The sequence below is a fragment of the Xenopus laevis genome, chromosome 7S, assembly GCF_017654675.1.
Source record: "Xenopus laevis strain J_2021 chromosome 7S, Xenopus_laevis_v10.1, whole genome shotgun sequence".
In the NCBI taxonomy this organism is placed as follows: Eukaryota; Metazoa; Chordata; class Amphibia; order Anura; family Pipidae; genus Xenopus; species Xenopus laevis.
Window position 1 is genome coordinate 53,678,969 of NC_054384.1, and position 72,089 is coordinate 53,751,057.

The 72,089-nt window shown below is 38.1% G+C and overlaps 2 protein-coding genes across 4 annotated transcripts in view; one reads left to right on the forward strand and one right to left on the reverse strand.

Moving 5' to 3' along the window:
* Window positions 1–2,480: 2,480 nt before the first annotated feature.
* Window positions 2,481–38,754, forward strand: LOC108697557 (draxin). Of its 2 annotated transcripts, none has more exons than XM_018227701.2 (7): window positions 2,481–2,594; window positions 22,965–23,405; window positions 28,203–28,390; window positions 29,898–30,009; window positions 34,302–34,376; window positions 35,003–35,092; window positions 37,465–38,754. In XM_018227701.2, exons 2-7 carry the CDS (start codon window positions 22,982–22,984, stop codon window positions 37,575–37,577), a joined length of 1,002 nt encoding a protein of 333 aa, XP_018083190.1. In that variant the 5' UTR covers window positions 2,481–2,594; window positions 22,965–22,981; the 3' UTR covers window positions 37,578–38,754. The 2 variants fall into 2 exon arrangements, with proteins under 2 accessions (XP_018083190.1, XP_018083191.1); XM_018227702.2 differs by having other exon boundaries at window positions 2,515–2,539.
* A 10,964-nt stretch (window positions 38,755–49,718) lies between these two features.
* mthfr.S (methylenetetrahydrofolate reductase (NAD(P)H) S homeolog) overlaps window positions 49,719–72,089 on the reverse strand; it is a 36,856-nt gene continuing 14,485 nt past the window's right edge. For both annotated transcript variants that reach the window (XM_018227700.2, XM_018227699.2), the window contains exons 3-12: window positions 71,207–71,445; window positions 69,553–69,663; window positions 69,262–69,455; window positions 67,203–67,453; window positions 64,592–64,726; window positions 64,330–64,510; window positions 63,617–63,799; window positions 62,243–62,344; window positions 55,265–55,384; window positions 49,719–50,486 (exon numbers count right to left, since the gene is read on the reverse strand). In XM_018227700.2, coding sequence (XP_018083189.1) covers window positions 50,289–50,486; window positions 55,265–55,384; window positions 62,243–62,344; window positions 63,617–63,799; window positions 64,330–64,510; window positions 64,592–64,726; window positions 67,203–67,453; window positions 69,262–69,455; window positions 69,553–69,663; window positions 71,207–71,445 — 1,714 coding nt within the window. In that variant the 3' untranslated portion in view covers window positions 49,719–50,288. The remainder of the gene's footprint in view (window positions 50,487–55,264; window positions 55,385–62,242; window positions 62,345–63,616; window positions 63,800–64,329; window positions 64,511–64,591; window positions 64,727–67,202; window positions 67,454–69,261; window positions 69,456–69,552; window positions 69,664–71,206; window positions 71,446–72,089) is intronic.

The window sequence follows — 72,089 nt, forward strand, 5'->3', positions numbered from 1 at the left end:
TAGGATAGAAAGGCGGCACTCTGGTTAAAAGGAATGTGGTTTATTGCAACAGGTCAAAGATCACTATCACCTGACGCATTTCTGGAACAACTCCCTTAATCATAGCCTATGATTGAAAGCAGAACTCCCAAACTTGGCTGCCCTTTTATTAGACACCAGTGGGATCACCTGACTAGCTATAATATATATATATATATATATATATAGATAGATAGATAGATAGATAGATAGATAGATAGATAGATAGATAGATAGATATAATAAAAGGGCAGCCAAGTTTGTTAGTTTTGCTTTGAAAGCAGCTAGTAAGTTGCAGGTAAAACTTAGTACCTTTGTAAAATGTATAATGAAGCAATAGAATTCTTAATGAATCAGATGAAAATTGAGCATAGGACTGGCCAGATATGGGATAACTTTGACGTAGTTGGCCAGCTTAAATATATTGCAATATATGGACAAACAATCCCTGTTTTGTTTAATGGGTAAGGCATTTTTCAGTAGCAGTATGCACAAAATGTCTCTGTCTTAAATATATTGATAAAGGATTGAGTGCAGAGGACTCTTGTATTTGTCTATATGTATTTTGTGGCCACAGCCTCATTGCACTGATGGTTTTAAAAATTAGAGAGCACAACTTTCCCTTGTTTGTATATATATATATATATATATATATACACACACACACACACACACACACACACACACACACATAAGGTAACATATAGAAAGAAGGAGAAATTACAAGTGTATAGTTGCCTTCCTATCCCTATTAAAGGGGCATTATACCCCCCCTTCAGCATGAGTAAAATTAACAGGGCTTGCGCTAAATATACTTTTTGCCTATTGTTTTAATTTGGATGTTTTTTTTTTTTTTTTTGCTTTAAATAGGGCAAAAACGGAAGCTAAGATTACATTCTACTCCCTAATCCCCACAAGCACAATCACAACAAATCAGCAGTCCACTAAGAAGCCCTCTGTATTAATAAGGGTGAAGACACACAGAGCTACTAGTAGCAGCTACTTGTCATGGCTACAAAATAGAGAATAGTGATAACTGGCTTTGCTAAGACACTAATATGTGTTTTATCAGAGGCAATTCTCAGTATTATCTATGGCAGGACGTTATACTAGTAGCTTTGAGTGTCTTTCCCTTAAATCCATAATTTTTCCCCAGACGCATCTGCAAACACTGATACATTACTTACAATATCCTCCCCTAAGTCATTAATTGACATGTTAAATAAAAGTTGACCCAATACCTAGCCCTGAGGGACCCCACTAAGAACCTTACTCCAAGTAGATAATGTACAATTAACAAGCACCCTCTGTACCCAATCTTGTAGCCAGTTTCCTATCCATGTGCAAACAACTCCATTAAGCCCAGCAGACCTTAGTTTAGAAAGCAGTTGTTTGTACTTATGCAGGGGTAATGCCAGAGTGACACACCCCTTCTAAATGGCACCATATTTGGCCCCACAGGTTAAATACTCGAAGGGCAGGAAAGAAAAAATTTTGCACGAGATTATATAGCCAAAAAAAAAAGAATGCAATTTATTTGCTATGAATAGGTATTAACACTTTTATTTGCTGTATCATAGTGCTACACACAATTTACACCAAAAACATTTTTGAATAAATGACAAATTTGAACCCTTGAAGGTTAGTTTTTCTGCTAGCTGTCTTACCATTGTTAGGCTAACTAATAGGGTTAATTAGAAGTGCCCTGTGCCTGAGGCCTCTAAACCATTGTGTATTGCTTGTACTGAAGATTGCTTATCTTTGCAGAAACAAACCAATGACAAAGAGCCCAGATGTTCTAGGACGTGCAATCTTGCAACTGTCTATGCAAGACTGGATCCAGAAATTAGAATTAATACGGTGCTAGCCATTCATGAGTATACCAGCATACAAGTTGAAAAAAGCAGACGGTAACCAAAACAACCAGTTAGGCTTTCTCTGATTCAATTAACCTTAGTGTATTCACATTGTGTTTTCACATAAGTCCTTGTGTTCTTCTTATCACATCTCTTTTCTTTGTTTCCAACCCTTATTCTTTCTTCTCACCAGGGAACACAAACAGGAGGTTGCAAGAGATGAGGGCACTCTTTGTTAGTGACAGTTTTTGTATTGTTTTGGTTTTGTAAATGTTTCTCTAAACCTAAATTTCCACACCTAAATTCTAAGAACACAATCACATAAAAATCTTTTTTCTCTTCGAAATCAAAGTGAGCCATTAGGACATACATTAGAGCGATACACACAATAGAAGCACAAATATACAAAACCATTTGATGTATGTTCTTTTAATTGCATGTATAAATATATTTTTCAGCAATTATCAATCTATTAACAGCACCACATTGTATATTTTCCCTTGCCAGGTCCCTTCCCCATACTGCTTAACATACCTGGTCTCAATGTGTCTTCTCCCCCACCCTTCCTCTTCACACCCCCTGCTACCCCTCCCCTCCTTCTGTACTTCCATTCTAGCCTGTATGCTGCTACACAAGCAGATTTCAGCAGGCAGCCTCTGAAACAGGTAGAGGATCAGATTGTTCTTAGCAGCCTATGCTCCCATCTAACCTCTAGGAGGGGTGAGTAAATATAACAAATTATAACCACCAGAGGGTTCTCACTTATGGTATTATGTCTCATAATCTGAGTATTTAATTTGTTTAAGCCCTTTTTTGTTTGTTTTAGTTATTTATGATCTCAATAACATTAATGTCTTTGTCAGTGCAAATTAATTTGCTTTTGTTCTTTCAAATCTCTGACTTTTGATTCATACATTGTCTGCCTGTTTTCCTTTTCCTTAGCAGTTATTCAATATGCACTTCATTCTAAGCATTATATTACCTATTTCAGAAGCTTCCACTTACTTAGTGATTCACAACCTACAGCATGCCTTCTTTCTCTGTCTCTCTGATGTATCCCATTATTTCCTTCTCTTGTGTCGATGGGGGTGGGGGTTGAGTCTAGAAATCATATTGCTGCCTTTTCTACTTAAAGGTGGTGCATGCAGAAATTTGTCCATGGTGCACATTTTAATTATGGTGCTAGATTAATCACTGTCTTACCCTACTGGTGTCAGTTACTTTATCATCCTATCTCCAGGCTACCTTCTTAATCCTGCCCCTAAGCCTCTTCATCCTGTTTTTTTTTTTTTTTTGGGATAGATAAAATATAAGTACACTGTTTAGATACAATTAGCTTTAATGTGGAATTGTAGTGCTTGTCTGCCCAAAAGAACACAATGCAACTTACTTTAAATCTTGAAACACTCTTTGTTGTCACTGCATACTCAAAATGAATACACAATCACTTTAAAAACCAAAAAATATAATTTTTTTAAAACAATGCTAATGGGTTCCATGCACTTTCCGTTTGTTAGTCAACTATCTCTCATTCTTTTTATTTAGCAGTAAAACATCTTGTAATATATGTTTAGATTTCAGCTATTTTCCATCAAAGGCATAAAAACACTAAACTATCATGCTTTATTTCCATATTCATTAGCCTGTACATTGATGTATGTATGTATACATAGTAATGAGTTTCCTATCCTCCAGATACCACTTTCTTCATTTTACACCATACCCAACATCCTTTGGAGAAATCCCAATTTGCTTACCTCAGCTTGTGCTGCTGACCTTGTACCCTCTAGCACTGCTTGCAAGCCATACTGAAATAATTAACCGATGTAGCCCATGCTTTCTTGCTTTTACACTGGAAACCTTTTTAATGTCACATATGGGTCCCCTAAAAGATTTTTTTTGTTTGATTCAAGTGAACACGTGTGCATGTTATTACTTGCAGTATAATTACAGCTCATTTTATTTGCTTGTTTCACTCTGTTCCTCCTACTGATTGATCCCATTAACTAATTGTCTGCAAGGAAGCAGATCATTGCAGCTGGCCTTTTTGACCTGTAAAGTATTAACATACATTGTACATACTGGTCTGTTGCACACACAAAATACGTCAGGCAGATTGAAATCTGGTACTAAAAACCACTAAATATGCAGTTTTTAAAATGATGGTATATGGCACATATCATATTTCTTCTCTTCTGTTAATATTATATAATAAACAGGGCCGCTCCTCCTGCCATGAGGCAATGTGAGAACCTTGTCTCAGACGGCAGCGAGCGGCCAGTTACAAGGGACGGCAAAAGCCACCTCTTGTAACTTTAAGCACCCAGAAATTCAGCTCTGCTAGTGCAGAGAGCACTATTGGTCTCAATGCACTAACGATGTTGCCCCACTCCAACGCTGATTTTTGAGCTCAAAATGGGAGGGGGGGGGCAGCAGCTGTATTCTTTCACATTTGCTTTTGTACTTAAGACAGGTGCTAGCTGTGCTCTGTGCCATGTGCCAGACTGAAAATCCGGTGCAAGGTTCAGAACATAGCTAAGTCAGATGCAAACCTTATTGTTTAGTAGGCATGAAGTATAGGTCTCCTTAGCAGCTGGTGTTTCTGACCTGTACATCCTGATTCATGAATGACACAAAAAATAATAAAAATAATTCACTGTGCCAACCTCCAATTAAAATTCTGTACAATGATGCATCAGTTATTGCACTGTCCACCACGCTTGCCATTTATAGGCTGATTAAAGCTGCCAACTCTGTAGCCTGCTGGTCTGTGTATGGTGTATTTCTAGTGGCCTGTACAACTGTATTATCTGTCTGAATATCAGTCATATATCTGAGAGGTTTGAAAATCCCATCAGTATATCTTAATGTGGTCCTTTCCCATCAGATCTACACTATGTAGGCCCACAATATGATCTGATATTTTTTACAAAAATGCCAACCAATATGACTTTATCTACCCCATGTCAAATATTTATTTATTATCAATATATATATGTGCCACTCATGTCCCCTGTATATTATAAATCTCGCTGACACATAACTTATTCTTATCACTATCACTTGCAAATACATTACATGTTGTATGATATTTCTACAAACAGACCAGGTCCATTCCATTCTAACATACTGTACTATGTGTCACTGTAGGTGGATTCAAGGGTAATGCCAAGTCAGCACAGTTATGCCAAAACAATGTGCAGTGTATATTTTAGATAATGTAAACATTCTGCTTGGCTGTCTGGCAGCCTGCTGACAGGGCAGCTGTTGCGGTTTAAGCATTAATTCTGCTTGATAAACATGCTACCTGTTTTTATTTTCTTCAAGGTGGTATCTAGCTCATTTATTGCTGAGAGGTCAACTTGTGCTTTTATATTTGCAACACACTATAAGCTTTTGTCCTTATCCTTCTTATCGCAAACCTTTTTTCTTGTAAGTTTAACCAAACCAGGTTATTTATTAAAGTCTGAATGGTAAAAACTTGAAACAATTCACATTTTTTTACTGTAAAATTCTAATTTTAGTGAAAAAAAACCTTACATTTTTCGAGATTTATTATACCCCAAAGTCTGAATCCGAAAATACTCCATCTTCAACCTGTCAAGGTCCAGTAGAAGTCAATGGCAGAGGTCCTATTTACAGTTTGAAGATATTATATATATATATATATATAAAATAGGATATTATATTATTATGGTCTCTGCAGGGTTTCATATGATAATCCGAACATCTCTGGCTTTTCCACTGATTTCACAGAAAATTCAGATTTTTAGGGTGTCAAATCATAAAAATTCTGATTTTACACATGACAACCCGAAAAAGTTTCAGTTTTCATGCGACAATCCGAAAAAGTTGTTTTTTTATATGATTTTTTTGTTGTTTTTTAATGATAAATAAGGATAAATTGTGGATTCTAGTTTGATCAGATTTTTTTTATCAATTAATCTGAAAATTTTGGATTTTAGTAAATAAACCCCTCTAGTGTATCAGTCTGGCAGCTCAGCGATCCAGGAACATTCTGAACTGTTACATTAGTTGATACAATTAGTTGATACATTTCTCAGTAGCATCTATGCAATATTAGCAACTATTGTATCAATTCTAACAACTACCTTTATAGGGCATTAATCATAACTAAAATCATTTACTAAGTAAAGACACTATGTGAAAGTTCAAGAAATCCGATTTTTAAAACAGTTAGAGTTGTTTGTATAATGTAAATCATCAGCTCACTATACGTTTACAAAATCTCCCCTATCTCTACTACAGTTCTAGCTGCGGCAGGCATCTTGGATTTCACTGGCTCCTTCTACCTACCTATATCTTCACAGCCAACTGCAGCTCTGAAATCTCGCACATGCTCAGTTGAAATTCATTGGTTGCTCAGCAACCCTTCTAAACTATTTTCAAATCAGGCAAATCTATGTGTTACCTTCATTTGCATAATAACATCACCAGCAGGGGACAAGAAAGAGAAATCTTGTGATACTTCTGGAGGAGTTTACCAAAACAAGGCATTCTGGGTAGAATACTCAAGGCAATTCTACAATCTGAGCATGCTCCTGATCTTTGCATGTTATAGTCACTGTATGGACAAAGTAAGGGATTTTTTAAAACCTGCAGGTTTTTTTTCCCAAAAAACTATATATGTAGTTTGATTTAACGTGTTAAGGTTGTACTGGTCAGGTCGTTAATATGGGCTTGATTTTGGCGGTGATAGGTGCCCTTTAATGAAATTCAGGGATTTTGCTCAGCAGGGACAAAGTTAACAAATGTATGAATTAAATGTATCAATTTAGAACAGTTAAAGAGTCGGCAAACCCCTTTAATACCATTTTTTCCAATATCTTCGTTTTAATGCCAACCTTTGGCAAATATAACTTCTTAGGTTTAAACATCACAATATGTAATCACTGCCTTCTTTAACTGGATTGTTTACTAAATTAGGGAATGCTTGCAGGAAATTAACCAGCAATTAGCTTATTGGGCTATTTGCAGAAGCATATATCAGATTGACTGCAATGATTTACATAACTGTGCACATAGTTATTATATAATCCCATTTGATCCTTAAACTGTTTGGCTTTACTGGTACAACCAAGATTATGCCATGCCTAAAGCATGGTAAGCCACACCTTAAAGCACACATTTTTAATATGGTGAATTAGCCAATAAAATGTATCATTTAAATTTTACTTTAAAGATTGCATATATCTACATCATTGAGGTTATCTTCAGTGAAGCTGTCTATAATAACATTTTTGAAGAAGAAAATCTGTGAACAATGCAATCAATCCAAGTTAGCAAAATGTTATGCATTAACAGACCTTTAAAGAGCTCCTCTCTTTAAGGCCTAAAACTAGTTGTTTAACTAAAGGCACAGACACCCTAATCCAAATTTGATTCTAAACTGCCTTCTTTAGTGCAGATACACCATTGTGCTACAAATAGCACACATTTCTTAATCTTACCCATGAGATAAGAATGCCTGTATGTTAGCCACTTGATACTTGACTGTACATGCTTCCCTATCTTTACTCTTTTATATTTTTACAAATATCAGAACACATTTTAAACCCAAGTTTTACTTGTAGCCCCTTGTTTAATTATAGGTATATTGTTTTTTAATGTGAATAAAACATATAGTACATATTTCTATGGTTTCCATTTTTAGCCCTTTCCCTGCCAGTGGCTATGACTGCTAAGGAGCATTATGTTGGAATTGAAAGTGGAAATGCCATATATGCAACTTCTTTCCCAGCAATGTAGATTCTACATTGTTGGTGGGGGAAGGGTTACTATTTATATATTTTTTGCTTTTTAGTATTTATATTGCACTACTTGGCTTTCGCAGTATATATTTTTCCCACTGGGATATATCCATTTCGCATTTTGCGTTTTTCTGCCTTTAACTATTGACTTGAACTGCCTGTTTAATCGGGAATATAGTTTTTTACCAATGGCTCATCTCTTAATTGTATTTACCCCTGACCATCCCTTGCTTATCAGTTTTGCTGATTTGCATGTTTGCATGTTTCATAGGCTTCCCACTAATCTAACTGATCCCTTGTGAATTTAGTTGGTGTACTCATTCTAAATTGCTTTATCTGCAAGACTTAGAATTTTAAATCAAGCACAACAAGAAGCCAACTCCCCCAAAAAAATAAGATGATAGAGTGATTTTCTTTATCCCAGTAGGGGTTAGGGCAATTTCTAAGGGCTATTGTAAAACGCGCCGGCGCGTGCTTCCAGCAACATCACAGGTTTGTTGTGGATGTGCGCAAGTGATGTTGGCATCGGTTCGTTCACCAATTCTCCTTTAAAAAGGCCTTCTTCTATTTTAACAGTGTCCAAGCTGGCTTCTGTTTACAGACCCTGCTGAAGCATTATTAACTGTTGGAATTTCCTGGTTTGTTTTGACTTAGATTCTTGCCGCCTGCCTTGACCCTTATGCCTGTTTTGTGACTACGCCTTGCCTAATCCTTGTCCGTACCCCTTTACGGAATTATTACTACGCACCAATTCCTTGTTTGTTCTGCAGCAGAAACCCGGGGCCCCAAAACCGGAAATCCGCAGGGTTTCCCTTGTGTGTCTGAGCATACCAGCTTCCTTCAAGGTTCCATGTACATATATGATCATATGATCTGTGACCTCTATTTTACCTTTGTTCACACTGTGTTCATCTGCCTGTTAATACAGGAGAAGCCAACAAACTACAGGTGCACCAAACACCTGTGTGTATTCAACATTGCTTTCAGCTATCAATATAGCAAAGCACAGTTTTGGGAAACATTTTGTCTTTTCTTATATCTATGTACAGTATATCCAAAGCTTATCCTAATGCATTCAAAATATTACATTAAATGGGTTATTCCCCTTTAAATTAACTTTTAGTATATTATAGAATTGCTCATTCTAAGAAACTTTTCAATTGGTCTTTATTGCATCTGGCTGTTTCCAGCTTTCAAATGGGGGGGGGGGTCACTAAACCCATCTAAAAAAATGTTCTATAAGGCTACACATGCAGGGGGGTATTTACTAAAATTCACTCACTATGATAAAAAAAATAACCAAACTGCCTAATCTGAATCCCCTTAATTTACCAAAAAATCATGACAAAATCATTCAATTTTTCCTCTCTAAAAACTCGACCAGAAAAACTTGAGGTTTAATAAATAGGCCCCTTATTGTTATTGCTACTTTCTATTACTCATCTTTCTATTCAGGCTATTCCTTGTTCATTTTCAAGTATTTTATTCAAAGTAATGCATGGTTTCTAAAGCAACCAGATTGCTGAACTTGAGCTGCTGAATAAGAAGCTAAATAACCCAAAAACCACAAGTTATAAAAAATTAAAACCTATTGCAAATTGTCTCAGAATATAACTCTCTACATCATACTAGGAGTTAACTCAAAGGTGAACAGTCCCTTTAAGGGGCCCATTACTAACAATCAAATTTCATTTTTTTCCACAAACCTCAAAAAATGTGTGTTTTTTCTGTATTTCTAAAAGCTCAAAAAATTCAAGATTTACTAAGGTTCAAATGGTAAATTTGAATTTTTTTATTTTTTTTGGTCAAAACTCACAATTTTGAATTTAAAACCACCAACTTAAATTTGAATATGAAATTTATCACACCTCGACCCTAGAAACAGTTCAAATTCGATAAATTCAAGTTTTTTTTCGGAGGAAAACTCGATTTGAATTCAATTTGAATTTGATTCCGATTTTCGGATCATTCCTATTTGATCGAATGTTAGACATTTGAGTTTTTTCTTAAAAAACCTCCTATTCGAGTTGTGAGTACATTCAAATTTAGAGTTAAAAAAAATTCACATACCTTCGAAATTCGTCCTTTGATAAATAAACCCCTAAGTGTAAAAACCACAAAAACTCGAATGCAACACTTGGCCAAGTAAACGTATGAGGTCAATGAGAGCTGCACTGATCTGATTGGACCACTTTAAAACAATTTGGATTGGACAGAGGTTTTCGGATTAAAAAAAACTAAAATTTTTAGAGGTTTTCAGGTATTTGTATTTTTTAGCACATCATTCAGCGCTTTTTTTTCTTGTACTGGTTTGGATTTTTCATATTCAATGACAATCATGGTTTTAGGGTTTGTGAGTTTATTTGTGGTTTCACTAAGTTTTTAAACCACTAAAATCAGACTTTCAATAAATAAGCCTTTACAATTCGCAACTATAAAAACTAGAATTTTCCATTTGCAATCATTTATTTATACATTTTTTGTAGCTATAAGGAATCATTGAAACTTGTTCTAGTTTGGTCTTAATCATTAATGCAGGATATCCCAAACCCAAAACAAACCCCAAGGTTACGGTCTAGACCCTCTCTTCCGCATGTGGCAGCCACCTTTGACTTCGGATGGAGCCCTCTGCTACTCAAATGCCGCCAGGTCTTATTGTGGGAGAACCTAAGAAAGAGTTCTAAGCGAGCAAGGGAACCAAGCTTAGTGTTGTAGAATGGGACAAGGAACGTAATCAAAAGCCGGGACGGTAACAGACAGTCAATACGGTACAGATGCAGGAGATGTAGGGACTGTCGGGGTCACAGACCATACAATATCGCTGAACAAAATCAGAATCCGAAAGAGTTGTCAAAGACCTGCAATAATCAGGACAGGCAGCAGACAGGACGAGAATCAAGGACAGGCAGGATCAGGTATAGTTAGATATAGATAGAATAACAAAGTAGAAACACACCCAGGAACTTTAAGAAAAGACCTTTTACGTTGGGCAATGAAACATCACAAAGAGCCCTTTAAATATTTGAATTTCACACCGTTGATGACGTCACGTTCGGCACTTTACGAATAAATTCTGGAAACAGCCGAGCATGCAACCCGAACAAATGGTGCATTCAGAGACAGCTCGGGAGGAATAGGACACGGCGGGCGTCCCCACCGAGGATGTGAATGGGGTCCCCAATGCACCCCCACTAGACCACCAGGGTGAGTGATCACATAACCCCCCCCCCTCTAGAGGGGGCCACCGGACCCCTAGGCTTATCAGGAAACCTGGAATAAAATTGTCGTACCAAACGATCAGCCCGAACGTCAGAGGCAGGAACCCATGACCTCTCCTCAGGACCATAACCTTCCCAATGTACCATATACTGTAATTTACCTCTAGAGAGACGAGAATCAACTATTTTCTGCACCAAGTACTGACCTTCGACAGACACTGGAAGAAGATTGACAAACAATTCTGGCAGGTTTTAATAAAGACATATGAAATGAATTAGAAATCTTAAGCTCAGGAGAAAGTTCCAACTGGACAGTACTGGGATTAATGAACTCAGATACTGAAAAAGGGCCAATGAATTTAGGTCCCAATCTGGCAGAGGGAACCTTCAAAGGAATATTTTTGGAGGACAACCAGACCTTATCACCAACCTGATACTCAGGAGACACCCTGGGACATTTTACTAAAATGATCCACCACCACCCAAATTACTGTATTCCCTCTTGAGGGAGGTAACTACACAATGAAGTCCATGGAAATATGGGTCCATGGCCATGGCCCAGGGTTAGGAAATGACTGTAGCAGAACCCTGACCTGGAAGGTTTGGAATTCTGACAGACCAGGCACAAATCAATATAGTTACCAACGTCCCTCCTCAAAGTTGGCCACCAAAGTGTATGTGAACAGGTCTTTGTGCGGACCAGATGTCCGACTACTTTAGAGCCGTGAGTCTCAGTTAGAACAGACTCACAAAGTTCTGGGACAAAAAGTTTGCCTGGAGGCAAATTGGAAGGAGCCTTATCTTGGACTTTAGACAAAGAGGAAGAGAGGTTATTACTTAGGGCTGCGACAATCAATTCCTTACCCAAAATTGATCATGTTCAGATTCTTCTTTAGAACTGGAGACAAAAAATCTAGAGCATCAGCTTTAATGTTCTTCTCCCCGGGCCTGAAAGTTACAACGAAATTAAATCGGGTAGCAAACAATGCCCACCTAGCCTGTCTGGGATTTAGGCACTTAGCGGATTCAATGCACAGCAGATTTTTATGATCTGTAAAAACTGTAACTACGTCGATAACATAAAAGGATATTACCTCAACATGATTACCCAGGGATATACTGTAGCAAGAAACCCGGACTGGTAAGAGACCAACCCACACCCAAGGGTATTCCCATCAATAGCGGGATTAAGGGTTTAGTGGGTATACCAAGTCTCTGAACAAAAATAATTTAAAAAAAATTCCCTGCTGCTCCTGAGTATAAGAATTCAGCACCTTGTGATCAGTTTTTTTCTTATATATTGTGAATACACACTTCCTTGGACTTGGGGACAGTACTTCTTCCCTCTAGTATGCAAGTGTAGTGTCATAACAAGCAAGGAAAGCGCCTTAGGCAGGAATGATTTTAATTTTCTGAACAGAGGATCAACCCCTAAACCACCATCACTGCAATTGGTAAAAAGTTAATTTTTGGTTGAAAATATTTGCACTTGAAAAAAGTGCTTTATTACTTTTTTTATTTACTTGAAAAATAGTAGTACTGTATGTTACAGATTAGTCTAGTCTAATTTTTCAGCTGATAATTATTTTTTAATTTATATAGTTTTTCAGTTCTAAGGCTCCCTATTCTACCACTTCCCAGAATATAGTTTTAAATCCTGTAACTGAACCTGGCAACTAAATAAAAAGAAAGTGTTGTGGCAGACTTTTAGGGGGTTATTTACTAAAATGCTAATTTTTCTGGTTGGGGGTTTAAAGGAGGAAAATACACATTTTCTGTGGGAAAAAAAATAGAAGTTATTATACCCAGAGGTTTTTAAAAGACTGAATCTGAAAATACTCCATCTCAAACCTGCCGAGGTCATATAGAAGTCAATGGCAAATTTCCCTTTTACAATTGGAAGATATTATGATCTGCGCTGGGCTTTGTGCAATAATACAAATAATTTATAGTTTTCAGGCATCATATCCGAAAAATCGGCAAGATTGAAAAATTTTTACAATTTTATTGAGTCTTTTCCTGCACTCAATTTTTTAAGCTATTTTATTGATAAATAAGGCAAAATTGTGGATGGGAGTTTGGTCAAAGTTGTTTTAATAAAATAATGAGAACATTTCCAGTTTTTTTACATAACCCCCTTAATCTAGCATGTGCACAGCTAATACCCAGATGCAAGTGCAGACTGAATAAGTAATAAGGGGCGAGATTCTTTTGCTCGCCCTAGAACTTGCGTCATTTGTAACATTTGTAGGCATATTATTGCATATCTGCAGAAAAATAAATAATTTTCAATAATATACCATTTACTTGTACATGTGCTTGATGAAGCAGGTTTTCCCATAAAACTTGCACAAAAAGAGCATGTGTATCTGCTAGCTCCAGCTCAGCTGAAACAGCCTGCTTTATATCAAACATGGATTTCAGTGCAACAAAGCTCACAAGATTCTACTTAGATGGAAAAGATAAATATCCTTGGTTCTGACTAAGCATGAAAGGACAAATATTCCTCTGATGGTATGAATTTGGCTTTTCATGTCCATTGCATGGTTTAGTGTTATAAAAAAAAAAAAATAATCTCCTTTGCAATTTTGCTGTCTCTGATGCTGTGAACTGGTCATCCTCCTATGTATGTTCATCTCTCACATAAATCCTTTGTGGAATTTCGGAGGTGGAGAACAAAAACATCTTTCATAAGAGCCTTGAGCTTCTTTATGCCCACCTTAGCTGCATCATTATAGCAGCCAAAGCTTTCTCTTTGTATCCACTCTCCTTCTAAACCGTTAATATCTGCTCCAGAAAGTAACTATGGTGGGAAACCAGCATGTGGAGTTGCTGGGGTATATATCTTTGATGTTTAATGAGACTTTAATTCAAGCTCAACATGAAGTCCTTGGTCCTGCCAAGCTCGTAGACTCAGAATTTATGTAGAACTAAAACAGTCCCATCTTGATAAAAACACAAGAAGCATTTGGAGCCCAGTGAGAGGCATTGAATTCTAATGTGGGGAAAGGTGTTGATGTGAAGCACATCACTCTCTGCCATTATTTAAAAGTGTACCCCAAGTGGATGAGTTTGTTGGGTAAGATAATGACATGCAGTTGTATCTACTATTTTAAGTAAAGCGAACATTAAAGCTATAAATGTAATGGGGGGGGTTATATTGCTTATTAGGATTTCCATCCTGTTTATACACTGACACAAATGCAAAGCTACCAACATTGCCCTGTGCAATTTTGTTTCTTAGTTGGCAGTTTTTCTTCAGAAATTTTCAGAAATACAGGTTATGTACACTTGCTTAGCACTTCAGTACACCGAGTAATTGCTAATCTTATTTTAACAGCAGGGCAACTGTTTTTAAAATTGATTTGATGTTAGAGTATTGCCAGGGGCGATCCTGCCCAATTTGCCGCCCGAGGCGGCCTTTGTTTTTGCCACCCTCGCCTCCCCCACGGCACTCACCTTCAGAGCCGGGGGGGGGTCCATATCGCTAGTGCAGAGAGCGCAATTGCACTCTCTGCACTAGAATAGCCGAATTTCCGGGTTGAAACTCGAAAATTCGGCTCTTAGTTACCAGGAGCGTCATTTTTGCCACCCTAGGTAACCAGGGCGGTGCTGCCGCCTGAGGCGAGTGCCTCAACTTGCCTCATCGGCGGAGCGCCCCTGAGTATTGCAGTATGGCTCTGGGAATATTTGCCATATTGCAAAAATGACACATTTAGGGTAAAACACTTCCTTCAGGTGAACTGACTTAATTTGAATAATGTATGGCTTGTTTTCAGCAGGGAGTAAAAATCACTTTACTCTTAAGAATACTCCCATATCTATTTATCTCAAAAATGTTTTTTTGGGATTCGCATGATTGTGTTATGTACGTTGCTATAGTATTAACTAAATGTATTTTCTTAAAGGGGTTGTTCACCTTCCAAACACTTTTTTAAGTTCAGTTGTTTTTAGATTATTAGACTTTTTTACAATTACTTTCCATTATTTATTTTTTACTGTTTTTCCAAAATCTAAGTTTAAAGTTGAATGCTTGTGTCTCTGGTGTTTGAGTCTGGCAGCTCAGTAATTCAGGTGCAGATTCTAAACTGTTACAATTTTGCAACATTCAGTTGATACATTTCTCAGCAGCATCTCTGTAGTATTAGCAACTATTGTATCAACTCTAACAGCTGCCTGTAATGAAACCCAGAGATTCTGCTCAGCAGGGACAAAGATAAGAAACAGTTTACAGGGTCGGTGACCCCCCTATTAGAACTGCTTTAGAAGGTGAAAAATGACACTTTACATATTAGAAAAAATGGTCACACATATAAAATACAGAGTAACTGAGTAACTGGAAAAAGTTGTTATTTCTGGTGATCTATCTGAAACCAACTAGTTGTTTAAAGGTGAACAACCCCTTTAACGAAATTAAACTTGAATTCTTCTTTTTTTCTGCAAAAATAAGAATCCCTGTAGTTGAGAAATGTAAATTTTTGCATGATCTGTTAACATAAAAATGTTTTTAACATAAAATTTACACTTTTTGTTGTAAAGAGATTTAGGGGGTTATTTACTAAAATCCAAAACTTCTCACTATTTTCTTAAAACCCATTTGACCAAACTCCAGTGCACATTTATACTGTATTTATAAATAATCTACTCAAAAAATCTGGTGTGGGAAAAGATGAAATCCTAAAAAATCCGAATTGTAGGTTTTGTTGGGAGTTGACCTCCAAAAACTCGATTATCACCATATTATCTAGATTATCGCCAGAAAACTATGAATTATTGGATTATTGTTTGAAACCCAGCGCAGATCATGATATATTCCAACTGTAAACGGGGACAGCTGCCATTGACTTCTACATGACCTCCAAAGGGGTGTTCTTATGCTCTGCCTTTAACAAATTCATGCCCAGTGCATCAATCCTTATCCAGGGCACCGCTATCCCTAAAGTAATCTCAAATTAAATGATTAAGGAGAGCACTTCAAGTAATTCTGCTTTGATTCAATTTATTTGTGGACTACAATTCACACAACATGTTTCGGGCCTTTCGTGCCCTTCCACAAGTGTCCTTGAGAAAGGGCACGAAAGGCCCGAAACATGCTCTACATGACAGATTTGAGATGGAGTATTTTTTTAATTGGACTTTTAGCAGCCTTGAGGTATAATTAATCATGAAAAATTCCAGTTTTTATTTTCTTCTGAAAAAATTATGTTTTCCCCTTTAAAACTTCCACCAGAAAAAAATCAGACTTTAATAAATAACCCCCTTAAACTCACATGACATTTGGGGGCCTTTTTATTTATTTATTAAACCTTGAGTTTTTAATGGGAAAATTTTTTTTAGAGGAAAAATAAATCTCATTTTTTTTAGATTTATTATACTCTGAAGCTGCTAAAAATACTCCAAGCTAAATCCTGTTGAAAGTATGTAGAAGTCAATGGCAGACGACCCCTTTAATAATTGAAATATGTTTTTTACCTTCAGGATTCTTGATAGTTTTGGCTGTTTGCACTGGTTTTGTTCAATAATCCGATAAATTTGAGTTTTTTGGGGTGACAACTCGAAAAAGTCATACATGATTTTGTTGCACCGATTTTTCAAGAATAATTATTGCTAAATAATTTGGGTTTGGAAGTCTGGTCAAATTTCTTTTTATAAATGAGTGTGAAAAAGTAGAGTTTTAGTAAATAGGCCTCTAAGGGTTTAGATTTAGTCTGACTGTCCACTAGGGATTTTTTAGATTGGGGAAAAGATGGATGGAACATGCTAGGGAATTCCATAAAATGAATGCAGCCATAGTGTAGTCTTGAATTTGAAAAGGGGATAAGTGAGGCATTAAAGAGTAGAAGAGCAGTTTCGTGAGTAATTGGACATAAATTCTTAGATGTAGATGTAGAGATGTGGAAGAAATAAAAAGTATAAAACAGTACACAAAGCAAAAAGGAAAGTTACATTGGCAAATAAATGATACTGTTATATCCTGGGATACTATAGATTTGGTTTTAGTACAATAGATAAAAAAACCACACACATAGATAAGAAGTTATATAAACTGACTTTCTGCATGCTCATTGTCCTAGATCGCCTTCTGAAACTGTTGGGAGGATGTTCCTGTTTCTGCCATGGGAATGGCTGAGAGGAGCTATCAAAGAGATTAACATTTTGATTTTATCCATCCTCACTGGGCATTGAAATATGCAAGTGCCAAATCTATCATTTTTTATTTGGCCTTATACTGAATTCTCTGTGAAACCGGTAATATGAATATTCAAATTTGAGAAATGACAAAATAAATTTATCACACCCCCCAAGAAATTGTCACCTTTGGTTGTAGAGCAAAAATATGCCTTAAAGGACATGTAAAATCTATTTCACTGGGAGTGTAAAATACTAGATTGCTATAAGGTCAGTGCTCCTGTTAGGAAAGAACTGCACCAGTCTGTGAAAAAACTAAGAGCTCTGTCAACATTTTACTTACCTTTCTATCGGCGTCCCAAACATCCCTTGTGAATATTCTTGTTCCACTTGCTAAACAGAATACATGAGATTTAATCTACTGCACATGTCATATCGCCAGGGGAGCAAAGATCTTAAAGGGGTGGTTCACCTTTAAGTTCACTTTTAGTATATTATAGAATGGCTAATTCGAAGAAACTTTTCGATTGGTCTTCATTTTTTATTTTTTATAGTTATTGAATTATTTGCTTTCTTCCTCTGATTCTTTCCATTCTTTCCATCTTGAAACAAATGCTCTATAAGGCTACAAATGTATTGTTATTGTTACTTTTTATTACTCATCTTTTTATTCAGGCCTCTCCTATTCATATTCCAGTCTCTTATTCAAATCAATGCATGGTTACTAGGGTAATTTGGACCCTAACAACCAGATTGCTGAAATTGTAAACCGGAGCTAAACAACTCAAAAACCACAAATTATAAAACATGAAAACCAATTGAAAATTGTCTCAGAATATCACTCATACCAAATCATACCAAAAGTGAATTTAAAGGTGAACAACTCCTTTAAGGTAAGGAGATGCCAGTACAGTGCTTAGAGTGCTTTTTCAAAGCCATTGTAGTTTTATCCTAACAGGAATACCAAAGGAAAAACGTGGTGATTTATTTCACTAGGACGGTGCAGTGAAATAGAATTTAAATGTCCTTTAAAGTGATACTGACACTAAAAACCTACTTTTTAAAATATTAATGTACATTAAAATTTACATATAGATAATTTTGTTTTTTGTTGAAGTTTCTAAACCTAACTGTTTTGCTAACCTTACTGTCCCATCTCAGCCTGTCAGTTAAAGTTTCGAATGCATATTGGGGCATATTTGTTCATTTGTTGTTGTTAAAATAATACATATACAGGCATGGGATCCATTATCTGGAAACCCGTTATTCAGTTAAGGGTACAAAATTGGTTGCTTGATTTGAAACCTGGACGCTACTGATGCAATGGTTGCCGCACTTGCGGTTTCCTGTTGACAGGACAATCATTTCCACACCCCTTGACAGGCAAGAGATTCCATATCAAACAGAGACTTTATGAATACGTGGTATACTTTATTACATGTCCATGCAGACTATATTATGTTGGCAAATGTGTGACTCCCTTTAGGTTGAGAATGAATAACCATCGAATGAGTATCAGAAATGCATTATCTAAAGGGAAAGCAGATACACCCCTGGCGAGACACTGCTTGAAAAAGCAACATTGTTTACCCGATGCTTATTATGCTTATTGACTACTATTATTGCAATGTAAGGCCAGATGGATTCATAAATTGGATACGCTGTCCCCACTAGGACTAAATGAGTTGTATTCTCATGAATGCTTTATCTAACTTGTTCTTTTTAGGTGGTGCCTAGCACCAAAACATTTTTGTTAGTTAGTGATATGTGTATAACATATATGTCAGGACTGACATTATTCATTCTGAGAATTATTCAGGCTATATTTGGAACTGCTACTGATGGGAGACAGGCTGGAACCAATCTTTGAATTGCAAGTAAAGAGTCACCATCGATTAATTATGAATTTTGCAAAAGGGTTTCTAAGTGCTGAAAATGTGTGTACACATTGAGTTTGATTAGTCTTGTCCTGTTAATATTAATATGAATATTCAACTGGAACTTGAGATACATAGTTGGAGATCTATGGGAGAGGGCAGCTACGAATTCCTACAATCCTCTATTAAAGGAAAAGTAAACCCCTCAAACTATGTAGGTCTCTATAAAAATATATTGCATAAAACAGCTCATATGTAAAACCCTGCTTCATGTAAATAAACAATTTTCATAATAATATACTTTTTTAGTAGTATGTGCCATTGGGTAATCATAAATAGAAAATGGCCATTTTAAAAAATAAGGACTGCCCATTGGGATCATAGGATTCACAGTGCACACAAACATACCAAACAAACCATACATGTTAGGTCACACGAGCCAATCAACAAACAGAGTTCTGTCTTTTGCTTCCACACTTCTTTCTGTTACAGTTAGAGCTGTGTTATTTCTGGTCAGGTGATCACTGAGGCAGCACAGATTGGTAAAATTCTTTAATATGTCAGTTAAGTATTGATTTTCATTTAATCTTGTGAGAATTATGGGGTAGATTCTAGTTTGGTCCCAAATATACGATAGTTAGACATCATCATGTGGGAACAGTAATACAAACTTGTATGGATTTTGATTGTTCTACATTACACAGAGAGATATTAATCCAGGATGCAAATAGGTTGTTTTAGAACAAAACTCTATATGTAAACTCTATATGATTGGTTAGTGTTGAATTTACAGGAGGTTTAGCCGTTTAATACAAAGATACATTTGATTTTAATAATAGGTTTTAATTTCTTAGGAACAGCACTGTGTGCACATTACATACAGTCTATAAAATGGCATTCGGTTTTTATACAAATCCTTGGCACATTGTTACTTTATGTGGTTATGTTTTGCACAGAAATAATCAAGTGGTAAAAATGTATAAATTGGACCATTGGGAGAATAATTGATACATATAACTCATTGGTTTAGTTATACTTTATACTAACTCACTGCTACATAGTGGGTTTACAGTTTTTATGAGTTGTTTATAAATTACTAATGTATGTTTTGATATTTTATACATTATAATGGCTATATTATTGGATTGATTATGCACAATGCACTTTACTCACTGTGATTAATTAGCTGTACCAAGCATGTGACATTTGTGGGTGAAATTACTGAGGGTGGGGGTATTTAAACTGTTTGTTGATTATTGGATGTACATCCACGTCAATGTCTTTGTTTTATATATATATATATATATATATATATATATATATATATATATATATATATATATATATATATATATACACACTAAAGAATTGAAATGAGTAAGCCATTTTCTAAAGCTAATCTTATATTAGGAAGGAAGATTGGTTGCCAAGACCAGCTGGGCAGCACTGTTGGTTATCATAGCAGCTGTGCTGTCCTGGCAGAGTCCTTCGTCTAAAGAAGGAGACTTCCTTTTGCAGATATGTGTAGCAGCAGGGAAGGAATAAATTGGATGGAGTTAAATTAAAAGGAAACATCAGAATGATTAATTAAACTAATTTGCATGTGAATCTGGAGCACATTTTCCTTGTGCAGACTCTGTCCATTCATGTTCTTGCCAGTAAATAACTCAGTTCATATGAGACAATTTTTACTAATTTAAAATGACCCAACCTTTGGGTGAGCCATTGGACATCTACACCGGAAGTCAACTTTTGATATTGAACTTACATTATTTCTCATTTGTTTGTATTTATAGCTTTCAGTGTACCATATCATTGTCAGACTTAAATGCTCAGTGAATCAAGCTCCATTCGTTAGTAGGTACTAACACACAAAGGAGTGGATTGTAGATCCATGTTTCGTATCAGTAAATTTAGCAAGCCCCCTGCAGATTTGTAGTGCTTGTCTTTTTGAAAGAACCTACCAAATCAATTGAGTATTTTAGTTAAAAAAATAGAAAATTATTTAAACCAGCCAAATTTACATGAAATGTAGGGGGTTATTATATTTTATTAAAGCAAATTCAACCAAACCAAAGATTTTATCATATTTATCAATAAAATAACTAAAAAAAATCAGTGCAGGAAAAGACACAATATTGAATTGTGTAAAAATTTGAATCCTACGAATTTTTCAGATTATCACTAAAAACCTTGAATTATTTTGGATTATTGTACGAAACCTAGCACAGATCATTATATCTTCCAATTGTTAAAGGAGAACCAAACCCTGTTTCTAGTGATTAGCATAGGATTTATAGGGATCAATATAGTGAATCAAAAAAAAAAAATTTACAGCAAAGTTTCAAATGTTTTATATGGAATATGAATTTCAATTTGAAGAACTTTCTTCCTATATATTTAAACAAAGGATGATTGTTTTAAACCAGGCCCAGTATTGATTTAAAAGTGTCTTTGATGACCTGAAAGGTGCCTAGGTCTTCATCAAAACAAAGTTTTCATTATTCCAGAGTTCTTGGCATTTATTTATTTTAAATTTCGTGCCAGCTTGCGGTGCTCTGACATTATGTGCTGGGGAAATTATATTATGTCACAATGTAATGACGTTGCAACCATGGGTGCCACAATTTGGGATCTGACACAAGAGAACAGAGTGCTGGCAGCACTCCTGACACATTTTAATTCAATTCTTTGTGACGTCCTCAAAACCTATATGATTGTCTGTGTAGACGAAATGTTGATTCATCATCTCTGAAATGTTTGATTTTCCATCTCTGAAGTGAATCAAGTAAAACATATTCTGCAGTAACTCAGAATAGCTTCTATGCCAAAATAGAGAAATATATCCTCTTTCAGGCAAAGCCCCATATACAATAAAAGGCACAGAATTTTATCTCATACACCAATAAGATGTCTACGTTTAAACAGATGACCAGTAAATGCTTCCTGCTGGTTATTATGTGTTACAGCACCTGGGCAAACATAGTGCCTTTTTTTCTAGAAAAGTCACATGCTGGTTTTCCTTGGCTATTACATTTCTCCTGAAGGATTCAACATGGATCCTGTAGCTTGCTGAGGTTTTTAATTAGCAAAATTAATTAGTCTTGATAGTATACAATGATTATGACCATTCTGGTTGTATCCAATATATTTTTCACAATGGCTACTCTGCATCCAACTATGTGCAAGTATCCACTTTTTGTTGACTGCATACTGTTTCATGCCCTGCTATATACAATAACCCTGAATTTCTTTTTAGTGAGTTCAAAGGAAGGTTCAGTTTGTTTATAATAAGCCAAGAGAATTATTTGCCAAATGTTAACATATAGGGGCAGATTCATTAAGGGTCGAATTTCGAAGTTAAAAATACTTCGAAATTCGACCCTCGAATTTAAATCCTTCGACTTCGATATTCGAAGTCGAAGGATTTCAATTCGAGGGTCGAATTTCGAAGTATTTTTAACTTCGAAATTCGACCCTTAATGAAGGGCTAATTTAGCGCTAATCGTGCGATCGATCGATCGAAGGATTTTTCGTTCGATCGAACGATTAAATCCTTCGAATCGAACGATTCGAAGGATTTTAATCCAACGATCGAAGGAAAATCCTTCGATCAAAAAATCACAGGCAAGCCTATGGGGACCTTCCCCATAGGCTAACATTGACTTCGGTAGGTTTTACCTAGGTTTTAAGTAAAGGGTCGAAGTTTTTTTTAAAGGGGAAGTACTTCGACTATCGAATGGTCGAATAGTCGAACGATTTTTCGTTCGATTTCGTTCGAATTCGAACGAATTTAACCAATTCGATGGTCGAAGTACCAAAAAAATACTTCGAAATTCGAATTTTTTTCATTCGAATCCTTCACTCGAACTTCATGAATCGGCCCCCTAAATATTGCTAAAAATGTACTCTGCATGTGAACACCGTGCAAGGTCTGCTTTTTTTAAAAATTTTAGTTAATTAGTTGTTAATTATGTTCTTTCACAGTGTACATAATGTGAACTGTAAATAAAAAAGAAAAAAATTGTATTGTGTTTACTAACAAGCACAAATTGTTCTTGTCTTTCTTAATTGCTTTCATTTTTTGCTTTGCAGGTGCAGGAGCTAAAAGAATGTCTCTCTTCAGCTGCATTCAATTATTTGGTTTTATAGTGATTGCAATTGTCAGTCATGTGGCCTGTATGAGCATGTATGAGGCCAGAGCTAAACCTAAGAAAATGTCTGAGAACAGCCAGTATGAGATTCAGGAGAGGAATCACAGAAAGTCACAAATGTCAAAGAATGATAGGACTTTTGGTGCTTTGCCAACCCCAGCCTTCCTACTAAGTGACGATATGATCAGTTCCCCACTCTTGAGAGTGGCAGTAGAAAAGGGGCAGCCAAGTGCTTTGAAACAGAACAAAGATGAACTCCGAACCTTTCATTTATCCTATAATCAACGAGTAAATCAGCCAGGAGATGTTAAAGCCAAGAGAAAGAAGCACAACAGGGAGCAAAAAAGGTCCGGTCTGAAAGATCGTGCCAGACATCACAGAGGTATAATGATTTATATTAATATTTTCAGGCATGGGATCTGTTATCCAGAAACATTATCCAGAAAGCTCCAAATTACAGGAAATCTTCCATAACCCTGTATTCCCTCACTTGCTAAAAAGCCATCCAACCCCTTCTTAAAGCTATCTAATGTATCAGCCTGTACAACTGATTCAGGGAGAGAATGTCACATCCAGGCCCGGATATTTGGCAAGGCCGCATAGGCCCAGGCCTAGGGCGGCATCAATTAAGGGGCGGCATGCTGCCCAGCCACACAAGCAGTTTTCTTGGCGGAGCACTAGCGCCGAATGGCTAGTGCTCCGAAACCACACAGGATGGGAGGGGGTGACGGAGGACGCCGGCCTCGGGGGGCGCCCTCAGGGCAAATCCGGCCCTGGCCACATCTCACTGTAAAAAACTCCTTTCAAATATTTAGGCAGAACCTCCTTTCTTCTAATCGGAATGGGTGACTGACTGGTAAATAAAGCATTAGAGAGATTATTATATGATCCCCTTATATATTTATACATAGTTATCCCCCCTTAAGTGCCTCTTCTTCAGCGTGAACATTCCCAGTTTGGTCAGTCTTTCCTCATAGCTAAAATTTTCCATACCTTTTACCAGTTTAGTTGCCCTTCTCTGTACCCTCTCGAATTCAATAATTTCCTCTTTGAGCACTGGAGACCAAAACTGTACGGCATATTCTAGATGGGGTCTTACCAGTGCTCTGTACAGTGGAAGAATGACCCCTTCCTGCCGTGAATTAATGCCCCTTTTAATACAGCTCAAGACCTTATTTGCTCTTGATTCTGCTGACTATGCTACAGCCAAGTTTATTATCTACAAGGACTCCAAGGTCCTTTTGTATTAGGGATTTCCCATTAAGGGTATAAGTGGCTTGGATATTTTTACATCCCAGGTGCATGACTTTACATTTATCAACATTGAATCTCATTTGCCACTTAGCTGCCCAGATTGCCAGTTTGTTCAAAATCCTGTTGTTAATCCAAAAAGATCACATCTATTGCTCCCCCCACTGTCCTACATCTTACTTACCTCATCATAAAAAGCAATGAAATTTGTCTGACATGACCTATCCTTCATAAAGCCATGCTAATTGCTGCTAATAATGCCATTCACTATGACAACATTTTGAATGTGATCCTTTAACAAACCTTCAAATAATTTGCCCACCACAGATGTCAAATTTACTGTCCTATAATTGCCAGGCTGAGATCGTAATCCCTTTTTAAATATTGGAATGACATCCACTTTTTTCCAATCCATAGGTACCATACCAGATGAAAGTGAAGCTGAGAGACTCAGCAATAGGGGCTGGTCTAAAACTGAACTAAGCTCTCTTAGAACCTGGGGGTGTATGCCATCTGGCCCGGCACCTTGTTTGCATTCGTTTTTATTAAAGCTTTATGAATATCCTGAGGCAGCCACTGATTAGATTAAGCTGAGCCATCAGTGAATCTATGAAGTGAGCCTGGGAACTCTGACTCCTCTATTGTATACACTGAAGAAAATAACTGATTTAGCACATTTGTCTTTTCTCTTACAACCATACTGGTACCATTATTTAAAGGAGCAACACTCCTTTTTACTATTAATATACTAAAAAACTTGTTGGGTTAGTCTTAGTCACAGTTGCAATATGCTCCTCAATTTCTTTCTTTGCCTTCCCGATTGCTGACAACATTTATTATAGTGTTTATATTCATTAAATGCAGCTTCTATCCCAACAGACTTGTAGTTTTTAAATGCCTTTCTTTTCTTTCCTATTAACTTCTTTACTTCTATATTAAAGGAGAAGGAAAGCTACACAGGCATTTTATTGTCAATAGATTAGCTGCAACAGTGCAAGCTAGAATGCTAGATTTATTCTGTAGAATGTTATATCATATCTGAGTAAAAAGCTGTAGAGGCTCTCTGTTTGTTTAGGATAGCAGCTGCAGTATTAGCTTGGTGTGACATCATTATCTGCCAGAGTCTCTCCCTGCTCACTTATAGCTCTGAGCTCAGATTACAGCTGAGAAGGGGGGGGGTAAGAGGAGCAAACTAAGCATGCTCATGTCTGGGGCAAGGTGGTTTAAGCTGAAGGCAGGAAGTCTGATACAGAAGCCCATGTGTACACAACTGAAGGAAAGAAATGCAGTGTTCCTTTTGACAGAGGACTCAGAGCAGCACTACTTTGAGGGTTTACTGGTATATTTAGGTGGACCTTTCTGATAAGGCTTACTTAGTTTTAACCTTCCCTTCAGCCACATAGGGTGATTCTTAGTGCTTCAACATTTACTCTATAAGAGAATAAACTGAGAACACGGTGTAGTATCATTTTTAATTGACAACCATTTCTGTTCTGTGTTTTTAGCTGAAAACATAATGAAATCTAATGCCCCAATATATGAACTTTGACAGTGCCAACTGAAACAGAATTCAGACCATACCAGATACTGCCTATGCATCAGAAACCGTCATAGACAAATGTATTATATTATCTCTATTTCTACCATTAGCCATTGTCTGAGATCAGGCCCATCAATTCCCTTTAAAGTAAAAAGGTGCTTTAAAATTGCTTTCAGGACATTCTTTTCAATGCTGATCAGCATATTCTGTGTGTGTTAAGTGATGTCACAAGCTGAGAGAGACATATGTATGGGTTAATGTAAGAAGTAAAACATTTCTACCAGACCCACTGCAACTCAAGACATATTTGTGTTTACAGCGGACCAGTAAATTCTATGTTCTGTTATAATTTACTAACTAGACCCTGGTGCATACTTTCCAACTTTTCTTGTATTAACCCCCAGGGGCGCTGCAGCAGCCCGCAGGTTGCCAGAGGCAGCAAAAAATCTCTCTTGGTAAATTAAAGAACCGAAATTCACATTTTTAAATAAGAATTTCCAGCTCTTCTAGTACAGAGAGCGCAAATGCTGCCTGAAGAAGCTGATGCTTCAGGAAAGGGAATTCTGGGGAATGTAGTCTTATCTCCATCTTGAAGCACATGTAAGGAAAAATTGGGTTGGTTTCTTTAAACTTCTAAGAATTTTAACCCAATGTACTTAATGTACTTAACCCAATGGAGCTTGTCATAACAAATTGAATATGAAAGTGTGCTATATAGTACGATCAGCAAAGTTATACAATACAGTACAATGCCCATTTTACACAATTCCATCTTTGGAATGGCAGCATCAGAAGCACAAAGTGCACCAGAAGACACACACAGTGGTCTCCACAATTTCATGACATATTGTGGACCAAAGCAATCCACGACACATTGTGGCACCTGCATTTCATGGCAGGAAGATCACTACAGGAATGGCAGAGGGGTTCTCCATTAAACCCAGACTTGCCAGTAAAATCCCAGCAAAAATGACCACAAGAACTCTTTTAACTGCAAATTGCCAGTAACATCACTGCAGGAATGGTCAACGAGAACTCCATTAACCCCAGACTTGCCAGTAAGATCACTGCAAAATGGCCATAAAAGTCCAAACCCCAGACTTGCCAATAAAATCACTGCTGTTAGACACAAATCTTGGCACCTTTGGTATGGAGGGAAAAGATTTGCATACAAAATGGATACAAAATGAAGCACTCATTGGCCCTATTTACAGGAATTTGTGCCCATTCATGCTTACTTGTAACTTGAAGTGGGTTCTCAGGTGTGAGGAGTGTTCATTCAACCAGTATGTATGGGTACATACGCGTTTCGTGCCCACCGGCACTTATTCATAGGCAACGAAACGCGTAAGGCAGAGCATAAATTGGTCTGTATGCCTACTTTTTAATATTTATGCTAAATAAAGAGTACATTTTTTGACTTGACCAAAATGCTAGTACTTTCAAAGTTATCTTGTACCCTTATGCAGAAAATCTGTTTTAATACTTTGCTATTTTTTTGTTAAAAAAACAAAAACCTGTCCTTTTATAAATGGACCATTTTATTTTCCTTTTATTTGGTGAAAGGTTCACAGATGATGTTATTATTTCATTAGGACTCAACTTCTTGGGTTACTACTGCTTTCTCCAAAAGTACTTGTGTGCATAGCTTTGAAAGAGCCTGTGCTGTTTATTTCCCTTTTGTACATCAGTTAAATACAAGTGAATGCTAATGGACATAGATTTGTTGGCATAAATTGTCATGTTTAAATTGGTTTGCTAAGATCATTCGCCTTTCATTGCTGAAGCCATGCATGAGTCCCTATAAAGAGGCTCGGGTTAGTTGTCACCTGTGTGTAAGATCCCCTAAAAGTGTATCATTTATTCCCCACTGCCTCAACGTCAAAGGGGTAAATTTATCAAAGAGTGAAGTTCCGCCACTAGAGTGAAATTCCGCAGCTCTCAATTCATTTCTATGGGATTTTGAAAGGCGTATTTATCAATGGGTGAAAGTGAAAGTTCACCCTTTGATAAATACGCCTTTAAAAATCCCATAGAAATGGAAAGTGGAAGTGGAAATGGAAAGTGGCGGAATTTCACTCTAGTGGCGGAACTTCACTATTAACTTCACTCTTTGATAAATATACCCCATAGTCTTTTTAGAGGCCCTTTGCCAAACACTCTCAACTGCAAATAGTTTACTTCACATAATCAGAGAAATAATCAGAGTTATTGAGAATTTCATCTTGCCAATTATACAGCAGAAAATGAATCCTACAACATTAGATTATGTTTCTTTATTGGTTAGGCTTAGTTAATCCTTCATTTCTAATAACAGTATCCACGGATTCAGACTTGTTCTGTGGTATCTTCTGTTTTGCTCTTTAATCTCAGTTTGTATGTTTGCAGGGAGAGGCTTTGAAGTGGAATCCAGCGGCCTCTTAAGAGAAGATTTAACCTTCAAAGCACCCACTCAGTACACTTATTTGGACATGTCCTCAAGTGGTCCCGCTACCATGCTTCCGCAGAGCACTGCCAAGCCAATGTTTATTAATGAACAGCCTACAGCAATGTTAGAAACAGCTCGTCGCATGCGGGTAAATGCTGTGTAGTTATAGTTTTTCACATTACTATTTTATGGTTTCATATACCATTTCAAATGCATTTTATGCAACAGTAACATTAAAGATACAGATATGCTTACAATGGGTTTATTTATATGAACATGTGCATGTATTATTGCTTTGCATGTGTGTTTACATGCACATGATACAATATCTACAACTTTACTTTAGCATTAGGTGAAATTTCTTTAAGTCCTTTTTGACACAGATGATGAGAAAGTAAAATAGGGGATTAATACTAAGACCTTTCCAGGCTATTATACTCCAATTGCTTTGAAAATAGGCTCCATTGTTCAATCTGTGGCCCATCTCTCAGCATGTTCCTCCAGCTAATGCCATCTGTTGTGTTTTTTTTTTTTTTTTTTACCCTTGTTCCAGAATTAGAATTGGATTAAAATCCAGTAAGAAAATCCTTTATATAGTACAAATATATTCTCTAATGATTTTTATAGATTATACATAATTCACATCAGTCTCTATAAAAAAATGCCTTATAAATGCTGTTCAACTAGAACTGGGAGTTTTTGAGATTCAGACTCATACATGATGGTTAGAATGTGATTTTACTGCATGTGAGTTATTTTTTGCACATTTTTAGGCAATCAAATTCTAATTTTTTAATAAATAAGCACACTTGGAAGATTTTTTAGTTTTCCAGTTTTTCCAAATAACAAAAAACTCAAACTTAAGCCTTTATACAACATGCTACATGATAGTCCTTCCCAGGCATTTTTGTCTGGTAAATTTTGCCCCCCACCACAAAAGAGGCGTGTGTGCAGTAAGCCAGTGGGCAGTGAAATAGCTTCAGAGAAATTGCTTGTGCTGGGCCCACTGAAGATTTTTTCATGAGTTGCCCGGTTATCACAAGTACCCCCTCTGGGTCATTTATCCCCACAGGGCAAGGTGCAAAAAACAGTCACAGGCTACAAAAGTCAGATGATAAGAACAGAGCTTGCTTGAGCCCACCATCAGTCTGCTCTGCACCTCACACCAAGTCCACTTTCCTGGTAGGTTTTCCTGAAGGTTGTTTGAAATATTTGGATATATATATATATATATATATATATAATATATATATTATATATATATATATTTATATTTATACCCCAACCACTAAATTCCAATTTACAGGAAAAACTACATGGAATGTAACCTATCACCCTGGTTGCAGATCTCAGTCGGGTACCTCTCCTGATAATGTAGATATTCCATTGTGTCAATTTTCCAACAAGTACCTGTCCTTGTGCATGTCCACCTACAATAGCTGAAGGTGTTAAATCCCCCCCCCCTCCACGACTTTGATAAACTTAACTACCCTGGCCCTTAATTTTGAACATCCTAAAGTAAAGGCCATTTATAAATTAATTTTATAGAATACTTCATCATCTTTGAGGTAACTAGCTTGTTAAAGTTCATAGTTCATTATAAAGTAATGGATGATTGAATGTTCTTACAATGCTAATTTAGTTCATACTTGCAGATTCATGGTAAGAAGGGAGGAGATGTGATGCCAACTCTAGACATGACCCTTTTTGATTGGACAGATTATGAAGATATGAAACCAGAAATATGGCCATCATCAAAAAAGAAAGGTAAACTTCTAAAAAGTCTCTTAAAGGAGAAATCAACCTGTGGGGGAAAAAAACCCTACCCCCCCAGGTAGACCTCCCTCCCTCCTCCCCCCAGGCTAACTACCCCCTGGGGAAATGTCCCATAATCCATACTTACCCCTCGGCACAGATTCTTCCAGCAAAGTTCCACGCATCCATCTTCCGCGTCCTCTGTAAGCTGACTGGGAGATCGGTATTTCTGCACATGCGCAATTGGAGCGGTTTGCGCAACTGCGCATGCACGAAATTACATGGAAATTACCGATCTCCCAGTTTTTTCCCCCACAGGTTGATTTCTCCTTTAATTGCTTGTCTATTATTTGAACTTCACATTATTTTAGCTTTTTATGGAACAGGCAATGATATCAAGAAAATGAAGTGTAATTATACCCAGAAGTTATTTTGATCCTACCTTATGCAAACACACTGCACCTTCAAACATCATTATTGGATTCAGTATGTGCCTGCTAATCTCCTTACAACACCAGGAACAAGAGTCAGGCCCACAGACAACACTCTTGTGTACTTCAAAATATCATAAAACTAAATGAATGTGATAGGGTCTTTACTGGGTAAGGGACTGATCTACCTTCTCTGTATAGTGTCAGAGCTATTTAAATAACAGGGAATAAATAAATTAAATGTGTCACACACTAATACTGTATGTCTTAAAGGGGTTGTTCACCTTCCAATCACTTTTTTCAGTTTAGTTGTTTTCAGATTGTTCACCATAAACAAAGACTTTTTTCAATTGCTTTCCATCTTTTTTTTTTCTACCATTTCCCCAAAATTTAAGTTTAATGTTTCTGGCTCTAGTGTTTCAGTCTGGCAGCTAAGTGATCCAGGAGCAGATTCTGAACTGTCACAATTCGCTACATTTCTTGATAAAATTAGTTGATGAATTTCTCAGCAGTATGGAATATTAGCAACTATTGTATCAACAGCTGCCTTTAATGAAACATAGGGATTCTTGTCAGCAGGGACAAAGATAAAAAATGTATTAACTAAATGTATCAATTTAAACAGTTAAAGAGTCGGCACCCCCCCCTCCCAGAGCTGCTTTAGAAGGTGAAAAATTAAACTTTACACTTCAATATTAGAAAAATGGCCACAAATAGAAAATAGAAAGTGCATGCATAAAGTCTTTATTTCTGGTGAACAATCTGAAACCAACTGGACTGAAAAAAAGTGTCTGGAGGTGAACAACCACTTTAATTCCAGGGGATATGGAGGCAATCTCAATGAAATCAGAAGCTTAATTGCAGAAGGCATAGAGGGAAAGCAAGAAGTCTCTTTTGGCCTAGATGCTCTGCAAGTTACAGTGCATTAAATAGTTAACATTACAAATCACCTTGCGTTGTGATACAGTCCACTCAATAGCTGTTACAGTGCTGCATTACAGTAATTTACACTTGTCACACAGTGAAAAAAACAAATACATATCGTTAAATAGCCAAAACTATAGTATCATTTCCATGCTAATCATGGCCCATACAAATCATAAGACACAACATTATTGCACAACTAAAAATCCACTTACTGAAATCAAGTCCCTCTATTAAAAACAACTCCTGATTCCCAAGGCATCCTGTCAGAGATTTGTAGCTGGCTTAATAGTCCAACCAAGCATGAAAAATATGCTTTCCTAAGGGCCTTTGAATCCAATATACAAGACATAAAAACTGAGCCAATTTATATACACATCAAATATTAATACCAAAAGGATATTAACACTACTTTAAAATAAAGAGCTGTGCTTCATAAACACTTTATATACACCCTCTCCCTCAATAGAATTGCTGGGATTAAAGGGGTTGAATGCTAGAGTGACAGCTACTTATGCAATGATCTGTCTGTAGTCAATTAGGGAATGAATGATATCAAATGTGGACCTGTCCTGACTTAAAAGTGGACCTGTCACCCAAACATAAAAAGCTGTACAATAAAAGCCCTTTTCAACTTGAAATCCAAATTCTTTTTTTTATTAAAGTGTTCATAGCTGTAGTAAACTCATTTAAAAATCTCAGCTTACAAAATCAAATATTGCTTGCCCCGCCTCTATGCATAGGCATAGAGGCTAGATAAGCAATTACTTTCACTTTCCATTCATTACTTCCTAGATGTCATTGCTCTCCCCACATTCCCCCAGTTCTCTTAACCATTTAATTGTGTAGCCAGTGCATGGGATGGACATCAGGCTCCTTATTCTGGTGCACAAACAAGATGTTGAGATGATGCAAGGCTTGTTTTTACAGTGTTCACAAAATGGCTCCTGGCTGCTTGCTATAATTATTCCCAGACTGATGGAAACAAGATTTAAATAATGTATACAGTGTACTTAAAATTAATTTTGCTTGACTAACATGATAAAATAGGATTTGGAAAAATTTGGGTTGACGGGTCCCCTTTAATGACTCTGCTATCAACCTTGAACCTGTGGCTACTTTTAGCCTTTGGCTCAAATTTTTTAAGACTTACAGTATAGCTGTTTGTTCATTACTTGAATTCTGTATGTTAAAATGAATACACTATATTTTATTATATTACTCATTTTACTGACATGGCCTACATTGAAAAAATATTGACCATGGCATTTTATTTTCATTGGCTTACCACTAGTGTTAACTTACAATTCCCTGCATCCCTTAAGTGTCAAAATGGTTATCAGGTGGTGCCTGGAGTTACAAACTGGTCATCCCTTCCATTTCGCATCCATTGGCAGTGGTTTCCATTGTTGCCCACATCACACAATGCCACAATACTCTCCGATTTTGTTTTACCTAACTGCTATATAACTGCTGTATATAAGAATACAAGTTTTTTTTTTTTTAGAAAAAAACTAAATTCATCTTCATCAGGCATAATATTACAATTTTTAAAACAGTAACTGAAGTATATGTATGTTTGTATATATACATTGGAGATGTATGGGTTTCCTCTGGGTATTCTGGTTTCCTCCCATACTCTTAAGAAATATACAGGCAGCTTAGTTGATTTCTGACTAAATTGACCATAATCAGGGCCGCCATTAGGGGGGCACAGGGGGTACAAGTGTACCCGGCCCGGGCCTGAAGGGGGGGCCCAGCAGTGCTGAACTTTTCCAAATAGCCGGCCCCCCTTGACAGTGCCGAAGCCGTGCAGCCTCCTTTTGAAGTCCTGAACAGCCGAAATGTGGAAGTGCCAAAAAAGCCTTACAGCCAAAGTGGCAAAAAGACCCAAAGCCATGAAAATAGCCGAAGTCCTGAAGCGGCGAAAAGACCCATAGTCACGAAAACAGATGAAATTGAAGTCCTGAAGTGCTGAAAAGACCTGAAGTCACGGAAACAGCCGAAATTTAAGTACTGAAGAGGCAAAAAGACCCAAAGTCACAAAAGGAGGTGAAGTTGAAGTCCTGAAGCCACAAGTTCAATTCCTCTGAACACCACTGTGTGTTTTATTATTATTTTTATTCCCCTGGCCACCATCATATTATTTTAATACTCTATACTACTACTCTATACTACTATAGGCTCCTGCCACCAATGTTTTTTTAAAAAATATTCTTTGGGGCCCCAATTTTTTTTAACTTGTAAGGGGGGCCCTAGCGCCAATGCTTTTTTTAAAAAAAAACTTTTATGGGGCCCTGGCCCCAATATTTTTTTAACTTATAGGGGGGTCCTGGTCCCAATAACTTTTTATAACTTGTGTATGTGGGGCGGTTACCTTTTTTAGTGCTGATGTCTGTGTGGTCTTTTAACTGTGATGTGGAGTGGGCGGGATCTCAGTGGGGTTTGGGGCCCCTGAAAATTTTGTTATACGGGGCCCAGTGATTTCTAACGGTGGCCCTGACCATAATGTGTGAATGTGATAGGGACCTTAGACTGTAAACTCCTCTGGGGCAGGGATTGAATTGAATGTTGTATAATCTCTGTGGAGTGCTGCAGCAATGTATCAATACTATTTACACGTAAATAACCAGAGATACCACAGAGATACAATAGAATGCAGTTACATCTAAGTAGGAATGTAACACAGACGTGAAAAGAAAAGTAGAATGGAGAATAAAAAAGGATAAGATAAGCATTTCTTGTTTATCCTGAAGGTACTTTAAATAACCCCTTAAGTGTTCCCCATTGTACAGCACTTATGAAACATTGTCATTTTGTCACTGTATTCACAACCCCTCTCCCACTATAAAAAGGAGATGGTGGTTCTGTGTTTAATATGCCAACACATTTTTAAATTGTTTTATTTTCTACAATAACAAATTTAGTTGTGTGTTTTCATTATAACAGGTAAAAACAAGGAGAATACAAATAATGCAACTTTAGTTGAAGAACCATGCGATCACCATCTTGACTGTCTTCCAGGTAACAATATGTGTGTGATTAACAATCCAAATGTAAGCATTTGTCCACTGGGTGTGGTTTCTACTATTGGTGGAGGGGGGGCAGTATTTTAGTTAAACCAATCAATCTGATGCTATCTATAGGAGCACAGCTTTTTGGATGTTAATTATATTTTTAAAGTATGTTATAAAGAATAAACGTTTTACACAGTTAAAAGCAAGTCTGATTGGTGAATATGTATTCACCTTTCCTTGTCCTTTAAACAATGTTACTGCAAACACTGGCCCATTACATTATTTGATTACGCTAATACAATATTTGCTGTAGGTAAAATACTGTACATTTGATATATACAGTTTCTGTTCTGACTTATAGCCCCAAACTTCAACAGGATGTGATTTAAAGGAGTTTTTTACTCCATAAAAATTCACAGGCAAACATTTTACAATATGTAAAACATGACCCCCGAGGCAATGTTTCATCAATAAAATGTTGTTGTATGGAAGCCCCCATGCATATGAATCATCAGAAATATGCACAAAATAGAATGAATATAAGCTTGCTTATAAACATATTTTCCCTTTAATGTCCAATCAGTTTTACAGTGCAGAATTAATGTAATTGCATTTCTTTGTATATTGTTACAGGATCTTGCTGTGACTTGCGAGAACACCTCTGCAAACCTAACAATCGAGGACTTAACAATAAGTGTTATGATGACTGTATGTGTACTGAAGGTATACAGCCTGCCAATGTCAAATGGGCAATATCTTTTTATAAATAAGGTTTTTCCCTTTATAAATACACATAAATAAAGCTGAATATGTATGTCACTGTGTTAGGCTAATTTATAGGATTTCAAGTATTTAAAAAATAGATCAGATCAAACATAGAAAAATCACTTCCTGGTTGCTAGAGTAATCAACCCTTAGTAACAAGATACCAGTTTCAGTTTCAACAACATAAGTAGTTAAACAAAAAAACTGATATATTCCAGTGCACACAATAACTGTCCAAATCTCTTCTCCCTGTCTGCATCTATGGTCCAGAGGGCTGAATTTTTTCTGGCCTACGTGGTGATGGCCCAATAATGGAAGCCAGTGTTGACCACTCCCCCTTTTTAAACAACACCCACTTTAATCCATCCCATGTTATCACACAAAATACTAAGACAATACCCACATTAATGGTGGTAGCACACCAAAAAAAAAACAAATGATTGGTGTTCACTGCAGTGATTTCACCCATCACTTATATTTGAAAAAGGTTTATTAAGTCATTTTAAGACATACCCTTAAATCCATATGCCTCCTCCTTCCCTGTGTATAACATAGCAACCCAGCACATAATTAAACCTTGGGAATCCCTTGACAAGTATTTCCAAATGCTAACAAACTCCCACCAGGTTTACCTCCCACAGGTAGAGTATGGCACACACAAGAATCATGGGGCAGGGAGATTATGGAATACACAAGGAACATAGGGCAGGCAGAGTATGGCACACACAGGGAGAATAGGGCAGGCAGAGTATGGCACACACATGGAGAATAGAGCAGACAGAACATGGTGGAGCACACACAGGGATCATAGGTAACAGCAGGAGACAGAGAAACCTATCAGGACCACTCTAAAGCTGGCAACAAGCGCAAAGATCCGATCGTACGAATCAACATACGATCGGACTTTCCTATCTCCCGACCTGCCACTAACCATAAAGATCAAAGTCTTACCATTCAGAAGCAGTAAGAACAGATCAGCCGATGTTCTGACCCTGACAGCAATCGTACGATAGTTATGTCCGACAAATCTAGTGACAGTCTCCCTCTGAAAATCGTAAGATCGGCAATACATGCAGAGATATTACCCGCAGCGGGGGATCTACGTGGGTTGGGGGTACAGGGTTTTTTTTCTACAGGGTTTCGTTCTCCTTTAAAGCTTAGACAAGGAAGTAGTCACAGTAGGCAGACTTTTATGTGGGGGCCAGCAGTTGGACAGCACTGCACTGGGGGATATCATTATTTAGGCAACCCCTTTAGCTTTATTCCCCAGGACTGGTGTTCTTGTTCAGTAAAAATCAGTCAACTAAAAACTAAATTTTTAAGTGATAGCCTGCAAAGGTCCGTAATTTTCTTTTGGGTAACCGGGTTCCCCCCTCCATTTTCTAACATATGGAACATAAATTATACAGTGGACTCGTGTGCAGGGCATTATAACAACTCTATTTTATTTATTAAGGTTCCCTGCAGTTGTGCAATGTAATGTATTTGCTGCAAAATATATACGTCCATGTAACTTTATAATTTACCGCTGTTTGCAAATTAGGCAATGCTATTACATCTTCGTTTTGATTGCCGAAGTAATGCTAGCAAAAATTTGCCAGCGTTCGACACCCTGGACACAACTTCGCACTTTAGTGAATTAGCGTACGCCTGGCGAAGTGTTGCAATGGCTGTCAAGCCATCGCTGGGAAATTTTCGCCGGTTAGGGAATTTTCCCCCATGGATCTTACAAAGGGGCATATTATGACCAAAAATTAAAATTCACCACTCATTAGCAATTTATATCACAAAATTCACATCTGGAAGGTAATATACTTGGAGTCATGCTGATTGCAGAGCAGAGGTCAATCTCACCCCTTCTAAATCTCACCCCTTATTTGTGACTCAGGAAATGACTGGATTTTAGCATCTGGTGATCAGGACACATCACCATTAATAATTCTATGTCCATTCATTATGAGGCTTCCCCATCACCTTGTTCCTGTCTACATGGCCTACAATATTGCAAAAACACATTATTTATGTCTTAAATATTGCAAAACCTGTGCTATACATCTATACCTTGCTATCTCCCACCAGAGATTATAAGGGAAAAGAAAAGTCATTACATTAGTTTTTGTAAATTAATGTTGAGTCTTAGGCTTTTTTTTATACAAGCCATTCAAATTTGGTGTGCTCTTTTATACTTGCAGGTTAGCAGGTTATGCTTGCAAACAATTTTGTTAGTTTAGAAGTTGATAACTTTCCTGTCACTCTTAAATCTAAAATGTTTTTTGACATTTCAAATAGAAAATACATTTAAAAATCGCTTGTCCCTTTATCCCTTTCAGGTCTTCGCTGTTATGCCAAATTCCACCGGAATCAAAGAGTAACTAGACGGAAAGGACGATGTGTGGACCCAGAAAATATAAATAAAGATCAAGGATCATTTATTTCTATTTAAAATATACAAGTGTGTCTGTCAACTCTACAGTATTTATAAAATTGATCTTACTTTTGAGGAGGAAGTCAAACAGTCGTTCTTCTATTGCAGGAGCTGAATCGTTGCTACAGTAACCAGGCTTTATTGGAATTATAGCTATAAAACAGTTTACCAATAAAGTAATGTCAGTTGTTTAACCTGTAAGGAATAATTAGAGATGCAAACTTTATACCTTTCAGACACAAGCAGTTTAAATGTACATATAACAGATGTAACTGTATTCAATCAGTATTATAAAAAATTTGATGATTTACAGTGTATGCATTTACTAGGGACATGCAAAATTGTGGCCCATAGGGTATAACTACACGGTCGATTTCCCTGCGATTGTGCCAGATCCGACGCGCTGCGCCAAAACACAGGTGTCAAGTCGGATGCGACGGAAAACAAGGTAACATACAAATGTTGGATGGTGAGAATTCATCTGACACGACGCGCAGCATGCAGCGTCTGCATCCGACAGTCGTATCGTGATACTGCGACTTCATCCGACATTTCTTTCTCTTACCTTATTTCCGGCGCATCGGACTTGGCGCCTGCGTTTTGTCGGGTCGGACTTAAAAAGCTTGTTTAGTTCTACCCTTAGAGCACACACAAAGCACTCTACCACTGATAACAGGTAAAGGAACCACTGTAATGAACATTGACCCTGAAAATTCACGCCCTAAAATTATAATTTAAGATGAGATTCCTCCAATAAAATGAATACACTATCTATAAAATCCATTAAAAATCAAGCATTTTAGAATTTTAAAAAGAAATCCTCCGAAAATTAAAATGTAAGATGGACTTCATATCAGGGCAGTAGAGAACTTTCTAAAATAATTGGTTAAATTATTGTTGTACAGTTTCTGAAATAATCAAATTACTCTTCACCATCCCCCTCTTAATAATATGTCTCTTTTTGTGCAGCTGTGTTTGATTGACAGTTAAGTCAAATACATTGGTGTGTGCTCCCTTTGCATAGACAATGTATTTCAAAATTACTGACACAACGCTGCATGAAGAGAGACAGATTGCAGACAGACAGTGAACAGTTATATGATTATCTCAGAGACTGTATAAAATTTTAACTGTTTTCTCCCAGAAAGTTCTTTATTGCTATGCACAAATTGTAATTTCTACAATAGTTCCCTTTGAAAATTCTGCACCATTTGTTAAATAATAAAATAATAACTTACTCTTCAGTATCCCCCTCTTAGCATTTTGTCTTTATGTTGTAGTCGGAGTCAGATTTTTTTGACAGCAATATGTTGAAAGGGGAGTCGTAAAGAATACCTTGATAGTACAGCATTTTTAATTTTTTACATTTCAAAAGTTTATTTGTTCCTTCATTTGAAGAATATATAAGATTTTTACTTTGGTCCCCTGATCCTTCTCAATCTCAATTTTTGGACTTGCAAATTAAGTCCGTTGGCCCTCCATTGTAGATATTATATGGTGCACAACAAAGGGCATGCCCACATGCTGCTGTTCTTTTATACAGCACCAGCAACTGCATACACCAATAGTTGCATTGCATTGCTTTGGGTCCATTTTGGGAGTTAAACGGAAATTCAACTCAAAGTTTGCATTGTTGGCAAAACATGAAAATCGCTACTTGGTTTTTTTTCTTTGCACCTTGTATCCTTTATAAATGATTTCTTATACCTGTTTTCATTCATTTGTGTAAGTTACAGTATATTACCTGTTACTAACTTACAGTGAATAATGTTATAATGCGCTAAAACGTAGACATACCCAATCGTAGGAGGTTTTGCTTTCCCTTTAATTATTATCTATTTTACTGCCTTCGCAGGTATTTTAGCCTATTCACAGAACTTGCCTAAGTACAATGAGCCGCTATATACATGTATGGAATCTGTTATCCAGAATGCTCGAGACTTGGGGTTTTCTGGATAACAGATCTCTACATAATTTTCAGTAATGTAACTTGCTATCCTGAGGGCCTGGGTGTAGACCATGCAACCGCCCCCCCCGACACATTTTTCACAATGGATTCACGTTTGCGTTTAGCGGGCTCTGAGGGGGTGAGGGCATGGGTACAATCACACCCTTCTGCACCCCCAGAAGCTCTGCCACTAGTAATTTGGATCTTCATACCTTAAGTCTACTAGAAAATAATTTCAATATTAAAGCAATAGGCTGGTTTTGACTCCAATAAGGATTAATTATATATATCTTAGTTTGGATCACGTACATTGCATTATATATAATTACAGAGAAAAAGGAAATAGTTTATAAAAATCTTTGGACTATTTGGCTAAATGGAGTCTATGGGAGATGGCCTTCCTGTAATTTGAATCTTTCTGGATAACTGATCCCATACCTGTATAATATGTCTATAGCCAATAGATAATATAATATTACATTTTGGGCTAAAATGTAATGACGTAATGAAGAGCACCATTCCAGCAATACTGATAAACTACTGCTCTGTGTGTGTGGTGCCAGACTGAATTAATATTCAAAACACTTTTTAGTTCAGATAAGATAGAAACTGGCTGTGTAAATTGTTTGCATACTTCGTTATTGAACAGTTAGAATGTCACCATCCAAATGGTCAGATCTGAGCATTTATTACTTAATTTGGCCATCCATGTGTGTATGTCCTCATTGAACATATGTATTGATTTAATTAACCTAGTATTAAGTACAGTACTGCAGGCTTTAGCCCTGAGACTTTGTAAGCTGGGTAGTAGATAATAAATATCACAGAAACCGAATCATGGAAATACAGTTAACTATTAATGTATGAATAATTAGATATTTTAGAGAGGAGTTAGTTAGAAATATGCCTTATTATTATATTGTAGTACTGAACTTGCGTTTACTGTAGAGATTTGCCAGGAGGGCAATTTTGCCTGTACATTTAATATGTGTAATATTTTTTCAATGTAAATAAATAATGAAATACATTTTTTCTGGTGTCACAAAGGCCTATATTAAAAATATTTGTTGTCTTAATTTGCTTATGTGATCTATCTATCTATCTATCTATCAATCTTCTACTCAAGCTAGCCAACTCAGTCAAAGTCACTACCAGCTATAGTCAGGTGATCCCAGCGACATTAATAAGGGCAACTATTTGGGAGTTTTAACCTTGGAAAAAAAATTGCAGGTAAAACATAATCCCTGTGAAAAATGAATACTGAAGCAGTATAATCCTTAATGAATCATATCAAGTAAGGACCAGGGCTCATTGAGTGGACCAACCTCTTTCCAATGGCTCTGAAGTAAATCACAGCTCTAATAGTTTAACAGAGCCATGATGTCCACCATTTCTCTGTTTATCTGCCTTTGAACTGTAAGTTTGGCTGTCTTTTTGCCATCCCTGGTAAGATGACCTGGAGGCAGGATTGTCACCTGATCACAGCTATATGATGGTTTTGTCACCCCAAAAGAGATGCCTCCAAGACTAGACTGTCACCTGATCACAGCCTTAGGGTAAACTACCAATGCATTATAGTTCCTCTGTGTTACTTTAATGCATTCGACAAATACTTTTCCAAAAATGCTCATCTTCCTAACCTTGCAAACGGATGGGTCTGCCAGTGCTCCGACAACCTATCAGTATCTCCACCAATAAATTGTTATTTCCTTGCATTTAAGGAAGCAAAATTTCCTGTTCATTGTGATGGTCTTGCAGATAAATTTTAATTGATAAGCGTCAATAATGTGCCAGTGGTTGTCATCGTCCAGAACTCTATATCATTCTCTAGCATTTCCAGTTGGCTTGCAGTTTGATGTAGGCTCCACTCTTGGTAGCTGGGGTAAAAATTGTGAATATCAAAAATACGATATGATCAAAGATAATGATTTGATATTAGAAAGTTTTATAACTAGGATTAGTGCATGTTTAATCTGCATCCTAACCTTCACTGTAGTTGTTGAACAATAAATGAGCCAAGTAAGTAAAATATTTTGTTACATTTCTTTTATAACAATATTTAAAGAGCCCATATGCTGTTACAAGTGTTCTTGGAAGTGAGCAAAGCCATTTACTTACCTGTTCTTGATTCCAGCATTCCTTGGAAGAAACCCTGCACTATACCATGCAAGTAATAAATGCATACATAGAGCCATCTGGTGGTCAACTGCAATATAACAGTTACATACAAAATACTTATTATATATAAGATATAAGTAACCCTCAGGCAACATCATTTTTTTGGACTTGGCTTTTCCTATTAAGTGCTGTTCTTAGATCTACCAGGCAGCTGTTATCTTGTGTAAGGGAGATGTTATGCTTGCCTTCCCATTGTTCTGTTGTTAGGCTGCTGGGGGTTGATATCACTCCAACTTGCAGTACAGCAATAAAGAGTGACTGAAGTTTATCAGAGCACAAGTCACATGACTGGTGGCAGCTGGCCCCATGTCAGATTTAAAAATTGAATATAAAAAAATCTGTTTGCTCTTTTGAAAAATGAATTTCATTGCAGAATTCTGCTGGAGCAGCACTATTAACTGATGTGTTTTGAAAAAAACATGTTTTCCTATGACAGTATCCATTTAGAAAGCACCAGAAGGTTTAAGAAGTAGCAGAGCCCTTACTACCTGCCCTTTGACAGGGCTATGTTGGCCCTGCAACAATGTGCCTTACACCTTGTACTGAGTTTAGTTTATTTTGTTTCACTGGACCAGTTTTCTTTCAAGCCAGATAAACCTCAGCAGGCCCATAAATGAATACATTGAATATCACATTGACTCACTGAAGTTGGAACAAACAGTTGCTTATTAATAAACTATTTTTTTATTAGGGGTAAGTGTCCTCCCAGAGATTATGGTAATTTATGGTCTCCTAGGCAGCACAAGGGGTTTTCTTTAAATTGGGTCACCGTACCTTACGTCTGCTAAAAATCATTTAAAAATTAAAGGAGAAGGAATGTTGTATCCCACTTAGGGGTGCCAAATGTTAGACACCCCCAAGTGAATGTATTTACTTACCTTAAACCCCCAGGCTGGTGCCCCTATTAGCAGAAAACTGCACCACAGAGTGATCCTCTTCCAGCTTCTTCTTTCTTGTCGCAGCTTAGCCTGCCAATTAGAGCGAAAATTCGAACTTTAACAAAAAAGTTGGCTGTTTTATTCTACTGCGCATGCGTCTGCCCCAGGAAATTTGAGGATAAAAGAACCCGGAAGAGGATCACTCCGTGGTGCTCGCTGGAATAATCCCTGCCCGGTGCATTTTTCTACTGATAGGAGCAACGGCCTGGAATTTCAAGTAAGTATATACAATCACTTAGGGTGTCTAACATTTGGCACCTCCATGTGGACTACGACTTTCCTTCTCTTTTAAATGAACCCAATTGGATTGTTTTGTGTAAGGATTAATTATATCTTAGTTGGGATCAAGTACATGGTACTGTTTAATTATTACAAAGAAAATTAGAATGAATCTATGGAATATAACCTAACTGTAATTCTGAGCTTTCCTAGTAACAGGTTTTCGGATAACAGGTCGCATACCTGTACTGACAAAAACCAAAAGGAGGCTAGTGGTTTATGTAGAAGACCAAACAGCATTATGAGATAGGTATGTACATGTATGAAATCAAAAGCATCCTAAGTAAATAAAGCTTTGAGAAGTTCCAAGTGAATTGTTATGGTATGAATTTTGTTGGTATGAATTTGTTGATGGCTATTTGGCTACTTTTTTTTTTATCAAAATCTACATAGAATTATATGTTTTGTTCACAAAAAAATTATTATTACTATCCCAGGGCAATGCCCACCCCCACACTAGACCCTGTCCCTGCTAGAATCTTCTACACCATAATGATTTTGTGGCCATCACTGAAATAGCTAAAGAAGGCTGCAATTCTTTAAATGGAGGCCAATGAGACCTCACTGGGCCTAGGGTTGCCACCTGGCTGGTCGGTAAAAATTATGGCTGATCCCAATGTTATCAATAGGGAAAACAATTCACATTCTTGCCGGTGGGAAGGCATTTCAGGGGGGGCTCTGGGCTTCTCTTTGGTAGATGCTCTTAAAAAATTACATGTGGGCCACAACTTGGCCGCATTTGGTGAAGGGGACTTAATATGCTAAATGTTTAGTAAAGCTGTGACCTCTGGTCCCTCTTATTTTCTACAAGTTTTGGTGTTCACTCTGGATATTTAATTAGCAGGATTCATTGGTTCAATTGAAATATTGGTGCTGCAGTGACAACAGATAGCATAGAACATTTAGGGCTTAATACAATAAACTACAATTAACCATAAAACACCTATAAACCTGTTTTTAACCACCATGGTTTTAATGTAACAATGTTTTTGCTAACAATTTTAGAACCATACATACCCCACTTGGCACTTTAGCTGGTCTTTCTTCTATTGCAAGTCTTGCACCTGTGTGTTCAATTCCAGTTGATGGGAATTTGGCAGATTTGGCAGCTAAGTGGCAAATGTAAAAATATCCAAGCCACTTATACCCTTGGGATGGGACTGCACTAGGCAAATCCATAATGGAAAAGGACCTTGGAGTCCTTGTAGATGATAAACTTGGATGTAGCAAGAAATGCCAGTCAGCAACATCAAGGTCAAATAAGGTCTTGAGCTGTATTAAAAGGGGCATTGATTCACAGCAGGAAGGGGTCATTCTTCCACTGTATAGAGCACTTGTAAGGCCCCATCTAGAATATGCTGTACAGTGGTGGTCCCCAATGCTCAAACAGGACATTACTGAATTAGAGAGGGTCCAGAGAAGGGCAACTAAGCCGGTAAAATGTATGGAAAATCTTAGCTATGAGGAAAGACTGGCCAAACTGGGGATGTTCACGCTGGAGAAGAGGTGCTTAAGGGGTGATATAACTATGTATAAATATATAAGGGGGTCATATAATTATCTCTCTAATGCTTTATTTATCAGTAATTCTTTCAAGCTGATGAGAAAAGAGGTTCCGCCTAAATATTCGGAAGGATTTTTTTCATTGTGGAATTCTCTCTCTCTGAATCAGTCATACTGGATGATACATTAGATAGCTTTAAAAAGTGGTTGGATGGCTTTTAAGCAAGTGAGGGAGTACTTGGGTTATGGAAGATAGCTCATAGTACATGTTGATCCAGGGACTAGTCCCTGTAGTCTGTAAAGAAAAGAGACTACGAGACTAGAGGTTGAGTGAGGAGAGTAAGAATAATAGTACTGAGAGTGGGCCCCTGGTCTAAGGTTTTTTGGGTGGGCCCCTGGTGTCCCAGTCCAACACTGGTTCAGATTAACCAAATATCGCCCTACCGTTGGTGGGCATAAAGAGGAAAAATCTGCTTGTTTGTCGACCTTGCCAAACGAGCAGATCTTATCATGCATGGCCACCTTTAAGGGTAAGTCCACACTGGGCGTTTTGGGGAGATTTCGTCGCCTGGCGACTAATTGCCTCGTTTTTGCGGAGACCAATCTCCCCAAACGCCATCCCTGAAAAAATGCTGGCGCTAATCACACACGACGGTTTGTTTTCTGAGTCGCACAAAGTTACCTCGGAAACTTCGGGCGACTTCGGAAAACGAATCGCCGCGTGTGATTAGCGCCAGCATTTTTTCATTTTAGCCGGCGAAGAGTCAGGGAAGGCCCTGTGTGGCCTGACCCTAAGTAGTGCCATGCATGTAAGATTTGGGGCAGTACATTTAACCATTTGAATCAATCTCATAGCAGATCAGTTTGCCAGTATATGGGGTGAACCAGGTTGCTGCCCTAATGACTTTGCAATGTGCAGGTCAGGAAGAACTGCAAAATCAGCACATTTACAGCATTTTTCAAGGGGCAAAAGTACAAAAATTTATGTTCACCCCAGAAAACCATATATTTTTGGAAAGTACACATTCTGATGAATCTAAAATGGGTATGCACGATTTTCTACTCCAAAGTACCAAGCCGCAAAGCTTTCCTACATTTCGCAATTTTTATGACATATACAAAAATCTCCTCAATACTCCAACTCTAAAGCATTGTATCTCCTACATATCATTATATACCAAGATAAACATGAAAGTCTGGGGTCCGCTGAACAGTTTGATACCCAATATGCATAGGTACCCCTAAGTATGTGGCGTATAGGGGCCCCAGAAAGAAGACACCCCATACGAGTTCTGTAATTCCATATACTGCATAATCAGCACATATACAGCATTTTGCGACAGGCAAAGGTACAAAAAACTAGGTTCACCCCAGAAAACCATATATTTTTGGAAAGTACACCTTCTGCCGAATAAAAATTTGCTAAAACGGTCTTTCGACTCCAAACGTACATACTGCTAAGCAACGCTAAAGGCAGTGGTTTTTATGATATTTCTGAAAATCTCCTAAAAATATTGCAGTTGGTCGCATTTATCTCACCCAATTTCTTACATACAATTGGTACACCCCCTAAATATTGATGCCAAGGGTCTACTGAACAGTTTGATGCCCAATATGCATAAATATACAAAGCAGGTGGGCATGTGCGGACCCCAAATAAAAACAGTGCATAAGAATTTTCTCGCCTGTCAATTCCCTCCTGTGAACATAGCACTCTGACTGCATATAATGTGCCGTAAGACCCCCTAACAGTACAAAGACCCCCCAAAACCATATATTTTTGGAAAGTACACCTTGAGAAGAATAAAAATTTGCTAAAACTATCTTTCTGCTCCAAATGTACATACTGCAAAGCAACGCTAAAGGCAGTGGTTTTTATGATATTTCTGAAAGTTGCCTAAAAATATTGCAGTTGGTCACATTTATGTCACCCAATTTCTTACATACAATTAGAAAACACCCTAAATATTGACGCCAAAGGTCTAATGAACAGTTTAATGCCCAATATGCATAAATATACCAAAGCAGGTGGGCACGTACGGACCCCAAATAAAAACAGTGCATAAGAATTTTTTCGGCTGTCAATTCTATGTCAAGACCAACTAACAGTACAAAGACCCCCCAAAACCATATATTTTTGGAAAGTACACATTCTGACGAACACAGAATTGCTAAAAATGTGTTTGTACCCCAAATTATCAAAGTGTAAATGATGCTAAAAAATTACATAAGGAAAAACAATGCAAGCATAAAACTGCAATAAAAATCACAAAAAAGCAAATACAATTAGGAAAATCAACGAAATAACAAAATAACTGATCCGACAGCGTGGTTAGAGGTCAGAATGCTTGATCCAGTAGTCATGCTGTGAAATCTAAAGTTTTTAGGGAAATAACATAAGGGAAACTTAGAAAATGAACTTAAAAAAAAAAAAAGTGAAAAAAACCCCTATAAGTGTGTGTTTGTGTATGCATGGATGTACAGCTCTAAAAAGTGTATAAATATGTGCATATATGTATTTGAGTAGGTAAATATGTGCAAAAGTTTGAAAAATCAAAAAAATCAGAAAAATCAAAAAAAAAAAAAAAACTACTTTTATTAGTATGTGTACTGTGTATGTGTATGCCTGTAAATACCTGTAAACAAGTAAAAAAAAGGGGCACTTACCAACTCTAGATGAAGAGGAGTCCTTTTCAGTGCTGTAGGGTTGAGAAACACCGACTCACTGCACCAGGAAGTGCGTGGGCGGAGCTAGAGCATGTGAGCTGCTGGTGCTTGCGACATGGAAGCTGTTGCTGCGTCTCTCTGCGACCCTGGAGTGGAGGATCGCCGATCTTTTTCAGGTAAGCTCGTTGCCTAGGGGGTTCTGCTGCTAACTGCTCCTCTCTGCACACTGATTTTGCAGTGTGTGCAGAGAGAGCGCTGTTTTAGTAAAGAACGTAGCTCCTACGTTCTTGGCACTTAAAGCCTTTTTTCAAAAGAACGTAGGAGCTACGTTCTTGGCAGTTAAAAGGTTAAAGGCATTAAAGGAGAAGGAAAGCTACGGAGGCATTTTATTGCCAATAGATTAGCTGCAATAGTGCAAGCTAGAATGCTATATTTATTATGTAGAATGTTTTACCATACCTGAGTAAAAAGCTCTAGAAACTCTCTGTTTGTTTAGAATAGGAGCTGCAGTATTAATGTGGTGTGACATCACTTCCTGCCTGAGTCTCTCCCTGCTCTGGGCTCAGATTACAGTAGAGAAGGGAGGGGTGGGGGGAGAGGAGCTAACTGAGCATGCTCTTGCCCAGGGCAATGAGGTTTAAAGGGGAAGGAAACCTAGTCAGCGCAAACCCCCCACCCCCCTCCCGTTTGTTGCCCACCCTCCCTCCTCCCCCTGGCCTACCCGTCCCGCTGGGCAAATGCCCCTAGCTTGTTACTTACCCTTCTGCGCAGGTCCGGTCCTGGGAGTTCACCGACGACATCTTCTTCCACGCGATCTTCTTCCTGCTGTGAACGGCGTTTTGGCGCATACGCAGTAGGATCATTTCGCCGGTATGGATCTACTGCGCATGCGCCAAAAGTCACGCGCATGCGCAGTAGATCGTACCGGCGAAATGATCCTACTGCGCATGCGCCGTTCAAAGCAGGAAGAAGATCGCGTGGAAGAAGATGTCGTTGGTGAACTCCCTGGACTGGATCTGCGCAGAAGGGTAAGTAACAAGTTAGGGGCATTTGCCCAGCGGGACGGGTAGGCCAGGGGGGAGGAGGGAGGGTGGGCAACAAACGGGAGGGGGGGTGGGGGGTTTGCGCCGACTAGGTTTCCTTCCCCTTTAAGCTGAAAGCAGGAAGTCTGATACAGAAGCCCATGTGTACACAATAGAAGGAAAGAAATGCAGTATTTCTTTTGACAGGGGACTCAGAGCAACATTACTTTCGGGGTTTACTGGTATATTTAGATGGACCTTTCTGATAAAGCTTACTTTTTAACCTTTCCTTCTCCTTTAACTGAATCAGCCATCACAACATCACCCGGCAGTGCATTCCACAATCTCATTGTCCTGACTGTGAAGAACCCTCTACGTTGCTTCAAATGAAAGTTCTTTTCTTCTAGTCTAAAGGGGTGGCCTCTGGTACGATGATCCACTTTATGGGTAAAAAATGTCCCCTGCTATGTCTATAATGTCCTCTAATGTACTTGTAAAGTATAATCATGTCCCCTCACAAGTGTCTTTTTTCCAGAGAAAACAACCCGAACCTTGACAGTCTACCTTCATAATTTAGTCTTCCATCCCACTAACCAGTTTAGTTGCACGTGTCTGCACTCAAGGACTGAGGTCCAAAACTGCACTGCTTACTCCAGGTGAAGCCTTACCAGGGACGCTACTTCATCCGTATATTGAATATATTCCCAATAATAAGCAGACACCGGTATGAATTGTGCCTAAACTTGTTTTTTCCTGGAACTTTCCAAAAGAGCCTACCCCTATTATGAGATAGGACAATTTACATCATTCTCTGCCACTGCTATGCACTGACTTGGGCTTTTTGTTGCAAAAAAAAAAAGTTTTCATTAAAAAAAACAAACAAATAAAACTTCTGTACAGTACTACAGACCATTCATCTAGCTCATGAGCCACCTTACTCACAACAAACAAAGCGAACAAACTAATAAAGGCATGGCATGTTCTGCCAACTTTTTTTTCTTGCTCCCTGCTTTCCACTGTAAGGGAGCACAGCAAATAGCACAAAATGCTGACTCAAGGTAAAATATGTAAAATGAAAATATTTATTGATATGTAATATACATTATTGATATGTATACAAAATATAGAGTTTTTAGTGTTGCTCCTTCAAAATAATTAAACCTTATTAGTTTAAATATTTCTGGTAGTGAAACAGAGCCCACATAACTGTTATACTTTAAAGTCCATGGAACACACATTAAGGCTTTTCTATTTAAAACTAAGCACTGCTGCCATAAAGGTTGAAACAAAACATACACATTTCCTGCTTTAAAATCCTAGTTAAAAATAAGTTAAAAAAACATACAAACAGAATGTGAACATCTGGAGAGCAACGATTAAAAAGACACACACACATCGTCATGTAATGACAATGTTCTAGAGACTAGGGATGCACCGAATCCACTATTTTGGATTCGGCCGAACCCCCGAATCCTTCATGAAAGATTCGGCGAATACCCAACCGAATTTGCATATACAAATTACTGGTGGGAAGGGGAAAACATTTTTTACTTCCTTGTTTTGTGCCAAAAAGTCACGCAATTTCCCTTCCCGCCCATAATTTGCATATGCAAATTAGGATTCGGTTCGGCCGGGTAGAAGGATTCGGCCGAATCCAAATCTTTTTTTAAAAATAGGCCGAATCCTGGCCGAATCCCGAACCAAATCCTGGATTCGGTGCATCCCTACTAGAGACTAAATTAGATATAAAAATGAATCCTAGGGGAGGCCTCAATTTTACACTGTGGTTTTACCTGTAGTGTTCAGTCTTTTCATTTTTAATTTTGTGCACTTAGTAGACCATATTCCGAAAATTAATACCAAATTTGGACATAGGTATAGTGCTATACAATTAGGCCTATGGCACACAGGGTGTATTGTCCTATGGTATTTTTCAGCATGTCACTTTACACAGAATCCATGAGTCACCTCAAGTGCATGGTTGCATTTGGGTGCTTCTGACCGCAGAGAAAATGCCTTGTGTGTCATAGGCCTGAAGAATTCTTTGAACCAAAACTGGGATACACAAATTCTTGGACGGAAGGGGGGAAAATGGCACAGTCCATCTCACAACCATTTGAATAAATTTAAATTGCACTTGGATTCCTCCGTTAGCCACGAGGTAGTAGGCACAGCAGCAGGATACAGCTTTTCCTCACTGGTCAGTTGGGCTATCATGCTCTTTAAAGGTGTCCTCTATAACCTGCCACAAGCAATTCTCAAGGGGGAAATCATTGTCCACCAGATTTACCAAGTAGTAGTTGTCATGAATATACTGAATAATCATACGGGATGGAGATTCCTCTTCATAGAATTTGGCCCACTGTTCAATCCACAGGGCAAAGGCTTCATCCTGTCGGTAAAAATAAATTTTAAGATTGAGAAGTCTTTTTATCCTGTAAATACATAGCAACAGTGTTGAGAGCTGCTAAATAACTGCAAAATGAAATACACAATATATACAGTTTTGTTCAGAATAATAGTGTGTTTAAACTCCGGCTTCCAAACCAAAATTTGATAGAGGCCCACATAACACAGAAACCCCCAATATATCCATCACAGTTACCCGTTTCTTCAAAAAGTATGAATAAATGCCGTTTTCTATGCTATAATCCAGCTGTTTAACAGTTCCTCTCTTTCTGCATCATTTGAAATCTTGGCAGGGAAGGAGGGACTAAAACACTGTTGTTACAAATTGTAACAACTATTCCACAGCTTACAGACAGCATGCAGGAACGACATAACCCAAAATCCATTGCACTGTGATGTTCCATTCCTTATTAAAATCATAAGTGCAGGAAATTGTGGGGTTTGGAGGATGCAGGCTGAGGACAGCTGGCTAGTGATACAAAGTAACTACTCAGCCAGCTCAGCAAATAGTCAGAGAGATCAGGAGAGCAGGGGGCTAGGCTTAGGGAACTGTCAGAAACCATCTGCATATTTTTTAAATGATGTATATTGCAAAGTTGCTTGAAATTATGTTTACTTTTCAAAAAGCCTCAGTTATATTTTCGTGGCGTTCCCCTTTAAAAATTTTTTAATAAAAATCAATATCCTTATAATAGCTTTTATTTCCTTTTTTTTTTTGTACATTTTTATTAAGTATTATTTTTTTCCAGAAAAGAAAAATAAAACATTCCATACTTTTGATATTGCATATGTACATTATATACTAAAGAGCTGGTTATCTCAAGTCCGAGTTACAAGCATATTTTGTTCTGGATATTATCATACATGTTGAAACATAAATAAACAAACAAAAAACAAAGCTATACCTTGCAGAATGTAATTACGGTTGATTGGTAAAATATTGTACATTACACAACTTAGCCATTCTAATGCCTATCCGATTTCCATTTCTGAGAAGACATCATGTGCTTACTAGAGGTTAGCTTTTATTTCCATACATGCATAAGCAATGGGAACACTACACATTCTATTTCAAATCAAAACAAAAAGAAACAAATGATCAAATTTGTGTTATTCCATTACAGAAAGTGAAGAATATTAGGCTGTTCAAAAAATAATGTCTGCATTCTTTACAAACGCAAAAGATTTTGCTTTCATTTGAATCACTGAACTAATATTAAGTCCCATAACCAATCACCAACTTCTGGCACCGGTTACATTCCACAGTTGTGCATCTCTTGGTTTTGCCTCAGAAACAGCATTTTTGATGTCCATGATCCCTGGTATGTGATAAATCCCCATAGCATGATGCTTGCACCACCGTACTTCACTGTCTTCACAGTGTACTGTGGCTTGAATTCAGTGTTTGGGGGGTCATCTGACAAACAGACTGTGGCCCTAGACCCAAAACAATCTTGCTTCCATCAATCCACAAAATGCTGCACCATTTCTCTTTAGGCCAGTCAATGTGTTCTTTGGCAAATTGTAACCTCCTCAGCACATCTTTTTTTCAACCATGGGACTTTGTGGGGGCTGCTTGTCGATAGCCTGGCTTCACATAGGTGTCTTCTAATTGCATCGGTACTCACAGGAAACTTTAGACCTGTAAGGATACTTACCTGTCAGTTCGTCCTCGTCGATCCGCGGTGCTGCGTCGGTTTGAGATGTGCGTCCTATTAGGCGTAATTTTTAGACATTGGCCTCATGATGTCAGAGCGGGCGTTAATTACCTGCGTCAATCGGCGCATGTGCTTTGTGTATTTAAAGATGCCAGGGACTATTGACAGATTGCCAAGTGATCTTTTGCTCCTGCCTTTTTCCTGCTCTTCTGATTTGACTTTCTGGTTTGACTTCGGTTTGTTTGACCCTTGATTCTTTGCTGCCAGACCCGATCACAGCCTGTTTCAGACTCTTCGCTGCCTGTACTGACCTCAGCCTGCTTAACGACCTTGAATCTATGCTGTCTGACCATGGCTCATCCTTGACCTCATTTGGTTCCTCAGATCCAGTAATTCCCGTTTTCAGTACTCCTGCCTATTCATACAATCCTTCCCCTGTCCTCAATTCCAGGGGTTAGTATTGTGGAATCTGTAGGTGTTGCTTTTAAGCATCTGAACGGGAAACACTAAACCTAGGTACGTGATAAGACCTTCTTTGATCATCCTGGAGCTGATCATTGGCTGAGTCTGCAATTTTGGCTATTCTATCAATTTGAATGGTCGTTTTCGGTTTTCTCCCACGTCTTCCAAGTTTTGGTTGCCATTTTAAAGCTTCGGAGACCATTTTAGCTGAACAGCCTATAATTTTCTGCACACTCCTTTATATGTTTTCCCCACTCCAATCAACTTTTTAATCAAAGTACGCTCTTCTGAACGACCCATGCACTATAACCAGCGTTCACAACATTTGCTGCCTTCCTTTCTTAAATAAGGGCCGTAATTGACACCTGTTTTTTTTTACAGAATTAAGGACCTCCCTAATCGAACCCTATAATTATGAACAAACCTTAATTAATGATTCAATTACACAGAATCAGCAGCATGGATGTCATGACTGTTGGGTCTGTTGGTTTTCTATTACTCTACTACACCTATTAGTAAATAATTTGCCATGTAGAAATAAAAACGGTGATTGAGCAGGTTAGTGATGTTGGACTATTATTCTGTACAAAACTGTATATATACACATACTTATATAGACATATCAATATCAACACGCACATATATAGAAATATATATTCCAATACCCATACTAACTGTAGATCTTAAGATCAATCTAGTCTTAGCTACTATGCTTGTCAAAGTAATCAAAGTCACTCTTTAAGGCAGGGATACCCAACCTTTTGAACCCGTGAGCAACATCGAGAAGTTAAAGGGGTTGGGGAGCAACACTAGCATGAAAAATGTTCTTGGGGTGCCAAATAAGGGCTGTGATTGGCCATTTTGTAGCCCCTATGTGGATTGTCAAGCTACATTGAGACTCTGTTTGGTTTATATACAACCAAAACTTGCCTCCATGCCAATAATTGAAAAATAAGCAATTGCTTTGAGGCCACTGGGAGCAACATCCAAGGGGTTGGAGAGCAACATGTTGCTCACGAGCTACTGGTTGGGGACCACTGCTTTAAGGCATCAATAAAATCTGCCTTCACTGCATAAACTGGCAGGGCATTCCAATACCTTACTGTCCACCTTGTAAGGCACCTTTTCCAAGCTTTAAATAAAAGCTCAATTCCCCAAATCTAACTACTAAAGGTATGGGACCTGTCATCCAGAATGCTCCCAATCAAGAGTTTTCTGTATAATGGATATTTTCGTAATTTTGATCTTTATACCTTAAGTCTACTAGAAAAATCATGAAAAAATAAACTAAACCCAGTAAGGTGGTTTTACTTCCAATAAGGATTAATTATATCTTCGTTTGGAAGTACATGGTACTGTTTTCTTATTACAGAAAAAAAGGAAATCATTTTTTTAAATTTTGGATTATTTCGATGAAATGGACGATGGCCTTAATTCGTTTTCTTTCTGGATAACGGATCCCGTACCTCTACCATATTTCAATTTGTGTATGATCAGCTATCTGCAGAACACCAACCTGTGTGGGAGCATGGTAGAAAAAAAGTCCTTCAAAAAGAATAGCTTGTTTTCAAAAAAAGCATAAAAGTGCAAAATTATAGTGCTGTTTATACCTTATACTGTCCATATTTCAGAAATTACACCTACAATGAAGGAAGGTCCAGGAATGTCTAGCTTTCACACTACCAAAACATTTCTCTGATGAACTAATTTCAGCTTGCCGGTCATATAAAGTCCACAAATGGGTGACCTAGATTTGTGTTTTAGGTCAAATTTATTTTCATTATCAAAAAAAGTTCTTGGTACATAGCCATATAAAGGAGCCATAAAAGACTGAAATAAATTTGATACCAGGGAAAAAGAACAGCAGGCACTGACAGATCCCACGGACAGGCGACGTAAAAGAACTGCAGACTTTATTAGGCAAAAATAAACAAAGCCTTACTCGTTTTGTGCAGTTGGGCACTCAAGCATGGGCCCTACGATTAAGTGCTGAAATGCATAAGGCTTGGTTTATTTTTGCTTAATAATGTCTGCAGTTCTTTTACTTCGCCTGTCTGAGTGATCTGTGAGTGCCTGCCATTCTTTTTCCCTGGTATCAAATAGCGATGTAACGAATCCCTTGGTTTGGGATTCGGCCTTTTTCAGCAGGATTTGGATTCGGCTGAATCCTTGAGCCTGGCCGAACCGAATCCAATCCTAATTTGCATATGTAAATTAGGGGCGGGAAGGGAAATTACATGACTGTCACAAAACAAGTAATTTTTTTTACACATTTTCCTTTCCCACCACTAATTTGCATATGCAAATTTGGATTCGGATTATCTTTCACGAAGGATTCCGCCGAATCCCAAATAGTGGATTCGGTGCATCCCTAGTATCACATTTATTTCAGTCTATCATATGATGTGATGCCATTAAAACTACAAAATAGTCAATCATTGCAATATTACTCAGACTGATACAAATAAAAGTAAAATGGTTATATGTGGAATGACTTTTAAATATATTTGCACTCATCGCTTCAGCTTTACTATTGAAAGGATGATATAAGATAAGAATCAAATAATAACATAAGTAACACATGTAAATGTTTGTGATTTATTTCTACAAAATACCATGTGCTAAAAGCTACAAACTTTACCTTCCAAAACATGAAGCTAACTGGATCCACGACCGTTGGCTGAACAATTTCACGTCCTGGAAAGATTCCCCACGTCACAGCATTTGGTTGTAAATCTGCAGCATTGGTAATGTTTTTACCCTAGAAAATGGGGAAGAATAGTTCACACCTTGTGAAATGCTGTATTTTAGGAGTGCTCTCTAGTTGCACTTAAGATTTCTTTAACTTTATAATCCTGCATCTTCTATAACAAATATCTCACCTGATGCTATTTATAGAGGACACATGAAAGTGCCAAAAAAGGCTACTGCAATTTTTTTTTTCTCAAATAAGTTTGATTGAGAGAAAAGAATACAGCCAAGCATACATTTGACTATGAATCTTGAAATAAACATTAGAGTTAGTTGCTCATTGTCTGTGTCCTTGCTACCCAGGGTTTTGTCCTGAGTTGGTATTCCAATTTGTTTTCTTGTTATTAGTACTTTAGTTTTCACCCGGGGAGGGGAGTCAGCGCCATCAAGGCTTCCTGTCCAGAGGTGTCAGATTTGTATATGTGTAATCATTTGGCCTTTCTTGTCCAGTGCTGCTCTTTCCATTGCTGCCACATTATCCATGGCTGAATGCCATTCTTTGAATGACGGTGGGGAGCAATCCTTCCAGTGTAGGGTAATCAGTCTCCTTGCATGGAACAGTGCTTTTGTGATGAAAATTGTAGTATACTTGTCCAGGTCCAATGTTAGAAGGCAGGTTCTGACTCGGCAGGTGCTCTTCCCCAGGATGGCTTTAGTCGACCATGCACATATATCTTGCCAGTACTGTTGGAGTTTTGCACAGTTCCATAAAGTATGCACCAGGGTAGCAACTTCATATTACATCTAAGGCATAGTGGTGACTGTACAATTTTCATGACATGGAGCATATGTATAGTATAGTAAGCCCTATGTATCAAATATAGTTGCAGTAATCTATGTCTTTGGGACATAGAGACTATCAGAGGCGAGCCCAGGATCCAGTCGCATTGGACATCTGTGATTGCCCCAACTTCCCCCTCCCATAGAGCCCTAGCAGGGATTTCCAGATCATTATGTATTGGCTAATGGAGTTGCTTGTATAGAGTAGAAAGCTTACCCTTTCGATTACTGTTCAGTAGTGTATCTACAATGGGTGAATCAGCAAGAGTAATTGATTACTTTCTGGATTGTTTACTTAGGGCCATTCTTAGCCTATGATGCATAAACCATTGAGTTGTAGGTAGTTGCCTTATATCGTGCAGGGTTTGCATTGTTATAACTTGATTATTTTCCCATACATCTCTTAAAGTGTTGAGGTTGAGTGTAACCCAGACTCCCGGGGGGTTAAATGTGGCCAGGTGAGGAAATTCTGCACTATCCCATATGGGTGTCTGTGGTAGGTAGTGGTTATATTGGAATATCTTGTGTGCTTGATTTATAACTTTTGATTGCAGCATAACCAGAGATGGGGTGGATTTGTGGGGTTTCTTAACTAATAGTGCCTGCCACGGAGAATTTGTATACCCAGTTATGGTCCCCCACATGTGGTACAATGTCAGGGACAGTTCCTGGTGGATCATTTGGGAGATATGCAGTAGTTGGGCTGCAATATAATATAAACAGGTATCAGGGAAGGTCACTGCCCCCCCCCCATCCCTTAGTCTCATTAGAGTGGGTAAACATAGTCTAGCTGTGGTGGTTACCCATATAAATTTGCCAAATAATGCATTCAGTTTAGTAAACACTGTTTTGGGTATGTGAGTGGGAGGATGCCATAGAATGTACAACAACTTAGGTTATATACATTTTAACCAGATGCATCTTACCAGCTGGGCCAATTGGCAAATTACCCCAATTTTACATTTATCCTGTACCCACTGCACCAGTGGATCCAGGTTGAGTGTTGTAAACTGTGAGATAGGTAGAGAGATTTGAACCCCCAAGTATGTGAACTTGTTGGTGACTTGGAGTGGACATGCTGATAGGGACTCCCCCTACTCCCTCTCATCTAGCAGAAATAGATTCAATTTAGTTGCATTCGTTTTTAGGCCTGATATGGAGCCAAATACCACTGAGTTCGGTCAGGGCTGCTAGGGATGGGCCTCTATCCCCCAGATAAACTAGGGTATCATCCGGATATAGTTGCATTTTTTCACATTGTCCTGCTATCTTGAACCCCTGTATTCGTGAGTATAAGTGAAATGCCTGAGCAAAGGGCTCTATGGCCAGTGCAAACAGAAGAGGGGATAGAGGACAACACTGCCTCGTGCCCCTTGCTAGGGTGAAGCCTTCTGTGCATTTTGAGTTTATGCGGAGTTGCCCTGGGGTGTTTGTACAGCATTTGCACTATTTTGATAAACTTGGGTCCAAAACCAACCCCAGATAGGACCTGCCAAAGATAAGGCCACTTAACTGTGTTGAAGGCCTTAACTATATCAAGGGCCGTTATTCCTTTGTTCTTGTGAGGGGCTAGTAGGTTAAGATACAGGCGTCTAGTATTTAGGGCAGTGGTTTTGGCAGGTATGAACCCTATCTGGTCTGGATTAATTAGGTGGGTTATAACCTTCCCCAGTCTCCGGGCCAGTACTTTTGTGTATATTTTTACATCAGCTGTCAGTAGTGGGATAGGTCGAAAGGATTCACACAGCTGGGGGGTCCATTCCTGGCTTTGGTAGGAGTACAATCGCTGCTTCATAGAGGGAGTGGGAGAAGTGGCCAGCCCCAATCGCTTCCTCGTAGAGGCGCAGGAGCAGGGGGTTAAGGTTCCAGGGTGCCTTTATAAATTTCAGTTGGAATACCTTCTGATCCAGAGGCATTGCCTAGGGGGAATGAGTCTATTGCCTCTTGGATTACTATTATATTAAGGTCAGCTTCCATAAAGTCCCTGAACTCCTGCAGAAACACGGGGAGTTACAGTGGGTGAGAAACTGCTTAATATCATTTTCAGTTACCTTTGATTTGGAGGCGTATAGATCCCTATAGAACTCAACCAGCATCCCCTTGACCTTATCAAGTTCTGTGTGTAATATACCTGGTGAGTCTTTCAGGGCTGGGATGGGTGGAGGTGTATGATTTGGCCAAATGGGCCGGTAGGTGACCCCGGCTTCTCCCCATGCTCATAAATGTTAACTTTCGAGAAGTTATGCTTACATTGCGCCTTTTGTTTGAGGTGCTATAGATATTTTTCTTGTGCCTCCCCCAGCTGCTGCATGGTTTCTGGCCTTGGGATAGCGGCAGCTAGTGCGTCTATGTGGGTTATTTGTTGCTCTAGTGCTTTTTGTGCTGATAATGACTGTATGCCGTTATCTCAGCTGTTATTTGAGTTTCTTATAAAGGTTTATAAGGAGTCCCAGAAGGAAAGGATACAATTAGTATTTATGTTAGACAACATAAAGTCTTTTATGTTATTTTCTACTGACTCCTTATTGTCTAGTATGTTGAGCCAGATTGGGTTGATGGAAGGCCGGGGCGTGCCACTTTATATGGGAGATTCATTTGTAAACGCAATGGGGCATGGGCAGATATCCCCCTGGGCAGATATGAGGCATTACTCATATAAGGTATCATTGCAGCATTAATAAAGGCCACATAAATGCTCGACAGAGCTAGATGAGATGAGGTGAAGCAAGAGAATTTACTTGTGTTTGGGTTAGCTGTCCTACAGGGGTCACTTAGAGCCAATGAAGACATCATCCTAGCCAGCTGTGTATTTTTTGGCAATGGTTTAGTTGGATGCCAACTTATCCAGTCCAGGGAAGGCACTAAGACCTTGTTAAAGTCCCCTGCCACTACCACTAGTGCGTGTGGGAATAAGGTCATCTGGTCAGATAGAGTGTGTATCACTTCAGTGTCAAAAGGGGTGGGATGTAGATATTGGCTAACAGCAATTCACAGGAGTATATAGAGCAATGCAAAAAAAGGAACCTTCCCTTACTATCGTACTTGAGAGATCTAAATCTAAATGGGACCGACTTGCCAGGATAGAGACTCCTGAGGAGTATGGGGCATGATAGGTCCACCCAAACCAGGGACTTTTTAGTGCCCTTAGTTTGGACCCTGTGAGGTGGGTTTCTTGTAGGAATGCAATAGATGTCTGATGAACTTTTAAGAAATTCATTACCAATCTGCGCTTAATAGGGAAGTTTAACCCCCTCACATTCCAACTAGTTATGTACATCGCCATTCCGCTATTGGGTAGTTACTGTTACATGCATAGTCACAGACTGCCTTTACTTTGTAGACCCTTTGAGCGTTATTTGTCTCTTAATCATAAAATAACCATTTAACATTAGTTTACACATACATTTCTCAAACAGTTTAGAACACAACATTTTTCCACTCGTACCCCCTCCCCTTCCACCCCATCCCCAAATGGGGGTAGAATTAATCCCTGAAGGAACTTTAACAGTAAAGCTGGCCATAGATGTTGAGATCAGATCCTCATCGTAAGACCATGATCTTCTAGGAACGATCATACAAATTCACCATCAACTAAAAAGACCAATTTGCCAGGAAAACAAAGGTTAGCTGCCTGCTTGGCCCTGCAAACATAGATTGCACTGGGACCGACAAAGATTTTTTGACCTGGCCAATCAATTTCCTGACAGATGTCAGGCGAAAAATCGTAATATGTATGATCGTTTGAATCCCACTAACCGCACGATAATTTCGAAGGATTGGTCCGACTTCCCTAAAATCGGTCGTTCAGCAAGAAGAATCGTCGCGTCTATGGGGAGCTTTAGTGCAGTAGTGGCACTGTAACCTGGCCCTTTTTAGGACCGTGAACAAGTACTATGAAAAAGGGTGAAGTTTTGTCCCCCTCTCTCCTGAGCTGCGAGTAATCGGTGTGTGAGGCTTTTAACAGCTTGAGCAGGGGCCTAATGGGATTTGCAGCCTTTGCCGCTGGTGAATATGCAGGCCCAGTAATTGTCCCAGAAGTGAAGGTGAGGACTTAAGTCCTCATTCAATGTTGAGATAATACTCAGTCACTTGCCTGATACTGGTATGGCATCGGTTCCGATGTGGTTATTGCAGCGGTGGGATGTTGTTTGCGTTTAACCAAGTATTAGCCTCCTGTGGGGAAGTGAAGAAGTGTGATGTTCTATTGGCAATGACCTGCAGGCGGGCAGGATAAAGAATTATGTAGACAAGTTTGGCTGCGCTCAGCCTTTTCTTTGTTTCCAGGAATTTAGCGCGTTGCCTCTGAACATCCGCCGAATAATCCGCGTAGATGGAGATGGTTGCAGACTGGTATCGGATGGCTTCCCTGGTTCGCACCAACAAGAGGATCATGTCTCTTATCTCGAGTATTGAGCAGCCTGGCGATGAGGGGTCTCGTAGGAGCTCCCGGCGGCAGCTGTCTTGTTGAAATTCGGTGAGCCCTCTCAACCGCAAATGCATGCGAGAGATTGGCCCGGCCGAATACTTCCGCTAGCCATGTTTCAACAAATGTCTCCGGTTTGTCTCCTTCAACTTTCTCCGGGAACCCCAGGAACCGGAATTTATTGTGGCGGAGACTGTTCTCCAGGTCATCGGCCTTTGCGATGTTACTGCATCCGTGCCACTGAGGCTCCTGTATTCGCTCCGGAAGAGGGCCGCACCTGTCCTCCAGATCACTCACCCTCCGTTCTGCCTCTGTTGTCCTGTCCCTTAACTTCTGCAGATCTTGTTTTATAATGGTGAGATCAAGTGGTCTCTCATCTGTCTTAGCGCTGATTAGGGCGGCACATGCTTCAATAGATGCCCTGATCTCTTGCAGTATATCTTGAAGCGTAGTTTCAGGCCCTGGCTGTGAGGAGCGAGCGCTGGTTGGAGAGTCGGTGCCATCTTGCTTGTCTTTGCGGGCAAATTTTCCCAACTTGGCAGCTGACAGGGATGCCCATTTCTGAGCTCTGTTTTGCCCCATGAGTACCCTCTGAGGTAGTGGTTGCCAATTCACTTCTTCTGGAGATGTTTTGGTAGGCTAATTATAGCCTTTCTTCAGGATAAATATGGCTCAGGGAGGTAGCACATGTCCGCTCACATGAAGCCTCAGGCCACGCCCCCCCAGCTACTGCAATTTACTGGTTTCCTTTCAAACATCTAATATTGTTGATTAAGCAAAGTCAATGATATAGAGTACTGTAACAATATTTGTAAAATGTATTCTCTGAAAAATAAGGTATGTTGTCATGTTGGTTTGAAGAAATTAAAAAAAGTGTTTTAAAGTAATTAAAATATAACGTACTATTGCACTGCACTGAAAAAGTGAGAGTGTTTGCTTCAGAAACACTACTGTAATTTATATTAAACAAGCTGCGTGTAGAAATTAAATAATACAAAGCTTGTCTTTTATATGCTGTGTATCCTGTGCATTTTCTCCTTTTTCAGCTTTGCATGGTTGCCCCATGGCTACACAGCATGTTTTTTAATATAAACTATTGTAGAGTTTCTGAAGCAAACACCAGCTGTACTAGTGCAGGACAACAGTAGATTATATGTTCAAACTTTTTTTGGTGTTACTGTTCCTTTTAAAAATGACACCTGGCTCCAAATTGTCTCAAGTATAGGGACAGGGGTTCTCTGGGCCAATCATAAAAAAATGAGGGTTTTAGTTTCCATTTATACAATAACAACAGACATATGGAAGACATATCATACATCTGTTTATCAAGATTCCACAAGCTAAACTAAAAAATCAGTCAGACTGAGGAGATATTGCACCCAACCCAGATGCCTAAACTCCAATGTCATCTCACTGGATAGTAAATGTTGCCTTTAGAATGTTCAAGTCTAATTGGGGATCAGTACCTCACTCCTTAGGGTGCATTTAAATGGAGCATTTAACTGAAAAGTTGTATTTCCTTGATTTAGATTCCAATTAGATATTGAGTCAAGGAAAAAAAACTGACTAAAATGAGGAAACATAGGCTCATTTCATTGGGTGTGTTCATAGAACATTTGTAAAATTTTAGGGCCAGGGATTTGCTTCGTCTGGTATTCGACTTACGTGTACATTGACTATATGATAGTTCATACGTGGCTCATATCGCTTAAGCACTTTGATCAGGGCAGAGACCATTTCACTGGATGTGAAGAATTCAAGATAGGCCTATGAATAAGAAAAAAATGTGGTTGGCACATGCATTTACAATAAAATGAGAAATATAAAACATTTGATATTCTTATAATCACTGGATTATTGCTCATTTAAAAATACCATATTGTGTAAATTCTCAAATTATGCAATAAATACATGTATAATTGTTTTATGGATATTTAAGAGCAAAGTAAATTAAGTCAGTGTATTCATTTTAAGTTGCTTTCCTTTCAGCTGGCAGCTCTATGTTATTGTCCCACTGAAAACATTTTTCGTTAAAGGCTAAGATAATATGAATATTAAAGAGCATCTGTTGTGAAAATTAAAATTCAATATACTGTAACTCCTCACAAAAATTATAAATGAAAATAAAATCAATTTAATTCTGTGCCATTACTGAAATAATCAAGTTACTCTTCCTTACCCCCTACTTTTCATTTACTCTGCATGCAGGAATCAAGTATTGAAGCCAACTTTTTCAGTTTGCTGTTCCTTGTTTCCATGAGACTGAGGTTATTGGTAGTTCTGTTTAAACCTTACACGTATAAAGGGCAGTGATGTAGTTTATTTGTTTAGTCAGTCAGTACTACTGTATGGATCTGTATGAGACACAGACACCTTCAAAGATCAGTATTACCGGCTTAGACTATCTCCCCATTATATAGTTATAAATAAAACATGTTGGAGGGAGGGTGGTCATGTTTAGGAAGCAGCAACTTTAGGCGACTATTGAAAACGCATCGCCGCGTGTGCATTAGCGCAGGCGACTTTTCATTGTAGCCTATGGGGAAAAACGCTGAGGCAGTTCGGGGAGATAGTCGCTCAAAAGTCAAGGTGATTGGTCGCCAGGCGACAAAATCTCCCCGAATCTCCTCGTGTGGCCATACCCTTAAAGTAATCTGTGTCTCATAGAGATCCATACAGTTTGCTTTATACACCTTCAAAGATCAGTATTAATGGATGAGAATTCTCTGCTATGGAAACAACATATACAGATGTGGAACAGTCTGAATTCTTTGCAGCTTCCTTAACATTACCCCCCGCCACCCAATATGTTAGCTTTATAATAAGGGTTTAAAATAAACTAGTAAAATATCAACAAATGTGTCGGCAATTCCATTTTGTTATAAGCCCTGTGAGTGCTTGCCTTCTTTATGGAGATAGATATATATATATATATATATATATATATATATATATATATATATATATATATATACATATATATATATATATATATATATTAAATTATTCTGCAACAGGCCACTTTGACCTTGGCATTACCTTTTGAAAGACATAACCTCTGCTGGGACCCCAGCCCATTATTGGGTCTGTGGAGGGCTTCCCATTGACATTTGGTTGGGAGTTGATAGTCAGAATTCCCCTCTTATTAACTTTCTGTAGTTCATTCTTGAGTAGATTGGTCTCTGGAGCTAGAGGATCATCATTCCATGGTAAACAGGTAACCTATGTACGGAAGAAGCAGTTGCTTTATAGTACAGAGACTCCAATCAGAAAATCGAAATGTTCAAATCACACCAATATACACCTAGTATGTGCAAGGCTTACCTTTACTATTAACAGTTCCAGCAAATTTGTGTGTACCAAATTTATAACAGGAAATTGTGCACCAAAAGTCATGATAAAATACACGAGTTACAGTATTTTAACTATATAACCACAGGCATGGGATCACTTATCCAGAAAGAGGTTATCAAAAAATCTATAAATTATGGCAAGGCCTCATCCATAATGCATTTTAAGCAAATAATTCTAATTTTTAAAAATGATTTCCTTTTTCTCTATAAAAACAAAGTGCCAGTCCAGTCCAGTAGCTTGTACTCTTCCTTTTTAAGATGCATGAATCCGATTGAGTTTATTTAATGTTTAAATGATTTTTGTAGACTTAACATAAGGAGATCCAAATAACTGAAAGATCCCTTATCTGGAAAGCCCTGGCTTCTATACATGTATATAGAACTGGGAGACAGTCTTACTTTGTGCCCATTAGGGTTAGGTTCTCCAGAGATGTAATGCGTAAACACTTCAAACACACTCTCTTCACTGGTGAGTTCTTGTCCCCACATTTTCAATAATTCTTCTCGTGGAGATTTACTTTTCAGGTAAAAGAGGTAATAGTCCTTTAAGTCGCCAAAAGCTGGAGAGGAGGAGTTGCCCCTTAAACGAATAAGTAAAAATTTAACTAAAAGACCTGGACATTTTTCCAGAACAATTAAAGGCACTTGTCAGTAAACATACCAACGCCCATTTGGAAACTCATCCCACTCCTGTGTACGATGTATGTAACTCTTTGGCCGACTAGCCCAAAAAATTGGACGGACATCTTCTACTCTTCGCTTAGGATGTGCACTCATAGCCCAAGGCATGGGTCGCCTAATAGTGAAAAAGAAAGTCAAACATATATTATGAACACCACTGTATCCAGCTGGCATGCCAGACCATAAAAGTAATATATTGTCAATTGGAAAAATTTAATTTATCTGTCAGAAGAACTACTTCAATAATATAGAAACTTATGAGTACAGAAGACATGCTTCACAGAATATTTTATATGTGGCATGAACAGTCCTCTGTAATGGGTAAGAAATACCTGACCGCTGACCAAAATAGAAGTTTCTATCAGAGCACTGTCCTTCATCCCGGGAGTAGGACACTTAAAAAAATGATTGGATTAAGTACAGTGTGTGCGGTTAAGCGGGACCAGATACGCTCCTTGAATAATTTAACAAGTGTCCTGCCTCCTGGAGGATGCAGCTTAACCCCCATGGTTCCCGGTCTCCCCCTGAGACGACAGAGAAATACCCTTCCTCTTGTGAGGCTACACTACTATACCACTGACAATATCCTGCTGCCCCAAACTGATACGGACTGGAATTGATTGCTACAGCTAAGTTTATTATCTGTAAGTATTCTTAGGTCCTACTCCATCTAGAATTCACTTATTTTAGCTTTAAAATATCCAGCACATTTTAAAATCCCAAGTGCACAATCTTTATTGACTCTCATCCGCCACTTAGCCTCCCCAAGATTGCAAGTCTCATAAGATCCCCTCCGACAAGGATGATACTTCCCGGATAGATTTGATACTGTATAATATTGCCATTGTCAAACACAGATGCATAGGTTAATACAGAATTAGACAGTAAAAAACACTGCAACACACCAAAACAAACAGACCTTCGTTTAGAGAGCAAATCTTTATGGAATGCTGTAACAGCAACATTTGACTGAGATCTATTGTCACTCCATTGTCTAAAGTTGCCCACATACAGTCATATGAAAAAGTTTGGGAACCCCTCTCAGCCTGCATAATAACTTACTCCACTTTCAACAAAAAAGAAAAAGAACAGTGGTATGTCTTTCATTTCCCAGGAGTACTGGGGTGTTTTCTGAACAAAGATTTTTAGTAAATCAGTATTCAGTTGTATGAAATTAAATCAAATGTAAAAAATTGGCTGTGCAAAAGTTTGGGTGTAATTTTGCCTATTTGAATGCATGTAACTGCTCAATACTGATTGCTGGCAACACCAAATTGGTTGGATTAGCTTGTTAAGCCTTGAACTTGATAGGCAGGTGTGTCATGAGAAAAGGTATTTCATGTGGCCAATTGCAAGTTGTGCTTCTGTTTGACTCTCTTCTGAAGAGTGACAGCATGGGATCCTCAAAGCAACTCTCAAAAGATCTGAAAACAAAGATTTTTCAGTGTCATAGTTTAGGAGAAGGCTACAAAATGTTAGCTTTAAATTGTCAGTTTCAACTGTAAGGAATGTAATCAGGAAATGGAAGGCCACAAGGACAGTTGCTGTAAAACCCAGGTCTGGCAGGCCAAGAAAAATACAGGAGCGACGTATGTGTAGGATTGTGAGAATGGTTACAGACAACCCAAAGATCACCTCCAATCTTGCTACAGATGGTGTATCTTTACATTGTTGTATAATTCAGCACAATTTGCACAAAGAACATCTGTACAGCAGGGTGATGAGAAACAAGCCCTTTCTGCACTCTCACCACAGAGTCGCTTGTTATATGCAAAAGCTCATTTAGACAAGCCACAGTCATTTTGGAACAAAGTGCTTTGGACTGATGATAAAAAAATTTAGTTATTTGGTCAGAACAAAAAGTGCTTTGCATGGTGGAAGAACAACACCCCATTCCAAGAAAAATACCTGCTACCTACTGTCAAATTTGGTGGAGGTTCCATCATGCTGTGGGGATGTGTGGTTCAGGGACTGGGACCCTTGTTAAAGTCGAGGGTCAGATGAATTCAACCCAATATCAATAAATTCTTCAGGATAATATTCTGGAATGGCCGTCACAGTCCCCCGACTTGAATATCATCGAAAATCTATGGGATGATATGAAGCAGGCTGTCCATGCTTGGCAGCCATCACATTTAACTGAACTGGAGAGATTTTATATGGATCTATGGACAAAAATACCGCCATCCAGAAACTCATCAAATGCTTTAGGAGGCGTCTAGAGGCCGTTACATTTGCAAAAGGAGGCTCAACTAAGTGTTGATGTAATATCTCTGTTGGGGTGCCGAATGTATGCACCCGTCTAATTTATGATGCATATTTTCTGTTAATCCAATAAACTTTATGTCACTGCTGAAATACTACTGTTTCCATAAGGCATGTTATATATTAAAAGGAAGTTGCTACTTTGAAAGCTCAGCCAATGATAAACAAAACTCCAAAGAACTAAGACAGGTTCCCAAACTTTTTCATATGACTATTATAAGAGGTCATTATGTAGAGGTACACAAAATGTAATTTTGTTTGTGTTTCATTAAATATTGCTAACTTTGCGGAGCAGATCCTTGTTACAGCAAAATTGCTTTACCCACCTAGGATCTTCTTTCCACATCCCAAGGCGCTTCAAGACATCAATGGTGGCTACCTCTCTGTTAAGCGTATAGAAGTGAAGTCCGTGTACAAGACCACTGTCCAGCAGTTCCCTACACATTGATACTGCCAAGTCAATGCCATAATTCCTAATAGCTGCATCATTATCCTTAATTGGTTCTATGATATCCATAATTTCCTGGGGGACCTCAAGTTTTGAAAGCTTTACTAGCTGGCGCAAAGAGCCATACCCCTGTTAAGACAACAAGAAAAAGAAAAATTAAACCAAGGAAAATTTTTTCCATCAAGTTCAACCCCTCAAATGTAAACCCAGCATCCATACACACACCCCTCCCTACTTTTAATTAAATTTGATATACCCATACCTATACTAACTATAGAGCTTAGTATCACAATAGCCTTTTATTTTATGTCTGTCCAAAAAATCATCCAAGCCATTCTTAAAGGCATTAACGGAATCAGCCATCACAACATCACCCGGCAGTGCATTCCACAACCTCACTGTCCTGACTGTGAAGAACCACCCACGTTGCTTCAAATGAAAGTTCTTTTCTTATAGTCTAAAGGGGTGGCCCCTGGTACGGTGATCCACTTTATGGGTAAAAAGGTCCCCTGCTATTTGTCTATAATGTCCTCTAATGTACTTGTAAAGTGTAATCAGCATTCAGATTCTATAATTCACACCAAAGAATGATAACGTTGAAAGGCAATCAAGCTTCTTTACAAATGTATATTTATGGAATCCTTTATCTGGAAACTAGTTATCCAGAAAGATCCAAATTACAGGAAGGTCATCTTCCACAAAGGTCATTATAAGCAAATCGTTTTTTTTTAAATGATTTCTTTTTTTACTCTGTAATAAAACATTGCATTGTACTGGATCCTAACTAAGCTACAAAACCCCATATTGGTGGTAAAATTCCATTGGGTTTTTCCAATTTGTTTTAGCAGACTTATGGTATTGTGAGCCAAATTACATTAAGATGCCTTATCTGGAAAACCCCAGGTCTCAAGCATTTCAGATAACATAGTCTATACCTGTAATAGTTTATGCAAGCTTTAAACTGAAATCAACCACATTTAAATCTATTAAATCGCTATTGAATAGTTAGAAAATGTATTTATATTTGTGGTAAGATTATCTTTACCATATTAGAATATTTTAGTTTCAAGCAATATAATTATATTTTGATAAAATATACTGTATGATCTTTATATCTAAATGTGCATACGTATCTATGCACTCTGCAGCCTGGGGCAAGGGATGAGGTGGTATAATGGCACCGAAGTGAGAAGTTCAATGCTGATGCAGCACCTTAGTCATGTTCTGGCAGGTAGGGGATTTTTATGCTTTTTGTCACCTATTGCATACAAAGCTCACAAAGTATCTGTGCCAGCAAGTCTTAGTTTCTTTCCTACACGGAGATCTTATGCATGCAAATGAAGTGATTTAGTGAATAATGTAATCCCCAACTGTAAAATATAATTATAATAGTCTTCTATAAGACTATACTCATATTTTACAACAAGCAGTACAATATTCTTTTTTGCCATGTGAGAACACAGAGTACTGTTTATAAAATAACTAATGTACCCCTATTGTAAAATATAAGGATATTATAGGTCACTGAGGAGTTTCATGACCATATGAAGCACAAGCACAAGAGCAAAGCAGATATTCAGAAAGCAATCTTTTCTTTGGTTTGCAACGAGAGGGATAAGCACTTAAAGGCTATGCTACAAGTGTTGTATTTCTGTTAAAACTTCCAATAGTAAACTAGTGCTATACAGGCAAGTAAGTGGCCTAAATTTTGTTAGCCACTCTGAAGTCACTGCTTGCATCCCGAGAAAGCTCACAGAATTAGGTAAGCTGAATAAGCATAGCTACACATGTAGCCCCATATTTAGAGCTGGCCATGGGTCAACAATATACTTAAAAAGCAAATGTTCCCAAGTTGCCTTTACATGCTTTTTCTAAGGTGGTGATGAATATTTTAGGTACAATAAAATGGGCCTTGTATGTTCATATCAATGACATACCTGTATGGGGAAGATTCCAGGCAAGACAGGACATGTTATCCCAATAGCTCTACAATCCTTTAAAAATGTAAGGAATGTCTCAGATCGAAAGAAAAGCTGAGTGATAATAAAATCTGCTCCAGCATCTATTTTCTCCTTAAGGTGCTTTAAGTCCTGGTCATAGCTATCTGCTTCAGGGTGTCCTTTGGGATATCCTAATTACAGAAAGAGGAAAAAAAAAAACTTACTATCAAGGTTTTCTTTGGCAGACATTTAACACAAGTTGTGAGGGGGGAAACAATCGCATCTTACCGGCAACACATATATCAAAGTAATCATCAAATTCATGACGGATGTGCTTAACAAGATCAACAGCATAATTAAAGCCCTCTGCTTCTTCCTCCCACTCCTCACCAGTAGGGTCTAAAAACAAAACAAATACCATTAGTTGCACATTCAAGAAATAAGTTGCACACAACCAATATAATACAAATTAAACTATTCCTTTAAATATTGTTCTCTTCATGTTCAGTCCTGCATTTCTCAAGTGGAGGAGCACCATCACATGCCAGATGGTTAGTGACTTGGGTGCCCAACAATCTAAACCCATCCTCAGTGATTAAACCTTTATTGCCTTTTAAGTCATATGCCCCAATTCAGTTTTGCTAAATTGATCTGAATCCTGTATTTGATGCATTCTTAATGCAAACACAAATGTAAATAAGCAAAATTACTAGTGGTATGTTAGTTCACAATAGTGTAAATTTTTTTATTAAAACCTGTATTTGTCTTCATATATAGTCATAACATTTGCAGTGAACTTTATCAAATGATAGAATGATGTCCTGACATAGATGCATAGTGTGGCCTGGCCGAACAAATGGATCTGAACAGAATTTATAACAATCTTGTTACTTCTGTGGTTATAAACTAAGAATATAAAAAGAAAAATGAAACGTTTTGTTTTATGAAGTCAAAAATTCAATCAGACAGATTGTTAACCTTAACCTCCCCTCCACAAGGTGTCTTGTTGTGTCCTGATTGGCATGTTTGCATCCTATAGGGAAGTTTACAATCCCACTTGCATAATCACACTCAAACATGCATAAGGGCAAGTCAACTCCCAAAAAGATTTGCCTAGTAAAAGAAAACACAGTGATTCTAAGCAACTTTCCACTATACATTTACTAAAAATGTTCAGTGCTCTTAAATTTACGCATCAAACAATTCCTACTAAAAGTAGAATTTGTTTAACTGGTTGTTACATTTTTAAACAATGTTGCAAAATTCTTAGTAGCAAAACAGGTCTGTTTAATCAGCTGTCTTGTCTTACATTGTTTACACAGTCTGAGCCATCAGGACAGAGAATAGAAAGGGACTGCTTTCAATAGCAATACATATAAAAATAACAACGAAATAACAAAGATGTCAATGAATGTATTTTGCAAAGTTTCCAACATGTGGCAATTCTGGCATTTTTAAGTGATTACATATGATTGTCCCATGTAATGTGCTATAAGTGCAGCAATCCCAACTAATGTGAAATGGCAGGTACTGTTGGGCACTTCGTCGTTCTAGGGAGATAATATTTCTCGACTGGCTGATAAATCACCCTATGTGACAGTGCCTTTATAGTTGCCAGTTTATCACCTGTAGGGAATCACTTTCACAAACTTTACTACTCTCACTATTAAAAAAAAAAAAAATAAAATAGGACCACTGAAGGAAAAAAAGGAGACCACAAACCTTCCTTTCAAGGAAGGATGTCAGCCATACCTCCAAGAAGTATAGGCATTTTGGGAGCTTTAGAAAAGGTTTGGCAGCCACTGTTTGGTTTTAGCAGTTGTTCTGGGTAAGTGAACAAATGGATCTGATGTCGACTGCTCAAGAAAAAATATACTTAGACATATGTGTATATGATATATACCATTTGTTGCACTACAAAACAAGCATTTTGGATCCTTACCACCTCGAAGAGCCATTATGTTCTTCAGCCCAAGATGCTTTGCCTTTTGGAGATGCTTTGTAATGTCCTCCTTAGTCTGAGTGCAACATGTCATATGCAAAATACTCTCTAACCCACAAAAATTAACAGCAGTACTTGCAATAACCATGGAGGAGGTCTCTTTATCTGAACCAGGATCTCCAGCAGGGTGCCAGGTCACATCAATGAAGAGGGGGCCTCCCGAACCCATTCGATCAAACCTGAGGCAATAAAACAGTTATGTCAATACCAAATTGGCGTACATATGACAATCTGCCACGGGAAGAGCATTGTCCAATAATCCAAATGGGAGGATTACCAATACAGGTATGGGATCTGCTATCTGGAAACCTGTCATTCAGAAAGTGCCAACTTATAGGAAGACCACTATAGATTCCATTTTAACTAAAATAATTTGAAATGTTAATTATTTCCTTTTTACTCTGTAATAATAAAATAGTACCCTGCACTCAATCTCAACTAAGATATAAGTAATTCTTATTGGAAGCAAAACAATGCCACTGGGTTTATTTAATGTTGAAATTATTATTATCAGACTTATGGTATGGAGATCCAAATTACAGAAAGACCTCTTCATTGGAAACCCCCAAGTTTCCTGCATTCTGGATATCCAGTCAAACACTGGAAAAAAGGGGCATATAGTCACGGGAGGAGGGGGTCATTCTTCCACTGTATAGAGCACTTGTAAGGCCCCATCTAGAATATGCCGTACAGTTTTGGTCTCCATCACTCAAACAGTACATTATTGTATTAGAGAGGGTACAGAGAAGGGCAACTAAGCTGGTAAGAGGTATGGAAAATACTGGCCAAATTGGGGATGTTCACGCTGGAGAAGAGGCACTTA

What these genes read in the sequence shown, in the direction of transcription:
- LOC108697557 (XM_018227701.2), top strand. Translation starts at nt 22,982, where the DNA reads ATGTCTCTCTTCAGCTGCATTCAATTATTTGGTTTTATAGTGATTGCA. An exon ending in GCCATCATCAAAAAAGAAAG is followed by an intron (nt 30,010 to 34,301) that starts GTAAACTTCTAA and finishes TCATTATAACAG; the next exon opens with GTAAAAACAAGGAGAATACA. An exon ending in CCATCTTGACTGTCTTCCAG is followed by an intron (nt 34,377 to 35,002) that starts GTAACAATATGT and finishes ATATTGTTACAG; the next exon opens with GATCTTGCTGTGACTTGCGA.